At 32.5% G+C, this 72,089-nt stretch overlaps 2 protein-coding genes and 1 pseudogene across 3 annotated transcripts; 2 read left to right on the top strand and 1 right to left on the bottom strand.

Annotated features, from left to right (window-relative positions):
- The first annotated feature begins 5,025 nt into the window (after positions 1-5,025).
- On the top strand, positions 5,026-6,629 carry LOC120077170 (acidic leucine-rich nuclear phosphoprotein 32 family B protein). Its single transcript, XM_039031074.2, has one exon. The coding sequence runs from the start codon at positions 5,276-5,278 to the stop codon at positions 6,425-6,427; it is 1,152 nt and encodes a 383-aa protein (XP_038887002.1). The 5' UTR covers positions 5,026-5,275; the 3' UTR covers positions 6,428-6,629.
- Positions 6,630-38,485: 31,856 nt separating this feature from the next.
- On the top strand, positions 38,486-40,910 carry LOC150035831 (uncharacterized; annotated as a pseudogene). The gene is made up of 4 exons (XR_016529895.1): positions 38,486-38,566; positions 38,923-39,025; positions 39,450-39,626; positions 40,582-40,910. The product of XR_016529895.1 is annotated as an uncharacterized LOC150035831 (transcript).
- A 2,215-nt stretch (positions 40,911-43,125) lies between these two features.
- Positions 43,126-44,650, bottom strand: LOC120078043 (uncharacterized). The gene is given in 3 exon segments (XM_039032228.2): positions 43,126-43,380; positions 43,383-43,784; positions 43,937-44,650. Coding segments are annotated over 3 exon segments (1,020 nt in total). The 5' UTR covers positions 44,439-44,650; the 3' UTR covers positions 43,126-43,264.
- Between the last annotated feature and the right edge of the window lie 27,439 nt (positions 44,651-72,089).

Raw genomic sequence — 72,089 nt, 5'->3', positions numbered from 1 at the left:
ATTGAATGCAGGACAAACAGGAATATAATTATGTAACATTCGCATTGGACAAATACAAATGGAGAAGAATCCCTTCTTTCTTGGGCGATGCGATGGGAACATATCTTAACATTGTCAACCTTTATGGGCCCATCCCCGTAAAGCATCCGAAGCACCATTATTGCCACGACACAAGCATTGTAAGTAACAATATTTTAATTACACAGAAACTTCCCTCGTGACTTTAGAACTTTTCTTTTCTTGTCCTTATTTTTCTTATGGAATTAAATACATATGTCTACATGTAAAGGGGATGAAAAAAAGCATTCATTAGGTGGTAAAAGAAAAAGAAAAAGAATCCACCCTGTTCTGTTCACAAATTCTACAGGGGAGGGGTAGAAATAGCTTCAAAATATTTCCTCCTTTCACAACTTGCTTTGAAAACTCGTTCAAATATATATATATATATATATATATATATATATATATTTTAATCGGGTCAAGATAGAGTCCTTAGATTTGAATAAAAAGTTAACCTTTTCATCTTATATCCAAATTATCAATTCTTTTGATTTTTCTCGGTTAAACTCACCCGGGATGAATATCAAGATTTTACCTAATTTTTCCAAATTTTATTCAATCTTTACCAAATCTTTCCAAATTTTAAAAATCACATTGCAATCATCCAATATTCATTTGGAAAATTCATTTAGATAATTGGTAAATCTATTTGAAAATTCAAATAATTCTTGAAATAGAAATTGAGAAATTCAAATAGTTCTCTAAACAAAAATTAGACGTAAGATTTGTAAAATTATGTATATAAGATTTAAGAAAGATTATAGATTTTGGAGAAATTTTGAAAAGATGTATGATTTGATTTAAGATTTGCAAAGATTACACTATATTTGCTCTGGAGCTCTCTACACAATCTAAGCTGCTTAGACCTAGCCAACACCCGATCAACCCACCATCTCTCCACAACCTACCCCTTCTCTCTATATATCTAATAGTTAGGTAGAATCCAATTAGTTAGTTTTCTTGTTTAAATCTTGATTGTCGATTTTTGGTCGAAAAAAAAACTATTTTAATGACTTTTTCAAAATTGTATAAATTGTGAAAGATTGAAAACTTTTTTGGGATATTTCTGACAAAGTTTCCCATTCATGAAGAATTGGCATGGACAGTTAGGACATGTGTCTAATTTGCAGCTTCTGTTGCAAAAACATGCTCTCAAGTAGCAATAATCAGTAGTTGCATTATCATGATGGTTGTTCTTTTTATATCCCTCAAAAGTCCTATTCCCACACTACAACCCTACTTCCACAGGGATTTTGCTTTAGGCTGTGAGTAACTGAGTTATAGTGGATGAATCCAATCCAATAATAAGAATTTTTCTTAAATTCAGCATTTAGGTTATGACTTAAAAAGTCTTTTTTTTTTTTTTTTTAATCAAGGGCAGCTCATCTTAACATGGTTTGAAATGTATATAAATATATTTAGGTTAAATTACAAGTTTAGTCTTTGAACTTTTTATTGGGTGTGGAATAACTTTAATTTTTTAAATGTTTAATAGGTCTTCGAGCTTCCAACTATGTGTCTAATAAATTTTTTAACTTTAAAATTTATTGTAATTAATTAATCTATTAGATATAAATTGAAAATTTATAATTTCACTAGACATAAATCTGAATTTTTAATTGTGGGTAGTGGATATGTGCATTTAAAACAAAAATCACAAATAGGTCCAAGTTCTATTAAATGCAAAATTCATAGTTTAAAGGATTATTAGATATTTTTAAAACTTAGGATTTAATTAAATCTATTGTAAACTGAGGATCAAATGGATAGAAATGGAATATTTTAGACAAACCTTATAATTTGACCATATACTAAGATCCCATGACTATAAAGTATTGTTTTGTTTTAGGATATTTTTTTTTCTTTTTTAACAAAGTTTGACAATTCCTGTTGAAAATGAGAGATTTATCCCTTCTCTTTATCTTGTTTCTGCCACTTTTATGTAATATAGTTAGATGAGTTTCTTTTCTGTGGATATACAATCTCTTGCAAGGTCTGATGTCCACAAACGTGCCTCATTTTCGCCTTTACAAGTCTGATCTTTCCTTTCCTTTTGTTTTTTCTGTTGTTTTTTTTTTCTCTTAAAAGGTCTTTTTTTTTCTTCCTTAAAATTGTTTTAAATAAAAAAATGCTGAAATTATTTTCAAATATAACATAGTTATTTTGTTATATTTGTAAATATTTTGGTTCATTTATAATATTTGGTGTTTTTCGTAGATATAAGCTCAATTTCGATTCATTTGATAACAACTCGAGGTCTCGTTTGCATTTGATAATTATTTCATTTTTAATTTTTAAAAATCCTGCTTGTTATCTTTCAAATTATTTAAATTAGAATCCAATTCTCATGAAAAATGGATTTTGGATTCTAATTTAAACAATTGTTTAAAATGTGTTTGATTCTATATTTATAAATCATAAAAATTGTTGTAGTTATCCATAAAATATTAGTTGACAATAATCTATTATTTATTTATTTATGAATCTATTTTATATTAAAAAAAATTGTATGATTATTATTTTGTAATATTATATTTTAATTTAAAAAATAAATTAAATTTATAATATGATATATAGTATTTCTAAATATTTTTATTTTTATATAATTATAAAATTTGAAATTTTGATACAATTAAAACATAAAAATACTGTTATTAGAATTTGCACTATTTGTTAAACTCAATGAATGAGATAACAAAACAAATTTATGGATGATAGTAATACTTATACAAATTGCTAAAACTACCCATAAAGTATCGTGGTAATTGTAATATATCTTTAAACTTCTAATTTTAAACATTGAGCCCTCAAACTTATATAAATGTTAAAATTGGATCAAATCGGACCTTCAAACTTATATGATTATATAAATTGTAACATTTATATAAGTTTGAGAGTTCAATCTTCACTATTTGCGAGTCCAATTTCTACAATTATGATAAGTTTGAGGGTTCAATTTTAACATTGGTAAAAATTTAGGGGTCCGATTTTTATAGTTGAAACTTTGAGGGTGTAATTGCAACTACTACTATACTTTAGGGGTGGTCCTTAATTTTGAAAAGAGAAATTGTAGTGGGTGATAATTTAAGAATATGGTATTTAAAGTGTGTTACATATTTTTTCCATTTTGCGGATATAGGACTTTTTAGTGTATCAAGTGTATCAAGTATATCAAGTATATCAATGGTATTAAGTGTATATCAATAGTGTATCATGTGTATATTAAGTGTATCAAGCGTATCAACTATATCGTGTGTATTTATACTTTTTTGACATTTCATGTGTTGGGTTTGTTTTTTACTTTTTTTTTTTTTTTTATAAAAGTAGTAAGTTTGGATTATGGATCTAATTTTTAAAACTTGTTTTGCCAAAACCGCGAGAACGCATTTTTAAGAAATTAATGGTTAAAAGTCCAATTATTATTAAAAAAGATATAAACTTTTAGAAGCGTATGAGGTGGATGAAGTTTATCAAATGTGGCATTGCTATTTTTCAAGTTGAGTCAATTGAAATTATAAAGTCGGAAACTTAAGAAAACCGCATTACCACTATTTGCTTTTTCATATGCATCAAGGGAATAGTTGTAAGGTTTCAATCATTATTTTCTCATACATTGGTTCATAAATTTTGTGAACGATTTTATTTATTTATTTATTTATTGCTTAGAAAAGAAAAATCAAATTATTTTGCATTATTTTGTAATGAAATTACTATGATTTAATAAATTGTGATAAAATAATATGGTAATTTTGAGCTGATTGAAGTTGTTAAATCAATTTCATATCTCAATTAGTTAATATGTAATGATTAAAGGGCAAAAGTGTAGGGTTGGTGGTTATGGTAAGTGCTAGAAAGCTAATTCAACAAACCAAAGGCTAAAATTACTGCTAATTGACTATTTTAATTTTTACCTTTTTCCTTAAGTTGATTATTATATTTTATCAACTTCAAAAGAGAGACAAAATTATGGTATGATATTGTTCCTAATTTACGGGTTTGTCATTTGAATAATCATCATAGTCATTGCAATTAATTGGATTAATTCTTCTTAATTTAAACCTGTCTATTTTTCAATCATGGCACAATTTAAGCCTTTTATTCTAAAAGGTGTACAAAATTAAGTTGGTTGGTTAGAACAATTGTTTTATATTTATTAGCAATCTGTAGCAAGTGAATTAATTCTTCTCTTTTAATATTCTCGTCAATATTTTTCAATCCAATAAAAAAATAATATTAGAATACTATTTATTTAGGGATAATATTGTTGAAAATATTTTTTTCCAAATATAATAAAATGTTATTATTTATCTCTGATAGATACTAATAAATAGACATTTTGCCATATTTATAAATAAATTGATTTATTTTTCTATAATTAAAAATACTCCATTTATTTAATTTTGTGAAATACATTTTTAAACTATAGATTCCTTCTCTCTCCTTCTCTTGCCCTGAGGATTCTTTTTTTTAAAGAAAAATTATACTCAACTACAAATTTTTTTAGTGACACAATTGAGAGTAGTGTGATTTAAATTTCTGACATTTTAGTCGCGTGTCTTTTTTGGCATTAAAATACTATTTAGTGTTCTTATTCACATTATGATATTGAATTTAACCTTATCATTGGCCTTATAATCATCAATGACAACTAAACTTTCGACTTCCGTTACAAGAATTAATCTTAACTCTCATAACAAATATTATATCTTTGGAGTAAAATCTTTTTTATTTTGATGTTTGACACATTAGTGTTTACTCATCACATAACAAGTTCTAAAATATGATAAATAATTTAAATATTAGAACCATAACAAAGAAACCCATGTGACAAGAAGTTAAAATTTTCATCACTAGGCTATCAGGCAATATTAATAGCAATGAGAAAATGAAAGAAAAAGATTGTGGAAAAAATTAAAATAATATAAGGGAGTTGGTTAATAAGATATATATATATATAATAATAGGCAGACAAAAGTTTGTAAAAGTCTGCCATTTTCTTTCGATTGTTCATTGCTCTTCTTCTCTCTCTTTGTCTCTGTTTCAGTCTCTTTCCTTTATTCACGCCGCTTTCTCTCTCAATTCTCAAACACTTCCTTTTTCTTTCCTCTCCATTCCAATAACCCAAAATCCTCTCTCCCATTCCACCATCGCCATTGTTGTAGAGCTTCAAAGAAACAGAGAGAAAAGAGAAAAAAAGAAGAAAGAATAATAAACAATGTCTGAAATTTCCATCTCCAAGAAAGGATTTGGATTGTCCTGTGTTTCTAATTTGTTCCATTTCTTCATCTTTCTCCTCTCTCACCCTCTCTACTTATCTTATTTCATCTTCTTCTTCCCTTACTTTCTTAAACTTCTTTCTTTTCTTTCTCCTCTCTTCATCACCACTTTTCTCCTTCTCTTTGCTTTCTTCTCTCTGTTTTACCCCTCTTCTTCCTCTGACCATCATCATTATCATCTTCATCACCATTTTCATCAAGTTTCTGATTCTTCCAAGATGGGGTTTCTTGCTACTACTTACCAAGTTGTTTTTGACAGTTTGAGACCAAGAACACCAGAAGAAACCGATGGATTTTCTCCCCCCATGGAAGAGCTTGAAGCTTATAAAATCGTGTTTGAGACTTACACTTTTGGTTCTGAACAAACCCCATATGGCGACGATGATGATCCAGAAGTTGAAGTGGAAGCTGATTTTCAAGAACCCATGGAGAATTTCCCCGAGGAAATCCAAATTCTCCAAGAAAATCCTCTGCTGGTTGGAATTGAAACAAAAACAGAGGAATTGAAAGAAGCCCAAATCGAAAACGGAGACGAAAACAGAGACGTAAGCCGAGACGAAACCCGAGACTCATCGAAGGCCATGGAGAACGAAATGATGAAAGATTTGAGAAAAATAACAGAAGAATCATCGATTTCTTCAAGAACAGAATCGAGTCCATGGAGTTCACCAGGGAGTTTCAGTAGCAGAGAGTACAATTCATTAGGAAGCTATGGATCGATGAGGAAGGAGAAAGAATGGCGAAGAACACTCGCTTGTAAGCTCTTCGAAGAACGGCATAATTCAGAAGGAACAGAAGGAATGGATTCATTATGGGAAACATACGAGAAGAGTGAATCAAAGAAGTTGCAGAAAGAAGTGAAAATCAATGGAAAATTGAAGAAAGGAAAGAAAATTCAAAAGAAAGAAGAAGAAGATGAAGAAGAAGAAGATGGAGAAGGACAACTTTGCTGTTTACAAGCATTGAAATTCTCAGCAGGGAAGATGAATTTGGGAATGGGAAGACCAAATCTTTTGAAAATGACTAAAGCTTTGAAGGGATTTGGATGGTTGAGCAGAAATGGAAGTAGAAGAAACAGATTGATCCATTGATGAATTGTTTTGGGTTTTTCTTTTTCTTTTTGCTTCTTCAATTTTACACTTCTTCTATGTTCTTCATCATCCTAATCCTCCATTTTTTCTTCTTTGTTGGTTTGGTTTTTTTTTTCTTTTTTTTCTTTTTTCCTCTTTGATTCAACTGTTCAAATAGTGAAAGTAAATATTTTTGTTATGGTATGGATGCTAATTGGAGATCTATCTAATCTTAACCCATTTTACTTTCTTTTTTCAATCATCTTTTTTTAACTTTATGAGTCTTGTTTTGTTTTCTCTTTTGTTCTTTGGGAATTACTCATTACATATTTTGGTTGAGTGATGTTCAATCTACTTTTCTTGTTGCCTTAATCTCTGTCATTTCCTTCTTAGAATATAGGGTTATGAATTAGTAAATAGAGATTCAAATCTTTCAACTTTCTTCGAGTTTCTTGTTTGGGGAAAACAAAAAAACAAAAAACAATAGGATGTTCTTGATTAGTTTTAGGTGGAATAAATTTAAAAACTTAATTTTTAAGAAAAATATCAATTTGTACCGTTTAATTTTGAGGTTGTATCAATTTTAAACCTTGATCATTGGTAATTGAATTAATATACAGTTTTTCTGTGGATTTCATTTGAAAAATATTGTAAACTTCCAATTATCATAAATGAATCAATTAAGATCTCTCATTACTATTACCTTTGTAGTTCATCCTTACATCATTTATCACATATATGTAATTTCTTCAAATGTCAAATTTATAAAATGGACAGTTAGAGTTGATATACAGATAATTCTCAAATAAAATTCTAATTGAGATTCTAAGTCAATTGACTTATAAAGCTTATATCAAGTCTCATATTAATATTTACAATTATCCAATAAAATCCAAAATTTTAGTTGAATTTTAATCTGGAGAATGTGATATTTCCTAGATCGTTGCTAGAGCGATATTAATGCGATCAAATGTATTATTATTAATTTTTTATATATAGTTGTAAGAAATATAGAATTATATTTTAAGTCATTGCATGAAAAAAAAAAAAAAAACCTACTTTGGGTTTTAATTTATTGATAAGTTTGGTTTTGTATTCGCCCTTAGCCTTAAACTCTTTTTTTCCCTTTGAACTCGAAAAGTTTGGTTTTAGAAACATGCTCAGTCGTGATTATGAAAAATTTATTGTATTTATAAATTTATCGATTGACGTTTAAAATTTATGGTAAATGAGTTCACATTTCTAATAAATGATTTGATGTTATATTTATATAGTCTCGATCAAGAGGTTAAAATGTTTGAATCCCTCAATCTCATATGTTGTTGAACTAAAAAAAACAGTGTTCTTTGAAACTATGTATAGTGAGACATGTATTGAAATTCAAAATATACCCCTTTTTTTTAACTCGTGAAATTAGCTAGTCGAACCAGTTTTTATTCTAAAATATCAGTTTTTATCAAATCAAACCATAAAACTAAGTTGTTACTGGTTCGTTCTCAAAGTTTCTATATAATTGTTTGTTTCTTTAACCAATTAAAAAAAGTTAAGAGTAAAGATTTGTTGAACCTTTAAATGCTTCCAACTTGAATCAACCTTTAATCCCATCTTTCACTTTTTTTGACTTTTAACACCCACCCAAATTCATTCTCTAGTCCATATGTGTAAAATTATTGATTTTATTTTGAATAAATTATAAATTTGGTATATTTTTACTAAAATTATGAAATGGAGAATCAAACCTTAACCTCTAGAAAAGAACACCTAGTCAATTGGTGTTGAGCTAAGTTCACTTTAACCTAATAAATTTGGTATTTGAAAACTGAACATTTGGTTGTTTATTTTTACTTTCAAAAATTATTTTTTTCCCACTAGTCTTTATCTTTTTTAAACTAATATTTGAATTCTTCCCTAAATTTCAAATATTTTATTTTTATTATTTTTTTTTTTTAAAAAAAACTCATAGATAAAAATGGAGTTTATAAACTTAATTTTCATAATCTAAATGATTAATTTTGGACTTTCCATGAAATAGGTTTTTAAATGATAAATAAATAAAATAAGCTGACAAGTCCATCAGATAGTTTTTAGAGAAAATATAAGAATATACTCAATTTTGTCCATGAAAATTTGTTTAATCATGATATTGTAGCTTGATTTTAACCCAAACTTTTGTTGAATTGAATGAATTTTGAGAGAGTTTTACTGTTTTACTATGATTTTTATTTTTATTAAAATTAGTAAGTGAATAGAAAAAAAAATTAACACAAATTAAGTTAAAGAGTTCTCATGAAAATGAAAATTTATGGTAAAACTTGATAACTTACCATGTTTCAAAGATAAAAAAATTGTACTAATTAGACTAGACACCAATATAAAGTTGCAAGTAAATAAAATATTTTTATTCTTTATGTACTTTTAATAACTTTAATTCATTTTAGTCTCTATATTTTCAAAATGATCATTCTAATTCACATACTTTCAACTTTTATTCATTTTAGTACATGTACTTCCAAATGGTAACATTTGTTTTGATCTCCATACTTTTAAAAAAATGACCATCTTGATTTTTATTTACAAAATTATAACATACAACTTATTATCGATGGAACCCATTTATTATCCAAATTTATGGCAATATTTAAAGGAATTTAGTGAATAAAGTGTGTAGCTAAAATCTCGATAGAAAGAAATGAGTATCTATGGGGGCATATGGGAGAATCTTTACCTTTCATATTGCCCTTCAATTTTAAACAAATTTCCATTCTACCCTTCCATCTCTTCCGTTTTTTTCTCCTTTGTGTAATACTGTAATATAATAAGTAGTTGACCTTGCCGCGCTTTCCGCTCTGGAGTTACTACCTTCCATATCTTACGTTAGTTACTTTACTACTTATGGCTTCCCACCTTTTCATGTGATTGTTTGTTACGACTGTGTATAATCAATCATTCCTTATATTGCCACGTCGTCATTTTTTTTTCCTGAAAGTTTGATATATATTGTTGGAAATGGCAGGGTCCTCAGAACGACGAACTATAAACTGTCAAAGTATGACGGTCAAACGAAGAGCAAAACCTGCAAAACAGAAACTCGTTATAGGCTGAGTTGTAGAGCTTGCTCTTTTTAAAACATTTTGTGGCTCTGCCCAAATGTGCAAGTAGGTCTGAAAATTGCCACGTTGTCCCTAAGATAAAACTGCCAAATGAAACCGATCGGAAATGCACCGTTACCGATCGGAACGTACACCCTTTCCAAATTCACTGCTCGGAAAGCTAAGATGGAGAAGGAGAGGAAATTGAAGTGGGAATTTAGAAAATGAATTATGTGTCTTACGAATTGCTAAAGGCCTCGCCTTTTATAGGCCTTTAGCATCAACACGGACCGTTTTAAAATTAATCAGCAGACCATTTTAAAAATTAATCAACGGACCGTTTTAAATATAATCAACGGACCGTTTTAAATATAATCAATGGACCGTTTTAAATATAATCAACGGACCGTTTTAAAATTAATCAATGGACCGTTTTAAAAATAATCAATGGACCATTTTAAATATAAATTTGCACTCAACAATCCCCCACTTGGAAATTTAAACAAAACGAGAAGAGAGGAAAGATTTTCATCGAGCAGTTTCAGTCTATACAACACTGTGCATAAGCAAAGGTGTCTTACGACTTGAACCTTTACATAGTGTAGATGATTCAGAATATACTAGAATAACCCTTGGTTTTGAACTCTATCTCTAACAACATCTCACACAGAGTGTCATTAGGGTATAGTACGAAAGCCCATGCTTTTAAGGCCTAGCACGTGAATCCTGGTTTAGTGAATGCTCTAGAGAGTTTGCCTAAAAACTCCATAGGAAGCAACCCCCACTTCCACATTCACACAGGTGAGTCTATCAAGGGTACTCCTATAGCTGGGTACCCCACTTATCATCAAGTATAGATCTCATTAAGAACTGAATTCACCATTTCTTACGCTTCAGGATATTATGCTCATACTTTAAATCCTAGAAATGGAACTCTGTGTTTGGTTTAGCATGATTCACTATATATCACTCATGATCAGTTATTACCCGTTGAACCTGTTTCTTGGGATCTCCAATCTATGGGTTGGGTTTTCCCCACAGTGATTCATTTTTCGATAGGCATGAGTCTCATCCTTTCTGAGGTTCTGAAAACCTTTTCTCTGGCCAATCCTTTCGTCAAAGGATATGCCAAATTTTCATCAGTTCGTATGTGATCCACTCTAACTGCACCAGTAGTGAGAAATTCTCTAATGGTACTGTGCTTACGACTATTTGACGTCTCTTTCCATTGTAGTAACGGTTCTAAACTTTTGCGATTGCTGCAGTACTATCGCAATGGATCAATATGGCTGGTAATGGCTTTTTCCATAAGGGAATCTCTGATAGCAAACTTCTAAACCAATCTGCTTCTTCACTAGCTATTGCTAGTGCTATCATTTCTGACTCTATCATAGATTGAGCTAAAATAGTATGTTTCTTGGACTTCCAAGAGACAGCTCCGCTAGCTATATTAAAGACATAGCCACTTGTAGCCTTTGAATCATCTGAAAAAGAGTTCCAATCAGCATCGCCGAACCCTTACAGGATAGCGAGAAACTTTTGATAATGTAATCCTAGATTTTGGGTTTTCTTTAAGTATCTCATGACCCTTTCTATAGCATTTCAATACTCTTTACTATGTCTGCTTGTAAACATGCAAAGTAGTCCTACAGTATAAGCTATGTCAGGCCTAATGCAGTCGACAACGTATCTAAGACTACCTATAATGCTCGCATACTCAGATTGATTAACACTGTCACCAATGTTTTTGAACAACTTGACACTAGGGTCATAAGGAGTACAAGCTGGTTTACACTCAAAGTAATTATATTTCTTTAGAATCTTTTCTATATAATCAAATTGATCTAAAGAAATTCCCTTTTCAAACCTATTTACTTTTATGCCTAAGATTACACTAGCTTCTCCTAAGTCTCTCATGTCGAAGTTCGCACTCAATATTGACTTTACATCATTTATGATGTGCAAGTTCGACCCAAAGATCAATAAATCATCTACATATAGACACAAGATAGTGCAGTGGTTATTATCAAACTTATGGTAGATGCATTTGTCACTTTCATTGACCTTGAAACCTTTAGATAGGATAAGGTTGTCAAAGTTTTCATGCCATTGCTTAGGAGCTTATTTTAGTCCATAAAGAGATTTGTCTAATTTACACACCTTATTTTCTTGACCATGGATAATAAAACCCTTAGGTTGTTCCATGTAAATCTCTTCTTCAAGTTCACCATTTAGGAAAGCGGTTTTTACATCCATTTGATGTACTACGAGGTTATAAAGGGCAGCGAGAGAGAACAAGACACGGATAGAGGTAATTCTAGTGACAGGGGAGAAGGTGTCAAAGAAATCTACGTTTTCTCTCTGTCTAAAGCCCTTCGCTACTAACTTGGGTTTAAATTTGTCAACAGTCTCGTCAGGTCTAAGTTTCCTCCTTAAGATCCATTTGCACCCTATTGCCTTATATCCTGGGGGGTAGATCTACTAAGTACTACGTCCTATTTGACTCAAGTGAGTCCATCTCATCATTCATGGCTTCTTGCCATAAGTTGGCATCTACTGAGGACAGGGAAGCTCTTAGATCTTTAGGGTCTTCTTCTACATTATAGGTCAGGAAGTCATTTCTAAAATTTTTGGCGGTTCTAGCTCTTTTGCTTCTTCTAGGTTCTGGGTCAGTTTCCTCTCTAAGGTTAGGATTTCTAACTAGGGTTATACCACTTGAACCAGAGCCTCCACTACTTCTTAATTAAAAGGGAAACCTATCTTCAAAGAAGTCGAGATCATTTGACTAATGATCACTTGGTTCACTAGATCATGGAACCTGTAGGCTTTACTATTTAAGGCATAACCTATAAAGACACACACTCGTAAGCTCTACTAGCCAACTTTCTCCTTTTTGGGTCAGGAATCCTTACAAAGACTAAACAACCCCATGTTCTAAAGTTGGACAAGTTTGGTTTCTTATTCTTGAGAATTTCATAAGGTGAAGTTTTATTTTTAGATTTCGGGATTCTATTTAGGACATAACATACGTAAGGATGATTTCACTCACCAATAAGACGCGACTCCTAAACTAAGTAAAATAGAAACTGCTAGCTCAACTAAAGTTCTATTTTTCCTTTCGGCTTTTCCGTTCATTTCAGGAGAATAAGGTGCGGTCTTTTCATGTACATGTGAGTTAAAGAATTCATTAAAACTATTCGAGTCGTATTCGGTTCCCCTATCACTACGAAGTCTTTTAACTTTTCTATTAAACCGATTCTCTATTTCAGAAACAAAAAATTTGAAGGTATCAAAAGCATCACTTTTGTTTTTCAGCAGGTATACAAAAGTAAAATCAGAGCAGTCGTCAATAAAAATAATAAAATATCTTTTACTGTTCCTAGTCAATATGCCATCAAATTCACATACATCAAAATGAATCAAATCTAGAGGCTCAGAATTCCTAAGTACAGATTTATACAGAGTTTTAGTAATTTTAGCCTGACTACAATACTCGCATTTATCAAAATCATTCGTGGATAACTTAGGTATCATTTCCAGCCTAATCATGTTACTAGTTAAATTCTTATTCACATGATAGAGTCTAGCATGTCAAATATTCATAGAACATAACATATACACAGAATATTTCATTTTATTAAGGTCTAGATTCAATTTGAACATTCCTTCAATTGCATACCCTTTCCCTACAAATACATTATTTTTTGTAAGGGTATATAGGTCTGCCCCTATAGTTTGAATAAACTCGTCTTTGTTGAAGAGATAGCCCGAAACCAAATTCTTTCGTATCTCTGGAGTATGCAGAACGTATTTCAACGTGAGGGTCTTCTCAGAGGTAAACTTCAGTTCCACCTTGCCGGTTCCAACAACTTTCGTGGAGTGGTGATCTCCCAACAGAATATTCTTATCCTTAGTTTTAGTATAACTTTTAAATAGACTAAGGTCGTGATAGACATGGCGAGTCGCGCCAGTGTCTATCCACCACCCTTCACAACCACCGATCACATTTACTTCTATGATCATGGCGACTAACGGTTCTTCTGTTAGGTTCGCCTGACCAGCAGGACGACGCCTGTTTCTACAATCCCTAGCCATGTGCCTAAGTTGATTACAATTAATGAAGAGGAATTTTACTGTTTCTCCTGAAGAGGGCTTCTATTTTTTCTATTGATTTTGGTTGCTGGAGCCACGGTTCTGACCTTTCCTCTTTGTCCCCTTAGGTTTTTGGTCAGGTTTTACCACGACAGAGGCGGGTTTCCTAGATACTGCGTTCACCTCCTCTCTCTGGTCTTGCTTCCGGGCTTCCTCCTCGATCCTTAGTCGGGTTATAAGACTCTCCAAAGAGAACTTCTTGGTCTTATGCCTCAAAGTATTCTTAAAGTCCTTCCACAAGGGGGGCAGTTTATCAATAATAACAACAACTTGGAATTGTTCGTCTAGATGCATACCTTCAATAATTATCTCGTGGGCTATCTTCTGAAGTTCATAGGATTGGACCTCCACAAATTTGTCATCTGTCATCTAGAACTTGAGATAAGGGCTAACTGCATATTTCTTCGACCCGGCCTCCTCAGTGTCATTATTCTTTTGCAGGGCATCCCAGACCTCCTTCGCTGTCTTCATTGTACTGTAGTAGTCATATAGATCATCAACCAAACCATTTAAAATGAAATTCTTACATAGAAAATCTTTCTCCTCCTAGTTAACAGCTTCTTTTATTTGTTATTCAGTTGGTTCTTCTAAAGGGACGATCGACTTAGCGCTGGTACAAGCTTTGACAACTTTCTTGACGGTGAAGAAGAACAACATCTTTTGCTTCCACCACTTGAAGTTTGCTCCTTCGAACCGGAATGGACGGTGGAGGTCAGATATCTCATTGTTGCTACTGAGGGCCATTGATGATGTCGAAACGTCTTAAAATTGTTGGAAACGGCAGGACCCTAAGAAAGACGAACTGTAAACTGTCAAAGCACGATGGTCAAACAAAGAGCAAAACCTGCAAAACAAAAACTCATTATAGGCTGAGTCGCAGAGTCGCTCTCTTTAAGACGTTTCTGGCTCTGCCCAAGTGTGCAAGCAGGTCTGAAAATTTTCACGTTATCCCCAGGATAAAACTGGCAAATGAAACCGATCGGAAATGCACTGTTACCGATCGGAACGTACACCCTTTCTAAACTCATTGCTCGAAAAGCTAAGATGGAGAAGGAGAGGAAATTGAAGTGGGAATTTAGAAAATGAATTATGTGTCTTACGAATTGCTGAAGGCCTTGCCTTTTATAGGTGTTCAACATTGAAACAGACCGTTTTAAAATTAATCAATGGACCGTTTTAAAAATTAATCAACGGACCGTTTTAAAAATTAATCAACAGACCGTTTTAAAAATTAATCAACAGACCGTTTTAAATATAATCAACGGACTATTTTAAAATTAATCAATGGAACGGACCGTTTTAAAAATTAATCAACAGACCGTTTTAAAAATTAATCAACGGACCGTTTTAAATATAATCAACGGACTATTTTAAAATTAATCAATGGACCATTTTAAAAATAATCAATGGACCGTTTTAATATAAATTTACATCCAACATATATTGGTAACCACTCGATTTCTCCATATTTACAACATGTTGTTCCAAACTTTTCCTTCAAATCTCTGCAAAGGAATCGTAAAGATGATGAAGCATGACATTAGTCTCCTTTTTTATTGTCAACACTTCTCGGTAAATTGTCTTTTTGTGATTTGAAATTGAATAGTTTGTGAAATCTCTAATCTAAATCCAAATCCAAATTTTATTTCTTTGTTTTTTTATGTAGAGCCTAGCTTCCAAATTTATATCCCTATTATTATTGTATACATAATTCTTCTACAAGCATTACAGATTCTTCTAATTCTCAATTCTAAATTCATCATTGAAAATATTTTAGTTCAATCTACCATTGTATATTTAGTTAGCATTTTTGTTGAGTTTTTAAAATTAGTAAGTTAAAATTTTCAATTTCATTTCCAAACTATTATTGTATTTATATAAATATTATAGATTCTTCCTACTCTCAATGCCAAATCTATCATTGTCGATATTTTAGTTCAATGCACCATTATAGATTTAGTCGGTCTTTTTTGTCGATTTTTTTTATAAATTAGTAAGTTCAATTTTTCAAATTTATTTTCCTAATATTATGGTATACATAGATCTTTCAATGAGCATTATTTGATTGATCTTTAAAGTTAATGTTTAATTTAGTTGCTCAAATTTTGATTAAAATGATCCTTTTCAACATACATAAAATTATTTATTTCTTGTTAAAGAAATATTAAAGTCATAATTCTTTTGTATTTACATGTTAAAAACAAAAAGGAAGTATTGCATTTTAAGAAAAAATAAATTAAAATATTTAAAATATGAAGGTAGTTTTTTCTTCTAACCATATATTTTTTTTGCGTTGTTTTTTATATTTTTCCTTTTAAAATTTCTTAACTTAGTACCATACTCAATTAAAGATTGATTCAAATCATGTATCAGTAAAACTCAACAAGTAATGTTGACTAACAATACAAAAAAATAAAACAATAATAGGAGAAGATTTAATTATATATAATCATTAAAAGAACATTGAATTTCACTTATCAAATTTCGAGAAAAAATTCACAAAAACTGTCCATATCATCAAAAGAAAAAAAGAGTCATAAGAGGAATAACCATAAAATTGTGTTCCATGCATATAAATTTTTTTTGTTTACGATGAGATTTTCCTTTAGTCAAGAAATTGAGATATATACTTCTTATGTAAAAAAAAAAAAAAAAAAAAAAAAAAAAAAACTTTTTTTTCTTCCAAAAAACAACCATCAAAGAACTATCCCATAATTAAAGTACTATTTTATGTTATTATGTCACTCTCATGTCAATTATATTTCATAAATTTTACTCTATCTAATTATATCATCGTGTATTTTAATTTGATTCATCGATCTCTTTTTGTTTCTTTATTTCCTGTAATACCTTTATATTTATTTATTGGATTTAAATGTTAAAAGTTTTTGAAGTTTTATATCTTAGAATAAATAAATGAAAATATGAAGATAATTTATTTTTCTAAATAAACATTTTAGTCTAATCATAGTTTTTGACTTTGTTTTTTTTTTTTAAAAAAAATTCTTTTGAAAAATTCATATCTTAGTTGTATATTCGAAAAAGATTAATCAAATTCAGGTATCAACAAACTAAAAAAGTAAATCCGAGTAACTCTTAAAAAAAAATCTTAAAAACATGAGATAATTTGATTATTATAATTTTCTTTAAAATATGATTTGATAGATTTGATCCTCCTATAATAAAAAAAACAACATTCAACTTTTCTTAATTCAATGTCAAAATTGTCAAGGGTATATAGATGCCCTAGTTTATTGTATTTTCTCTATTTTTCTCAACATAGTATATTTATATATTTGTAACTCATTGGAGTATTAATCCAAGTGGAAGATTGTTGGGAATGTCCTAAAACTCGTCGTTCGTAATATATGAAACATATTCTATTTTGTAATAAAAGTATTATTGAGATTTCATTCAAATAAAAGTATTATTGAAATTGTGGTATAAAATCCAATAAACGAACCCATGACTATAGAAGTGGATCAAGTTTTAGTATATAGCCAAAAAGGTCTATAAGTATATGGATGAGGTTGGGTACCTCATCTAGGGACACTATGGATTCGACCCACTTTGTATATTGATACAAATGATGTGATCCCAATCATTCATGTGGAGACATGCAAGTGGGAGTATCCTATGCAAAAGATGTTTGCATAAGATTAAATCACGAAATAGTCAATTTTCTTTATAATAAACGTTTACGGTTAAAACTGACTATTTCAAATTGATGACCTAGGGTAACTCGACCTTAATCCTAAGCTAACTATGAACTCCTGTTTATTCGGGAATATCCTTTGATCTGCATACGTGAGAGTGGTTCAATGTCACCACTTAATAAGCCTCCTATTTTGGGGATAAAATCGGATAGATAGCTGGTGACATAGTTCTGTTGGGAAGGAATTCACCACTTCTACCCAATTTAGGGTTAGCAGATAGGTTGTTCTCTTAAGTACTGATTTTTGGTCTTGAATAAGGAGGTCCCGCCCTCTCATGATAGAGAGGGACATGATTTATTAGTTGGACTATCAACCAATTGTTTAATAGAGAAACAGTGGTAACTTAAGGAACAAGATATATTTATAGGAGTAAAAACGGTAATTTTGATCTAGATGTAAATACGAACGACCTGTGAATGATCAACTTACTGATTATGGTTAAATCAAGTGGACAGAAATATATATACAGTGACAAGAGTACAACTACTGAACTATAGTGGTATGTCTTGGTAGTTAACGAATATTGATTAATTTGATTCAAAGAGTTTAGCCAATTAATCTCAAATCGTTGGAGATAAAAAATCGAGTGAATTTGAAATGTTCAAATCCAAAATTAGGATTTTGGAATTTGAAATATTCAAATTCAATTTTAGGGTTTGGATAATTATATTCGATATAATTAAATGTTTAAATTTATTGAAATTTAACGTGAATAGTTGAATATATTTAAATATTGATTACATGAATAAGGAGTCATATTTGAATTAGGTGTTTTGTCAATTTAATATTTGATACTAAAATTTTTTAATTAATTAAATTAAACTAAATTCATTTTAAATAGGAATTCAATTTCAATAATACTTCTATTAAATGAAATCTCAATAATACTTTCATTTATTACAAAATAAAATATCTTTCATATATTACGAACTACGAGTTTCAGGACATTCTCAACAAAAATTACTAAATATTTATTTACTTTTAATCTCAACGGCAAATCTTCTACAATTTATTATCGATGGAACCCATTTATAATCCAAATTTATGGCAATATTTAAAGGAATTTAGTGAATAAAGTGTCTAGCTAAAATCTTGATGGGAAGAAACGAGTATCTATACTATATTAAATGGAGGCATACGAGAGAATCTTTACTTCCCCATATTGCCCTTCAATTTTAAACAAATTCCCATTCTACCCTCCATCTCTTCCATTAGTTACTACCCTCCATATCTTACATTAGTTACTACTCATTACACCCTTTCATCTCTTAGGTTAGTTACTACTTATTGTTTTCCACCTTTTTATGTGATTGTTTGTTACGATTATGTATCATCAATCATTCCTCGCATTGCCACATCATCCTTTCTTCTAGAAGTTTGGTATATATCGGTAGCCCACTCAATTTCTCAATATTTACAACATGTTGTTCCAAATTTTTTCTTCAAATCTCTGCAAAGGAATTGTACATATGGTGAAGCATGGCATTAGCTTTTTTTTTTTTTTTTTTTTTTTTTTTCAATACAGCATTACAAATTCTTCTAATTCTCAATTCTAAATCCATCATTGGAGATATTTTAGTTCAATCTACCATTATAAATTTAGTAAGCTTTTTTGTTGAGTTTTTAAAATTAGTAAGTTAAAATTTTCAAATTCATTTCCAAATTATGATTGTATACACATAGTTCTTTCTACTGGTATTATAGATTCTTCCCACTCTCAATTCCAAATCTATCATTGTAGATATTTTAGTTCAATTCACCAATCGTCTTTTTTGTTGATTTTTTTTTTTTATAAATTAGTAAGTTCAATTTTTCAAATTTATTTTCCTATTATTATCGTATACATAGTTATTTCAATTAGCATTATTTGATTGATTTTCTAAACTTAATGTTTGATTTAGTTGCTCAAATTTAGATTAAAATGGACATTTTTATTAACATGCATAAAATTATTTATTTCTTGTTAAAGAAATATTAAAGTCATAATTCTTTTGTATTTACATGTTAAAAACAAAAAGGAAGTTTTGTATTTAAAGAAAAAATAAATTAAAATATTTAAAACTAACCATTTTTTTTTGGCATTGTTTATTTTTCCTTTTAAAATTTCTTAACTAGTGTCATACTCTAATAAAGATTCATTCGAATGATGTATCAATAAAACAAAAAGTAATGTTGAGTAACAATACACAAAATTAAAACAATAATAGGTGAAGATTTAGTTATTTATAATAATTTCACTTATCAAACTTCGAGAAAAAATTCACAAAAATGGTCCATATCATCCAAAGAAAAAAAAATAGTTAACAGGAATAACCATAAAAGTGGGTTCTATACATATAAATTTTTTTTTGTCTAGATGAGATTTTCCTTTAATCAAGAAATTGAGATATATTTTATATGAAATATATTTATTCTTTTTTTTTTCCTTCCAAAAAGTAACCATCAAAGAACTACCCCATAAATAAAGTACTATTTTATGTTATTATGTCACTCTCATGTCAATTATATTTCATAAATTTTACTCTATCCAATTATACCATTGTGTATTTCACTTATTCATCTATCTCTTTTTGTTTCTTTATTTACTGTAATATCTTTATATTTATTTATTGGATTTAAATGTTAAAAGTTCTTAAGTTTTATATCTTTGAATAAATAAATGAAAATATGAAGGCAATTTTATTTTTCTAAATAAACATTTTAGTCTAATCATAGTTTTTGACTTTGTTGTTTTTGTAATCTTTTTTTAAAAAATTCATATCTTAGTCGTATATTTAAAAAAGATTAATCAAATTCAGGTATCAACAAACTAAAAAAGTAAATCCGAGTGACTCTTAAAAAAAAATCTTAACAATATGAGATGATTTGGTTATTATAATTTTCTTTAAAATGTGATTTGATAGATTTGATCCTACTATAATAGAAAAATAACATTCATTTTTTCTTAATTCAATGTCAAAATTGTCAATGTATATAGATGCCCTAATTTATTATATTTTCTCTATTTTTCTCAACATAGTATATTTGTATATATTTATAACTCACTGGAGTATTAGTCTGCATGGGAGATTGTTGGGAATGTCCAAAAACTCACCGTTCGTAATATATGAAACATATTCTATTTTGCAATAAAAGTATTATTGTGATTTTATTCAATAAAAGTGTTATTGAAATTGCATTCTGTTATAATATCCAATAAACGAACTCGTGACTATAGCATGAATACTTAAAACTTTATGTAGAGGCATAAAAGTGGATCAAGTTTTAGTATATAGTCAAAAAGGTCTATAAGTAATAGATGAGGATGGGCACCTCATCCTAGGGACACTATGGATACGGTCCACTTTGTATATTTATACAAATGATGTAATCCCAAAATCATTCATGTGGAGACGAAATAGTCACTTTTCTTTATAACAAACATTTACTTTTAAAATTGACTATTTCAAATCGATGACCTAAGGTAACTCGACCTTAATCCTAAGCTAACTATAAACTCTTATTTATTCGAGAATATCCTTTGATCTGCATACATGAGAGTGGTTCAATATCACCACTTAATAAGCCTCACATTTTTTGGATAAAACCAGATAGATAACTGGGGACATAGTCCTGCAACAAAGAATTCATTCCTACCCAATTTAAGGTTAGCAAATAGGTTGTTCTAAGTACTGATTTCTGGTCTTGAACAAAGAGGCCCGTCCTAGAGGGACATGGTTTATTAGTTGGACTATAAACCAATTTACAATAGAGAATCAGTGGTAATTTAAGGAACAAGATGTATTTACAGAGGTAAAACGATAATTTTGACTTAACTATAAATACGAACGACCTGTGAATGACCGATTTACTGATTATGGTTAAATCAAGTGGACAAAAATATATCTACAGTGAGAAGAGTGCAACTACTAAACTATAGTGGTATGTTTCGGTAGTTAACAAATATTGATTAATTTGATTCAAAGAGTTTAGTCAATTAATCTCAAATGGTTGGAACTCATGATCTAGGTCCATAAGGTCCCTCTACTAGCTGGAAAAAGATTAAACCTTGGATTAAAAAATTGAGCGAATTTGAAATGTTCAAATCTAAAATTAGGATTTTGGAATTTGAAATGTTCAAATTCAGTTTTAGGGTTTGGATAATTATAATCGATATAATTAAACGTTTAAATTTATTGAAATTTAATGGGAAGTTGAATATATTTAAATGTTGATTACATAAATAGGGAGTAATGTTTGAATTAGGTGTTTTATTAATTTAATATTTGATATTAAACTTTGTTTAATTAATTAAATTAAATTCATTTTTAAAAAGGAATTCAATTTCAATAACAATTCAAAATCTCAATATTACTTTTTATTTATTTGCAAAATAGAATATCTTTTGTATCTTACGAACTACGAGTTTTAGGACATTTTCAATAAAAAATATTAAATATTTATTTACTTTTTTTTTATTAAGTGGAGGTATATAATTCTTATGAAATATATTCTTTTTTTTTTTTTTTTTATCTACTTTTACATTTTTATTTATGGTAAATTAACTTGAAATGATAAATATATAGTTTAAGCACTGTTTTTTTTAATGATTTCATTTCCTGTTAAATATTTATTAATTAAAAATTCAAAGAAATTTAAATTATATCTTAAAACTTTATGTCATAAAAAATTTTAGTCACATGCACGTGTCTTCCAACTAGTAAATGGAAATAAAAGGACAAAATGTCACCTTATAAAAGTACATTAACAAAAATAAACATTTCGAAAGTACATTCACTAATTAATAAAAATTGATAGTAAAGGAATCAAATTGGACATTCAAACTCTAAGGTCCCGTTTGTAAACCACTTGGTATTTTCTTTTTTCTTTTTTTTTTTTTTCTTTTTTGAAAATTAAGCTTATAGAGACTACTACTTTCATCTCCAACTTTTTTCTTTTGTTATCTACTTTTTACTAATTATTTAAAAAAATAAGTTATATTTTGAAAATTAAAAAGATAGTTTTTTTTTTTTAATGAAATTTAGCTAAAAATTCAATCATTGTATTTAAGAAAGATGCACATCATTGTAAGAAATGAGAAGGAAATAGACTCAATTTTCAAAAGTAAAAAAAAACGAAATGGTTACTAAACGGATGTTAAAATTTTTCAAATTTTAGATTTTAAATTGATACATATATTAATTAAAAAAATATAAAGGCTATGTAAAGTTTCAAGCTCCAAGTGAGTCTAATTTAACCTTCTTTTCAAGTTATTCAATTTGATTTTCTTCTAATTTTGGATTAAATTGAAATTGATCTATCTAGATTGGGCTTGGGCTTGTGGATTTGGTAGCTTGAAGTTGGGAGAACTTGAGAGCTGGGCCCAAAAGGGAGAAAATGGTGGGTTTGACCAAGTCAAACTATTTGACTTGTGTTTTGAAAAAATTAAATTAAAAGAAGAATTACATTTTAGCTTGTATCTTTTTAATCCTCGAACTTCTAAAAATAAATGAATTTGGTTCTGAAAAGGGATTTTTTTAATTCTTAATTTGTAAGAATATGTGTTAATAGGTTCTTAAAAGTATTTTTTAAATAATTATATGATATTTAAAATGAGACTTTTTTTAAAATAATTTTAGAATATAATATAATTATTTAAAATAGTTTTGAAGTATTTTTTATTATATAATTCAAAGTTATTATCCTTATTTAAAATAGCGTATAATTATTTAAAATAATAGTAAAATTTTATTTGAGGGACCTTTTAAACATATTTCTAAAAATTTAGGTGACGTTTGAGGTGCAAAGTAGGTTATAATAGTCTGTGGGTTATGATATGTGTTATTATAGTTTGTATTTGGGATGCAAACTATTGTAGTATTGTTTATAATAGTCTGTGTTTATGATGCAGATTATTTTAGTTTGTGTTTGAAGTGTCGGTTATTATCATTTAAATTATAACTGTACCTAGATTTTGAATGTAGACTATTTTAGATTGTGTGTAATTTTTTTCCACTATTATTTTTTATAATACAAAAAATTATGCATGTGAGATATCTTTTTTTTTTTTTTTTTTTTTTTTTTTGAAAATATAATTCAAACTATATGTTCTACCAATTTATATAAAATTAATTGGATTTTAGTTTACATCAAAAGCTAACCATTTTTTGTCATTTTGGGAGATACATTGGTTAACATGGACGAAAAATAAGAAAAGTACATTACATTAGGATGCAATTCATATGTTTCATATGTAGAGCTCTCTTTTTTAGAGGTACAAAAAAATCTTAAAAAAAAAAAAAAACTAACTCATAATTGCATGACTAAAATATTGACCAGTAAGATTACATACCAAATTTACTACAAATTTAAATTATAATTGAAAAAAGTAATTATTGTTCATTATCGTAAAATAGTCTAAAACACAGATTGATAAAAAATTCTTTTCAAGGAGGATGTTGAAATAGTTCAACTTCAGGGTTGTGGGAACGGATAAAAAGCTCTCTGTATCTTGTACAGAGCCAGATATGATTTACATAAGTTTTACCCTCTGTTGGTTGTGCAATTCAGGAATATCTTGGAGTTGACTGACGACTTCCGCACGCAGTTCAACTTCTGTTGCACGCTTTTCTTTAGGCCATTCTATAATTTTCTTTAATTAGTCATTTGCAAAGTCCATTATATTCCTAACAATCTCTGTCATTTCAGATTGACATCCACTTCGCTTCCTCTTACTTTCTCTCGAAGCATTTCCTTCTTTAGTGTTTCGACCAGTACGTGCTCCATGCATCTCATCCTGTGACATGTCCATTCTCTAACTAGACATTGTGGGGATGTTCAAATTTCGTGATTTACTAATGCGGACACTATAATTCATATGGTTTGACACATTAGACCAACATTTGGATAGGTCTTTGAACGTGCTCCCGTATCTCTATCTTTGTCGAAGATGTATGCCAGATCATCATAGTATGGGAACGACTTGTGTAGAAGCCTTTTTGCTGCAGGGTGACTCCGCATGAACAATAAAGTGGATGCTATGATTAGGTTACCATATTCGTAAAACAATTTAGACAAAATTGCACCTTCACCTACCTATTGAATGTCTCCCGCTCTATTGTGATGCATTGGAATTCTTCATTCCAACAGAATCCACTGCAAGTTGGTCCTCTCATTTATGCAATTTCTTGGTAAGTTTTTTTTCGGGATTTAACCCGACAATCTATAGTCGGCAATACTTGGATATTATAGTTGGGCAACTTCTCTGCCATTATATCTTGCAGTTGTGCCAAGTACCCAGGTCAAAACATCCCATTATCCTCCGACCTCCATCCATAAAATGTTGTTAAGCCCATTAAGCACTCGACAAGCTTCACTTCTTCCTCATTAGTCCAAGTGTGCATCGGAATTCTAGAAGAACTTGACATTCTAGTGTATGCATGTACATATGTTAATACAATTAAACTATAAAATATTACAAATTATAAATAATCAATGAAGTGAAGTACAAAATATAGCAAACATAATGATAGTAAGAGAAATCCAAATCAAGTCATTTTCATAACACACGACAAATAAAAATAAGTGCTCTAATTGATTAAAGAAGCATAAAGGCACTAATCATTACGTAACTTCCATTCAGAAAATATTTGTTCTGCCAATTCATCTCTCCACTGGGTCTATTCTTTTGAACTCTCAATGTAATTGATCTCATCACCCCTAGTTGTAACAAAGTTGGAGTCAACCTCATCCAAATTCTCGACCACTTCACTGTTAGTCATCTCCCTATTGATAAGTGTTGGGATAGTATCTTAATTCTCCCGGAGTCTCGTAGTTTGTAAACAGTTTGTACACATTGTTATTAATAAAATAAATATTAGTTTATTTGCATTTACTTATATCCAATAAACTAAAATCCATGGTTATTTCATGAAAACTTAAGTATATATGTGAGACATACAAGTAGATCATGCCTCAAGTAATAACCTAAATGGTCTGTAGTATAAGGATAAAGGAGGGATACCTTATCCTGGTGATACTACGAATACGACCTGCTTTGTAGATAGTTACACATGTTGTAACGTGCTACAAATAGTCTCATCCTGACCATTCATGTGGAGACATGCGAGCGGGGGTGTCCTATATAAGACCGGACCACGAGATGATCAGTCTCTTTATATAACGCCGTTGATAATTAAGACTTACATCTCACTAAAATGACCATAGGTGACATGATCTTAATCCTGAGTGTTTCGAGAACTCCTTCCTATGAGGGCGGTCCTTTGATTAGTATGAGTGAGAGTGGTCAGATTGTCAACTTAACGAGCCTACCTTTTTGAGGATTTTTCTGATTGGGGAGCTGGGAACTCAGTTATACAAGATGAAATTCATTTATTCCTCGAAGCATGGGTAAGTAGATAAATTGCTCCGTTAAGGGCTGATTCTGGGTCTTGAACATAGTGGCCACACCCTCTCTTTGGAAAAGAAGATTCAGTTATAGTAGGACTATGACTTATTGTTCATTAGAGAAATCAATGGTACTTAAGGAGTTAAATGTAACTATAGGGGCAAAACGGTAAATTGGCTCAGTTGTACTTACGAGCGATTTGTGAAGGGTTATCGCACTGTTGATTGATTATATGGACACAAAAATATATCTGTAGTGAGAAGAGTGCAACTGTCGGTCTTTAGTGGAGTGTCCAACAATTAACAGATGGTGGATCTTGTGACTAAAGAGTTTAGTCAGTTATTCACGTACTGTTGGAGCTTCAAACTACAGGTCCATATGGTCCTCTTGGTAGCTCAATGGGTTCAAGTTGAGAATCATATTCTAGGTTAGTTTGAAGTGTTCAAATTAACAAGAAGAAATTCAATGGGTCCATCTTGTGACTAAAGAGTTTAGTCAGTTATTCACGTACTGTTGGAGCTTCAAACTACATGTCCATATGGTCCTCTTGGTAGCTCAATGGGTTCAAGTTGAGAATCATATTCTAGGTTAGTTTGAAGTGTTCAAATTAACAAGAAGAAATTCAATTATATGTGATATAATTGGTATGATGTATTAGATACATTAATTTGAGAATTTAATATAAATATGATTTATATTAAGTACCATAAAATAGAAAAAAAAAACTATGGTTTATATGTTTCATATGATGAAATATTAAAACTATAGGTTATAAATATAATATGATAAGTTGGTTGTCATATTTATTTATAATATATTAATTATATGATAATTAATTCTTTTTCTTTAATAATCAATTGAGTGGGAGGTTATTAGAAGTTTTATGATAATCGTGAGATAAAAGAAAAATGGTTTTCCAAAATTAGAAGTTATTCTATTCGAAAAATTTTCACGGAAAAAGACTATCAAGTGAAAATTGTTTTTACTAAGCGATAACCGTTGAGAGACTATACGATCAGCTAAACGATCGCTTAGAATTGACTATACGATAGTTACTCAGCTGATCATTGCTACACTATCGAGATGCGATAGACTTCAGTTTACTAAACAATCGAGTACATCGTTTATGCTGCGATAGACAGTGTTTCATCTCCCACTTATATGATCGTTTACTCGATCGCATACCTCCTCTCTCCCTCAAGCCAAAATCATACAGAGCCCACAACTTCTGGATTCTCACACCGAAAATACCAAGGTAACACTTGTGGTAGTGTCCTTACTTTGTTCGAGAATCGAGTTGGACTTGATTGGGTTCAAGGATCATTCAAACGTTTGTGGCTATTCGTGTGTTGTTCGTTGCATTCGAGTGTTGTTGTGGACGCATTGAAGAATGGTTATTCAAAGGTACGCATACTCTATCCCTTGATTCCCTTATAGCATGATTTCTATATATGCATGACCTGTTAGTTTCTGTTTAAGACTGTAATTGTTTGTGTTTAATCGGATTGGAATTTGGAATCATCCACTTCCGCTACTCATGGAAATCCCCGTTTATGATTTTCTTCAATAAGCTTGTGCAAAAAGCAACATGCCATGATGGTTAGACATTGGATTTGCGTTAGTAGTATGGTTTTCCTTGTAAGATTGGCCATCTACTCTTCAACAACCCAAACACCCTCTCAATGACATTCCGTGCAGAAGAATGTTTCATGTTAAAGAATTCTCGTGGAATTGTTGGTGCATTACTTCCTCCATGCCACTCTGAAATATGATATCTTTTACCTCTATATGGCACCAAGAAACCCTCCGTATTTGTGTATCCGACGTCACATAGATAATAATACCATGTTCAACATTCAATCGTTTTAAACCTTATCTTAGTAATGATGAGTAGGAAGAGATAGTATGAGTAACTAGTTACCCTTCGGAACCTTCAGTCCGTTAGGTCATGATATTGCATTTCTGAGAACTCGAGAATTAGTTGTGGATCCTTCCCACCCCGATAAAAAAAATACAAAGTCGTCGTTTGTACTACAAACACCGAGTACATTTGTTGCAATTTCACCCTTCATCGTCCTATACCTTGGGCGATCAGTGGCATTGACATTTACCTTGATGTACGTACCATCTAATGCATCCAAACAATTTTGTGATAAAAAAAAAAAATGGAATATTCATGTACGTACATATACCTAACTAAAATATCATACCGAACTAACATTGGTTTTGTTGAATTGTACCTCAAACTATTTCCATCTCTAATCCATACATGAGTTTATGGTTGGCACAAGTTTTTTTAACAAAGCTTCATGTAATCGTAACATTGCTAATAAAATGTAGTTGTAATGCCTAGAAATTGTCTCACTAGACCATACAAGTTCTCTTCCAACATTTCGGTTCTTAACATCATGAGCTAAGATGTGTAAGAACATTTCACTAATCATTACATAACTCCCATTTAGAAAATATTTGTTTTGTCAATTCATCTCTCCACTGGATCCATTCATTTGAACTTTTATTGTAATTGATCTCATTGCCCTCAGTTGTAGAGGTGGCCATTCAAACCGCAAAAATCAAACCGTTTCTAAAAACCAAACCGAATTGAATCGAAAGCTCAATGAAATCGAAAAATGCGGTTCGGTCTGGTTTGAATAAATTTTGAAACCGAATTAATTCGGTTTGATTCTGTTTCAATTTCGAAAACCGAATTTGAAACCGAATCAAACCATTTTAACTAATATATATATATATATATATATAAAAGTATAACCAAATTTAAAACGAATCGTTTTTAATTTAAAGAACAAAATCGAACCGAAACCGTTAACATAGATTTTTTAAAAAAAATCAAAATCGAATTTAAAACCGAATCAAACCATTTCCACCCTTACCTAGTTGGAACAAAGTTGGAGTCAACCTCATATAAATTCTCGTCCAATTCACAATTAGTCATCTAACTATTGATAAGATTGTGCAAAAGGCAACATGCCATGATGGTTAGACATTGAATTTGCATTGGGTGGTATGGTTTTCCTCGTAAAATTGACCATCTACCTTTCAATAACCCAAACACCCTCTCAGTGAAATTCCATGTAGAAGAATGTTTCATGTTAAAGAATTCTCGTGGAATTGTTGGTGCATTACCTTCTCCATGCCACTCTGAAAGAAGATATCTTCTGCCTCTATATGGCACCAAGAAATCCTCCGCATTTGGGTACCCGACATCACATAGATAATAATACCCTGTTCAACATCCAACCGTTTTAAATCTTATCCTAGTAATGATGAGTAGGAAGAGATTGTATGAGTAACTAGTTACCCTTCGGAACCTTTAGTCCGTTAGGTCGTGATATTACATTTCTAAGAACTCGAGAATCAGTTGTGGATCCTTTCCACTCCAATAAGACGAATACAAAGTCATCGTTTGTATCATAAAGACGAAGTACATTTGTTGCAATTTCACTCTTCCTCGTCCTATATCTTAGGCGATCAGTGGTATTGACATTTACCTTGATGTACATACCATCTAATGCACCAAACAATTCTGTGATAAAACAAAGTATGGAATATTGATGTATGTACGTATACCTAACTAAAATATCACACTGAACTAAAATTGGTTTTGTTGAACTGTACCTCAAACCATTTCCATCTCTGATATGTACATGAGTTTGTGGTTGACACAGGTTTTTTCAACAACACTTCGTGTAATCGTAACATTGCCAATAAAATGGAGTTGAATGCCTAGAAAATGTCTCACTAGACCGTATAAATTCTCTTCCAACAATTTGGTTCTTAACATCATAAGCTAAGATGTGTAAGAACATGGCAACTATCTCCCCTACATCTACAACTTCAATTCCGACTAATCCGCCAACAATCTTAAGTAAATTACATAGAATGGTAAAACATGTTCTATCCATTCTTGTACTTTGACGACAACATAAATTAGACTCATGAATTAGTTGAAAGTATGCTAATTGTCTAATACGATGTCTACTATCGTGTGATTGGTTTCTATCCTCTTATGGTCATTCAATAACAACTCCAGTGTTAAAAGTAACCGATGTTAGGAGGTTGTGAATATTGGGGTTGATGCTCTAAATCTTGTGGGTCTAGTAGTTTATAAATGTAATGTACAAATAGTTTATTTATTTAATAAAATCTGAGGTATTTTATTTGACATTTAGTAGCATTAACCCACAAAACCAAAAAACTACATCCAAGGTTATCTTCTGTAGCTTAAACATGTATGTAGAGACATACAAGTGGATTATGTTTAAGTGATAACCCAAATGGTTTGTAGTAGATGGATAAGGCTAGATACCTTATCCTGGTAACACTACGAATACGGTCCGTTTTGTAGATGTTACAATTTTTGTAAAGTTCTACAAATAATCTGATCATGGTCACTCATGTAAAGACATGTGAGTGGAGATTTTCTATACAAAAGGTTTGTATAAGACCGGACCACGAAATGGTTAGTCTCATTATACAAAGTCGTTAATAATTGAGACTTACGTTTCACCAAGATGACCGTAGGTGACATGACCTGAATCCTGAGTGAGTTGTGAACTTCTGCCTATGAAGGCGGTCCTTTGATTTGCATGGATGAGAGTGGCTAGATCGCTGACTCAATATGCCTACCATTTTAAGGATTCATCTGATTGGAGAGTTGGGAACACAACTACACAAAATAGAATTCACTATTTCCCTAATGTCGAGGTAAGTAGATGAATTACTCCTTTAAAGACTGATTCTGGGACTTGAACAATGTGGTGACATATCCTCTCTTCGCCCAAGAGGGGTTTGGTCATAGTTGAACTATGACTTATTATTCATTAGAGGGATTAGTAGTACTTAAGAAGTTAGATGTAACTATAGGGGTGAAATGATAATTTTGGCATAACTATACTTACGAGCAATTTGTGAATGATCATTGTACTGTTGATTGGTTATATCCAATATACATAGAAATATATTTTGTAGTGCGAATAGTGTAGCTGTTGATTTTTAGTGGAGTGACCGACAATTAATGGATGTTGAGTAATTTAATTAAAGGAGTTTAATTAATTATTCAAGTACCATTGAAACTTCAATCTACTGGTCTATAAGGTCCCCTTTGTAGCTCAACTGGGATTATTGAGAATTAATTTCGGATTAATTTGAATTGTTCAAATTAATTGAGAGAATTGATTATATATGATATAATTAATTTAAATTAATTATATATGATATAATTAATATAATGTATTTGATACATTATAATATAAAGTTTATTTGAGAGGAAATAAATGTTTGAATATGATTCAAATATTAATTATTTGAATAAGATTCATATAATTAAATTTAATATAAATTTGGTTTATATCAAATACCATGAATTATTAAGGGAATTCAAACTATAGGTTATATTATATTTGATATAATGTAGACTATAGGTTATATGTTATATTAGATATAACATATAGTATAATACATATGTTATATATTAAGTTGGTTAATATATAATTATATATAATAATAATAATAATTAATTAATTAATTAAAATTGGTTTTAATTTATTTTTATTTTTAAAATTTTTGAAATTTAAATGGAGGGAGTTATGTAACTCTCTCCCCCTTATTTCTCTCTAATGTTATGTAGGAGGTTATAGAGTGTCTATGATCGATGGAAACAGAAGAACTCTCTGAAAAATCTCTTTTCATAGTAATCCTCTCACAAAATCATTAAAGCCTACAACTCCTGAATTATCACCCTACACCAAAGGAGAATACAGAAGGTTCTGGTGTTTCGTTCCTCAGTTCTTGGTCTGAGAGTTCGTGACAGTTTGTGATCGACTCTTCGAGGAGGATTATCGTGAAGAATTGGTTCTTCAAGAGTAAGTATATTTCTAACCTTAATTCCTCCTTTAGATGCATGCTATAAAATTCTATAGAATGTATAACCGTGTTTCTCTGTAATTTTCATAATTTGAGTCTATATTTTAATTCTATGAGATTTGAGAATTGGGACCAATCCCCGCTTCCACCATGGACCTCACATTCCTTCAGTGAATACTGTTAGCATGCCAAATAGTTCCTCATTATATAGTTTGGGATTTGGATTTTTCTTGAAATGTAATCTATAGGTACATAAAAATTACATCATGTTTATAATTATACTTTAATAAATTGTATATGGACTTGTATAGTTTGGGATTTAGATTTTTTCTTGATATTTTCTGTTCACTTTTTTTAATAAATTGGATGATCAAAGAAATGTGCTTCACAATTATTTGTTTTAAGTTTGGAGTTTTATTTTCTATTCCCTATAAATGATGTACATAACAAAAAAAAAAAATGTGTGTCCATAGATAAAATCCATCAATAAAAACTAAATTTTCTATTTTATTATTGAAATAAATCTACAAAAATTTATATATTTTGCTCCTTGTTTTTTAAACGGTTTTCCCTTTACAGCCATAAAATGAGGAAGAAACTTCAGGCTACAATGACTCTGGTAATCTATTTTTGTTACTAATTTTAAATTTTTGTTATACAAGTGAACATATGGTAATGTGTTTTTGTTAATAACTCTGAATTTTTTATATAAAATTGTTATTTTTTAAAATTATTGTATTAATTTTAAACCAGTCTAATAATTGGCTTCAATGTGATTATTGAGACGAAAATATGAATGAGTATCATGATATTGATAACATGGTGTAAGTATGAACAAAAAACAGAAAGAAAAAAACATAAGTAAAAATGTGTGTCTACGTGATGTACTTGTGAACGAAAAAATAGAAAAAAAAAAAAAAAAAAAAAAGTAATATGTGTGTCCACGGATAAATCCATCATTACAAATATATTTTCTACTTTATCATAGAAACATATCTATAGGAATATATTCTCGCACATTAACGAATCTCAAGCCACTGAAGTTGTATGCTAGTTGTCCACCCTGACAAGAGCACACAAAAGTAAATATTAGTAGCTATAAAAACACAAATAAAAATGAAAATTCTGCAACCATCCTTCAAAATATTTACATAAACCAAAAGGGAGAAAGAAAGTTTAACCTTACCAAGAGAAAGTAGGCAGACAAGATGGACACGATTGTTCTAACAAGTTCAATCGTAAAACAAGGTATAAGGGAAAACATTAGTTATACGAAACTAAAAATAATATAGGGAGGAATGAAGACACGTGATAACACAATAATGGAAGAAGAGGAAAATGACGTACCAAATGCATTTAGTAAGTAAATGGAATGGGGATGTCCTTAAAGTTGAAGGGAAGTGATACCCATATATAAAGAACACGATTGATGTCAAATAAAGGCAAAGGGAACCATTTGAGAGCAAACAAATAAAGTTAATGATTTTGAAATAAACCTACCCAATAAAGAATACCTAACAACTAATGCCAATCATCCTAAAAATAGGGGATATGACAATCTAATCAACTAAATAAATAGTACCAAAGTACTATTATCAATCAATGTACAATAAAAAAAAAGCCTAAAAAATAGGGTAATAACCAACCAATGTGAATTTATTTTAAAAAGACCAATGAATGGGGAATAGGGTCCAGAGATATGAATTTCATTAATTGAAATTCAAATTTCAGAATATATCATGAATAACGTTAAATCAGAAAACAACAACGTAAGTACAAAAATTAGTAATGTGAAATCAGAAACCAAAAGATGTCATTTCCCTCAAGGCAATGTATAATGAAGCAAATGAATTGAAAATTAGATATCAACAATGGAGATACAAATACCAACAATGTACATACAGACCAAAACATGCACAAAAGTTCATAGAGACCTGTAATGGACATACGTAGACCAATAAGTCAATGATTTTGAAATAAACCTACCAAATAAAGAGTACCTAACAACTAACGTCATTACTATATGATAAATCATCCTAATAACAAGGGATATGTCAATCCAATCAACCTAATAAACAGAACCAAAGTATTATTACCAATCAATGTACAATAAAGAAAACATACCCAAAAAATAGAGGATTGACCAACCAATGTGAATCTATTTAAAAAAGAACTAATGAATGGGAATAGGGTCCAACCTCATAGATATGAAATTCATTCATTGAAATTTAAAATTAAGAATATATCGTGAATAATGGTATATTAGAAAATAACAGAGGCCACCAATGGAGATACAAGTACCAACAATATGCATTAGAAACCAAAAGATTCACAAAAATTTGTGGTAATGTGAAATAAAGCACGTGAACTGAAACTCAGAGACCTACAATGGACATACATAGACCACTAATGTGCATTAGAAATCAAACAAGAACATAGACCACAAACAATAACATAAGTTTAAAAAAATTGACATTACTGTACCTAGATGACATGTAGCTTCATTCCTTCAAACAACAAGAGAAGAAAGACACCATAATGTTTATATATGAAAAAGAGGAAGAAACCCCCAACCATTACCATTGGTTTGAATCAGTATTAACAGCCTAAGTGAAATAATTCAAGTATATAATAACTCCCCAACCAGATAGTATTAAAAATATCGATCAACAATGTAGAATAATGAAAATGCAGCCTAATTTAAAAATTTTGCCTTAGTTGGATAAAACTAATTAGTAGCAAGATTAGGGCATGAACTTCAATTGAAGAAAAACAAAGATTCAAAGAAATTACAAACACTATAGAATCCAAGCAATAAATAATCAGAGAATGCAAAACAGAACATGCAAGAATGTTCAGACTAATGCTTACAAAAAAAAAAAAATTACATAATCCTTGTCATCAGCTGGGAAAGGAAGAGAAAAAAATCTTTTACCTCTTCCCACTATCAAACTCCGGTTCACATCCTTCAACCCTTACCAAACTCCAAAGGAGAACTTCCATCCCCCACCATGCAAAATCAAACGAAGCGGTAAAGGGGATCCTTCGTTTTGAGCGGCAAGGAAGGGAAGCATTTGGATCGACAAGGACAAAGAGGAAGTTAGACGAAACAAGTTCAAATCTAGGGAAAAAAAGTGCATTTTGAGTATCAAACAAACAAAGATCTATAGATTCGTGAAGGGCTATACGAAATAAAGTTAGGGTTTCATCAAACTGGCCCAAAATCAAACTCTTGAGGAAAAAAGAAGAGGAGGAAACCCCGATGAAGATGATATCAAAGTCCTTGAAAAACCCTACCAAAAGAGAGAGAGCGTTATATCAAAGTCCTCTAAAATGCTCTACCAAAAGAGAGAGACGAAAGAAAGATACCAAGAATCGACAGAGATGAAAGGGACGAAAGGAACGACAAACCTAATCTAAGATGTGGAATCAACGGAGATGGAGGAGACAAGGAAGCTATGAGGACTGGAACCGATGAATAAGATAGGCTGAAGGAGACAAGAAAGCTTTGAGTAGTAGATCGATGAATGAGAGAGGCGAAAGAGAGTGATGAGAGAGAGGCGATTGAGAAATTAAGGGGTAGGGAAAAGAAATCATTGTAGTGTGTGATGGGGTGGGAAATAGTGAATATTATTTACTAATTAGGATTATAGTATTTGGACCTCCAACTAAAAATAGTTGGAGCCCCCAAACATAGGGTGGACTATAGCCCACTCACCGTAAGTCCAATCTAGGGCCTAAACAACCCCTTAAAGACTAAAAATGTACTTTTTGAAAATTCAAGTACCATACGTTTCTACTCTTAAAATTTTGAGGACTAAAAAATTATATTTTGAATATATATAGACTAAATGCACATGCTCTTAAAAACTCATGGACTAAAAATGTAATTTTTTCCTAAATTAAATTAAAGACAAATTACAAAAATCACCCCTAAAATTATCATAATTGCAATCTCACCCTTAAACTTCAAATTGTAAGGATCAAAACCTCCAATTTTTATGTTGGCGAAATTTTGGGTTGTTTTTAAATATAACAAAATGACCAAAATATTTACATGATATAGCAAAATTTCACTGCCTATCTATGATAAATCGTGATAGACTATTAGATAGACAGACCTTCCCCCATTAAAGACTAAGGTCCATTAATAAGCAAGGTTGTTAAAAAAAAGGAATTTCAATATGAAAGACCTTAAAATAGGAGCCATATTAAATTAATGTCTTGAACATTCCATTTTTTTTTTTTAATAAAAAAGGCCTATTGGATTTTGTTTTTCCACTAATATCAGTGGTATTTACAATTTAGGTCTTAGTCTCACACACAAATATATATATATATATATATATATATATACAACTGTGATTCTCTCTCCTTCATGCAAGCCTTCATCCCCATCAATGTTTCTTTTTTTAAAAAAGAAAAATCATTGATTCCTCCACTTCCCCTTTCTCCCTCTTCCCTATCTTTTCTCCTTCCTCCTCCATCTTTTTTCTCCTTCCGGTGATTTCACACCCCTCTGTTGCTGTCGTTTGTCCGTCGGATTTGGCCGACCGCTACTGTCGTCGTTCACCAGTCCACCGTTCGATGCCACCATTCGACCGGCTGTTGCCATCGCCATTCGTCTGTTGGATTCAATCGTCGACTTCCGCACACCACTGATCGCTAGTCGCCGAGGCAAGCCGCTAGTTATTTTCTCATTTATTCTCTCTCCCATTCGTAGTTTGCTCCATTCATTCGTGTCATGCACCAAGATCCAGTCACCTAGATGGATCAGTGGCAACCATGGCTGAAGAAGAATAAGAGATGAAGATGGAGGATTATGTGACCATGGTTGAAGAAGAATAAGATATGAAGATGGGTGATTATATGACCATGGCTGAAGAAGAATAAGAGATGTTGATGGGGGATTATGTGTTATAAACCCCCATATGAAGATGGAGAGATGAAGATGGACTTTATTCATGTCGTATATATAGATCTGTCGCTCCAAGACCAAGGAGAACTTTTTTTTTAAACCCTAAATATATATATTATAACCCCCAATGGAATATGCATTCCCTTATTTGATATATGTGAATTATATATTGTGTATATACTGTAATTTATTTGATATATATTGTGATTTATGTTGAATATTGAGTCAATATGTGATTTGTATACTGTAAGATAACTTATAAAGAAATTCGAATAAACAATATGTATTCTTAATTTTGTACATTGTAATATCTACTAATCTTAATTTTGTATATGTTCCAAGGTATATTGACAATTTTCAATGTATATTGATAATATTTCAAGGTATTTGTAAGAATATAAAAATTAATTGAGTTTTTGTTTTTTAATTTAAATTTTATGTATTGTGATATATACAAATTTTGATGTGTTGGGATTTTTGATTACTTAAATGGATATTTATACTGTAAATGAAATTTATGATATATACTGCGACCTATGTCGAACATTAAGTCAGTATTATTTATATATCATGGTATATTTCATATATTAGATTATACGATGATTTATGTCAAGTATTGAATCAATCTCTGATTTATATACCATGGTATATTTCATATATTGGTTAGAATATTTTCAAATACCTAACAAAAATGTTTTGATGTATATTTTAAATAACCATGAATTCGCAGAAAAAGAACAATACACGAAACCAATGAAATATAGAAAATAAACTTATATTAAATGCATTTTCTCTCTCCATTTGAAAATATGGAAAAAAAAATCTTATTAAATGTATATTTTCTCTCCATAATAAATCTACTTTCTCTATTATTAAGAAAGTTTCGAAAATAGGTAAATATATATATAAATTGAAAAGAAAAATAATAAAAGAAGATAAATTTGTCCAAAAATAATCCTAAAATGTCTTTATCGAAATTTAAATTTAAAAATATTTTTGAAATACGTAAAGATGTTGTTTTATGTAAAAATTCATAAAAGAAATGATTTTATTTGTGAGGCTCAGTGTTAAGGGCAATTAAGTCTTTTCAGTCAAGGGTATTTTTGAAATTATGTCATCGTTTTTGCTTTTAAGGTTGGAAATCGTGAAAGGCTAAACAGAGACGGAGTAAGGGCTTTGCCCGCGGTGGGTCTTCAGTTACAGTGGCTGAAAAGCGACGGTAAATTCACTGGGTGTGATTCAATTCATTGTATTGTATTTGGTGACTTGATGCTCTTATAAGCAGCGGTAAAGACAAACCCATAGTGTTGCCGCTCCCTCGCCGATTGTCTCCCTCAGTCCCTGTCGCTCCATTGGCCGCCGCTGGTAAGCTCGTGAGTTCTTGAACCAGCCCCTACTGATGAAGTTTAGCTTTTGCTTGGTTGTAAATTAATCTCACGAATTGAATCTTTTGGTTTCAAGATCATCGATATAATCACTTAGGGTGGTATACGACAAGCGTTTAAGGAATAATTTTGGTATATTAACCTGAAATCTTCCTTAATAGGTCAAACAAAGTTTTGTTTGACTGATTTTTAGGTTAATTACTGAAGTGGTTTTTGTTCAATGTGATAATGTTCTACGTGATTGCGATGCTCATACATGAAAATCATTGATGAAAATCATGTTAGCTTGAGCTTCCACATTTACTTTTATTGAGTTTTTACTTTCATAGTTGGTCTATTTCACAGTTTGAAGTGAGTTAGCTTTGATTTTTCCTTTAGGTTGTCACTCAAAGTATTTTCATGTTTTTTATAAGGATCATCTGACATTAGTTTCTTATTACTTTTTAAATTTAGGGAAGATCAGTGAAAGTAGATGAAAATTGCTTCTTGTTTTTACAGTTTAATCATTGACTTCAAAGTTCTCTCTGGAGTAATTTTGCGAAAGAATTCTATGGAAGAGGCTCAAGAAATTATGAAGAGTAACAGAATTGAAGATATCAGTTGGCTTTGTTCACTATCTGAATCAGAACTTGTAAGTTCATTTGGAATCAGAGCTTATTTCTCATTATTCTGATAATGTTTGCATTAGTCATTGACTTATTGCAGGCCTTTATCTACGTGCTAACTTCGCTTATGAAGAGTCGAGCATTCTTCTTGTGGATGTTGTATATCTACACTGTTTTTTTTTTCCCTTTCTTTCTTCTAGAAAAGGATTAATATCTTCTACTTGGCTTTGATAACAATGGATGATGATATGTTTTAACATTCTCATGTTTTGTCAAAAGTTTAGACACTATGAACTGTGTGGGCTTTTCTTCCTCATATATTGATTTATGAGAATCTCTTACTATCATTTTTGTTGTGGCTGAATTATGGTGTATGTGGCAGGATATGTTGATTAGCATTAAATTGCTAGTTCTTCAACGTGCAAAAGTAATTGGTCATGAAGATTTAGCTAAGAAATTTGATTTGAAGACACTACGTGCTATTGGTATGTTGTATTTCTTCTATTTGTATTACCTCAAGTTATGCCTTTTGTCTAGAGAGTTGCCAATTTAAGCATAACTAAGTGGATAAGATACCAATTATCATTTCAAAGGTCAATAATTTAATCTTCCACCCTACAATTGTTATACTAAAACAAAAATATAAATTCTCACCTGAGCATTGTTATCGTATTGCTACAGGGTTCCATTATTAGTTTAGTTAGTGTTCTTTACTATATTAGTTATTGAATCAAATCCGATTATTATTCTAAAAATTGATGATTCGATCTTCCATTCTAATATTGTTATATAGAAAGTCGATGTAAATTCTCTCTCTACTTTCTAGCATCATTATCATACAGCCAAAGCATTGCTATCTACCATATTAGTTGCGGAATTAATTTTGAATTTCTGGTACTATAAATGTAGGGTTTGTTTTGATGGAACATCTTAAAGGAGAACTTAGGCGTCAGATGTTCCAGATCTGTCTCAATCTGCTGCCTTAAATGGGTGCAACTTATTAGACAGCAATCTTGAGAAAATCTTGTCAATTGATGAGATAATGGCAAGTATCTGTTCAGACAGAAGGAAGAAACCTGGAAAAAGGTTGGTACGATCAACAATTAGCTGTTGTTATATTGTTCAAGACGACATTATTCGAAAGCATAGCAAAACCTCATGTTAATTATTGCCTCGTTTTATAATTTTCATATTAACAGGAAAAGAAAAAACCTTTTGGCAACTACATTAAACCTCTTGGTATTCGTAAAGCCTTCTATTCATATGTTCTTTCATGATAGCACTTATACATTAGATAGATAAGTAGGAAATCAGTTAGATCGTGTCTGTTCCCAATATTTTTGCTCTGTACTTCCGAACGGATGTTCTTTCCATTCTGTGTTAACAAAATACAGCACTGTGTGAGGTGTTGAGGATCTGCATTGACGTTAGAAAGATGAGATACCTCACAATATTTAATTATTTATAAGTGGGTTTTCAGCTCCGACTTCATAAGTCAGTCAGTGTTTAATATTTAATAACTCAATTTCACCAATTTCAACAGTGTTCACCATTGAAGTTTACACTTTTACAGAGAAACTCCATCTTCTACTCCTTTTCTGCACAATTATCAAAAAACTCCAACTAAACAACTTTACACGTCAAACACAAACACCTCATAAGATACAAAACTCAACTCAATGTCCCAAATACCTCCTAAGATACATGTATTACTCCATTCATTGTCTTTTAATTAATTTTGAGATGCAATCACTGTTATTATTTATCTAATAACAGCAAGTTTGCAGAAGAATTTTCTTTCTCATAGCCTACATTAACTCTCTCTCTGCCTTCCATGAATGCTCAGATTCGTTCTATTCTGTTTATATTTGTAGATTTACTAATCCAAATGCATGATCGAAGAATGCTTTTAGTACCTTATTCAGATGTTCTTAATGACTTGCATATTATGCTTTTAAGTTAGTGCTGTTTTTCCCAGTTTGTATTCCCAACTTTTGTATTCATTACATTTCTCTCTTCTTTTCCCCCTCTCCCTTTCTAGGCCGCGGGAAAAGGTTGATTCCAGACAGAAGAAGAACGATAAGTTGTGAATCAGAAAATACTAGAAGTTGAACAGATTCATGGAGGTTGTCTAAGCCGACATGTCGGCAAAATGCTTGCAAGACTTGGCCGTAATCATTATAGTAGCCATGGTCGTCGCAAACATTTTGGTTAGTTTTTGTTGTTGTTAAGGGATCTGTAATCATCTTCCACAGTAGTTTTTAGATATAATTTTTTGGACAATATATGGGGTGGAGGTTAGGTTTATGGTGTGGAGCTATCGTTAGGTTTCACTATAGTTTTATTGTTATTTTTTTGTGGACAGTGTAGGAAGCGAAAGGAACCATTATGAATAAAGCTGAGATATTAATGGTTGGAGCTATATTTTTTCATTGGAATCTCTATATTTCAAGGAAATTTGAGTTATTAATATTGATTACAGTGGACAGGTTTACCAAAATTAATGATCTGAAAGTTTTCTAGTACTATGTTTGTATGTTACCTTCATATATTGATGGTCATAAAAGAAGCGTTTTTTTTATTAAAAAAAAACAAAACAAACATTTAAGACTTTGTGTTAAATCCAAGTAATAAATCATTCGATTAAATTACAAGTTTAGTTCTTAATCTTTCAAGTTTATGTCCTTCTTTGTCGGGATGAATTTTGTATTATGTTGATATGCACAAAAGCATTCTTAAGAAAAAATACGGTACTAATGTAATATGAATTACTTCCTATTAAAATTAGATATGGAAATGGAGTATAAATTATATGAAATATTCTTGAACTTTAGGAGGGCATGTGTTAATGTCCTCTATTACTTTAGAAGTTTCATTGTTATTCTTGAATTTCAAATTTGTTTTAAAAATCAACTTTTATGTTAAAGTGAGGACGGTTAAGTGACTTGTTGATGGCTTAAAAAATAGTGTTATATACAGTATAAGCAAGGTTCAAATATCGAGGTCCCGATTTTATGGAGATATCGATATTGATGGAATTTTGGAAAAAATTACGGAAATTAGTAGAAATTGATGAAAATTTGTATAAATAGTTTGAAATTTTGATTGTGATTTAATTAGACTAATTGATAAAGTAAGACAACATTTAGATGTTTATTGTAAACGTCTATGTAAATGTTGGTGTGAGTAGAAATTTAAAATAGAAATGAAAAATAATTACAAAATAATATAAAGTTTAAGAATATTTTGAAGTGATATGATATGAAAATTATAAAAGTTTTGGATGATTAAAGAAAAAAAAACTCTTATTAATTCAATTTTGAGGTGAAATGATGTGACAATTTAATGAAAAATTTTGAATATGGTTAAAAATAAATATATGTTATTTTTTGTGATTTTTTCAAATTCAATTTCTTTACAAATAAAAATTTTGAGTCTTAAATAAAGCTAAAAAAATGAGAAAAGTTAAAAATTAAAAAAAGTCACACAAAAGAGACTTAATCAATCTTTTGTCATAAATGACATTGTTGTTTGAAACTATAGAATTGTGTGTAATCTGTCGTAAATGACATTGTTGTTTAAAACTATAGAATTGTGTATAATCTATCGTAAATGACATTGTTGTTTGAAACTATAGAATTGTGTGTAATCAGGAACATAAAATTGAAAAACTTGAACTTAGCAAATATAGTTAATTTTTAAAAAAAAAATCTTTTTTTTCGAATTGTCGAAATATTCCAAAATTTCTCGAAATCTTAAAATTTCATCAAAATGAAAAAATCATAATATTCTCGAAATTTCGTTGAAATTGAGAGGCAAAATTTTCCTAATCAAAATTTCAAGGTCATCAAAATCTCGAGAAAATTTTAAACTATGAGTATAAGTAATAAGGGTTTTAATATCGTCTTGAACTTTTGGTTAAATCTTGATTATTCTCTTATTCTTTAACCTTTCATAGCGTTGCAAAAAAATCAAAACTATTTTATTAGCCTTTCATTAAGATGGAAACAAAATTAGTGTGATACTATTTGAAACTAAGGGGCCGTAAACACCAACTAGAAGTTGGTACATTTAATTATTATAACTCACTTCACATCAAATATTAGCTTTTCATCCTCTTATTTATTATTTGCAACATTATTTACTATTTTCTATTCAAATAAAAAACAATTTACACTCCAAACACAAATTATTATAACCCCAAATTAAAATAACGTCCCATTAACTATATATACATTTACATATATGACACTTAGTTTTCATTATATTTGATTATTATTATTATTTTTTTAGTCTCTCACTTCTCTAATGAAATGGTTGTTTTTAAATCCATTTTAATAGTTAAGGGTCAAAATAAAGAAATTCAAGCTTCATTTTTTCCATGTCAAAAAGGTTGAGAAAATGGTTATAATGAAAAAATTTTCAAGTTTAAGGATAAAGCTAAAACTTGTAACACTTTTAGATCCAAATATACTCTAAAGCTTGAGATATTATATATAATTTAAATGAGTTCAAACACATTTAAATTAAAAATCTTTATAGAGAAAAATCAATAATTTCACTAAGAGAATAAGAAGGAAAAAGATTTGAGTAAAGAAGTATTCATCTTCAACTTACCATTCCATATTTTCTTCTCCATTTTAAGCCATTCTAGTAAATAAAGCTAGTGACATGGTTGCTATATTTATTAGCAATCCTTGGCTCTTAATAATTATTAAAAGAATTTACACACCTCTATCAGAGCAAAATCGCCAGCCACATTGTGACGCAATTCGAAACTCTAAGAATAATGTTAAGCTGTAAAGATCTAAATCAAATCTATGGGGTTTCATCTGATTGAAGAAGGTAAAATTCCATTAGGTGGAAGAACAGTAATGTGCTTCAAAGGGTGAGAAACTTCTCCGCCGCCGCCGTGCTTAACGAACTCGGCCGGCGAAAAGGATTGTCCATGGCAGACACACAAAATACTAACCTCCAAGTTTGAGTATCTATACAAGAAGCCAGTAGTTATGATTTTAGTACCATTAGGACCAAACCCTGTGGTCGAAACACAAGGCATTTGATCAAAACTTGCCACATTTTGGCTTTGAATTTTAGGCTTTGGAGGTTTCCCATTCTCCACTGATGAAGATGATGAACAAGATTTCTTGAATTTGGATGATTCTTCAACAAATTTCTCACTGGAAGGATTTGGTTTAACATGATTCATTGATATTGATGAATTACATGAATTGCTACTACCTCCTGAAAGAAGATGAACAACAAAAACAACAAGAAAACTAATTAACATCTCAAATTCTCATAATGATAAAACCAGAACCATCTAATTGAAACCCATTAAACAAAACCCAGATTAAGGTTTTCTTCATTAGGGTTTGAAAGAAATTGAAAAGTACCTTCATGAGAGGAAGAACTATGATGATTATCAGAAACAACAGAAGAACTGCATACAGGGGAAGATCCACAAGACCCAGATTTCTTATTCCAAAACCCAACATCCGAACCACTCCGGCAACCCACCGGCGACTCTCCGGCAGCAAAGTACGGTACAAAACAGGGAAACGCATACCCATAGCCATTGAGAAACGGAACGTACTGCAACAACGAGTAAGGATACGGAAATTGCACCGCAGGATTTGGTTTATGAAGATCTACATTGTTTTTCAAATTACCTTCAAGGTATTTTTCCTTCTTGAATGGCGGATTGTTCCGATCTTCTTCTCGTTTCCTCTTACACTGTCGTCGCCGGATCTCGCCTCTGTTTTTAGCATCTGTAACTCCGCTTTCTTCATCAGACCCATTTGATTTTTCCGGTGAATTTCTGAAAGTTCCGCCGATTGAAAGGGCTAAATCGAGGTGTAGATCGTTGTTTTCTTCATGAAGCTCCATTGATTTCATCTCTGAAGAATAAGTGTGGGAATGAATTTGATTTGTGGGTTTGGATTATATGGATGGAGGGATTGTGGGTTAAGGAGAAGCGGCGACGTGGCGGCAAGGGAGAAGAGGAAAGGGGCGGTGGGGCTAAGAAGGAAACACGTAGGAGGGAGAAGGAAGAAGAAGAAGCAAAGATATTTTTAGCGAAACCGAAGCCTGCGGGTACGCCATTAATCTATCTCTTTTTCTTCTTCTTCAAATCCCCTTCTCTTATCTCTCTGAATACTTTTCACGTGTCATCTTTTCATTGCACCGCCGTTTCGAATGAAAAAATTTCTAGAACTACAAAAAATGATGATAAATTCTAATATGAATGGAAAATTAAAAGAATATAGTCCTTTTAGAAACTATTTAAAAAAATATCGTTGTTTTCAAATAATATGTAAAAATATTGTTGTTTTTTTTAAATAGGTCGAATTTTGAACTCTCCACCTTCCTTTCATTTGTACGTCGAACTTTGAACCATCGACCTTGCAATTTCTAACATTATTATTGAGTCTGTTTAATTATCAGAAATCTTCCTCCATCAAAAGATCGTAGTTCTAAATTTTCATAAGGTCCTCTGGAATTCCTTCCAAAGCTTGTTGAATAATTTTTACGGATTCTGTCATCTGACTAAATAACGAGCTAATGAATCTCCTTCTTTTTGCCACTGAACTTCCCAATCAAATTCGAGAGCGAGAGCGAGAATACCGTACAAATTTCTTTTTTTTTCTTTTTTAATTATTACACATTCCACCTTCTTCTTCTTTCTTCCTTTTTTCTTAAAAAAAAAAAATCCATTTTATAAAAACAATTTCTAAAAATATTTTATTATTTTATTTAAACTTTAAAAAGAATAAATTTTAAAAAATAATAACTCATAAAAATAAAAATAAAATGTAAATTAAATATCTCATTTATATAAAAAAAAATTACAAAAATCAATGTGTCCCACAAAGCGGACGTCGTCGATTTCGAGCTGGTTGTCGTCGTCGACTTCGAACTTGAGATTGCTCGGGTTCTTCTTGATGTTGCTCTAGTACCTCTGCAGGTGCTTCATAATATAAATATTCATTATGCTCTCCACGACCCGACCATGTCCATGCACGTATGAAGACGAAGGACCAGCTTCTGAGTCATAATGTCCTGAACCAAATGCTGGCATCATCATCATCGGATTAACATAATCAGTTTGACTCTGCGTCTACATCATAGGGGCAACTCTTCCATATTATGTGCAACCTCATCATACTCATCCTCTTCCCAAACAGGTTCTCTACGTCTAGGAGTTGGTGGAGGAACAATAGGTATATCGTACATATAATGAATTTCCTCCATATAGCTTTGGTTGTCACTACATATAGTAAGAACCTAGTTCGGATCATTCGCAACCTCACGGAGTCTACTGTTGTTCGATCTCTGTGAATTATAAAACAATTAGACAATATTTAAAATAAATTTAAATTAAAAATAATTAGATAATATTCATTCATTTACCAGATGGCTGCTCCCGGACGAGTGACGTAGCGCCTTGTGATATTATTATACCAATGAATATATTCTGGAGTGACATCTGTGTCAAACTGTTCAAGAGAAACCCCCACTACAATAAATCTTGCACGATAGTGCCATCGCACTACTAAATGTGCAACTTTTTCAAACCAATCTCCAGTCCTTAGGTCAATATCATGCAGTACGGGTTCAGTATTACAAGGCGATGGAACATCCTGCTGAAAACCGAATTGTCTCATCACCCTGTCAGGAAGATGCCACTCACCAATGTGAAAACATATGAGAGGACTCATCGTCCGCCATATGTTTTGACCATTCATACAAAAATTAGGCAAAGTATGCATAATAATTTTGTACGGCTCCCAAATAACCTGAAACACAAAATATTATATTAGAGAATATTAAAGACAAATACAAAAAATATTATATGATTCGACGGTAGTTCTCTTTTTTCCTTCAAAGTGACAACGTTCACCCTTTTTTCCTGTTATTTGTTATCTGACAACAATTACAAAAAATTAAAAAAAAAAAAACTAGAATCTATAAAAAATAATAATATAAGAACAAAAATAAAATTTATAATTATTCTTAAAAAATAAAAATTTAGAAGAGTAACGAACCAGTATAGTTGTGTGAGAATAATTTGTATTAAACGAAATACAAGAAGAGAAATGGAAATGGAAATGGGAGGAGAGGAAGATGATTTCGAAGGCAGTGAGCTATGAAAAGGCAACGAGCAAATTAAGGGGAGAGGAGTGAACAAAATCAAGGGCAGTGAGTCTTAAAAAATTATCGAGGGAGTGATTGAGGAAAAATGAAGAGGATGGTAGTTTAAAAGGATGTAGGTCGAGTGTTGAACAACACTCGACCCACGGGTTTCAGGTGGTTGAAAAGGCATTAAGGCTATGGCAGAGGGGCATGAATGCGTCAATGAATGCATGGAATCGGAGTAGGGGAATCGGATAACGTCAATGCATGCAGGGAATCGTGCAGGGGAATCAGAGCAGGGGCAGTTTAGTGATATATATGCACTTTTTCAGACTTATGGAAAGTAAATAAAGTGAAGACGATTTCCATGTGGCAGACCACGTCAGCTGACTGGTTGACCGTTTAATCCATGTGGCAAACTCAATCTCGCTCTCTCCTACAATCTCGCTTTCAATCTCGCCCTCTCCTACAATCTCGCTTTTAATCTCGCTCTCTCCTACAATCTCGCTTTCAATTTTGCTTTCTCAATCTCGCTCTTTCCTACAATCTCGCTCTCTCCTACAATCTCGATTTCCATCTCGCTCTCTCCTACAATCTCGCTTTCAATCTCGCTCTCTCTACAATCTCGCTCTCTCCTACAATCTCGATTTCCATCTCACTCTCTCCTACAATCTCGCTTTCAATCTCGCTCTCTCTTACAATCTGCTTCACCCACTTATCTTCCTTGTCGAGGGTTGAAGTTTCGACTTATGTATGCCAGAACTTCAACCTTCGACAACCTAATATACAAAATTAGCGAGATTCCCTTCTAGAGCGAGATCTTCATTACAAAATTAGCGAGATTTCCTTTTCCTTGTCGAGGGTTGAAGTTTCGACTTATGTATGTCGAAACTTCAACCCTCGACAACCCTAATTACGTATTGTTTCCAAGTTTTTCTTTGTTTGTCGAGTTCTCAACGTTCAACCTCTACATTAGTCGAATCCTCAACCCTCGACTTCTAGCCTCGAAATCCCAAAACAACAATATTTCTCTAATAAGTTTTGAAAACAATAATATTAACATTAAAGGTCCAATATGAATGAACGGGATGAAATTTTTTAGTGTTGTAGGATTATAGAAAAATTTCTAATAGATAAATAAAACTTGAGTGTAATCGAAGCTATACCTATTTTTTGTGCAGCTCAAATACTACCTCGTGTGTCAATTTTTTATTTTATTTTTATTATGTAAAGATAAAGTGAGTTTCACATTATCCATTTCCAAATCATCTATATTTATTGTTTATCACATTATGTGTTTAAAAATAGCGTGGAGTCAATGATATTAAAAATATATATATATTTATGAAGACACATTTCTAGTAAAAAGGAAGTATGGTACTTTGACGGTACTATAATATTCTACATGTTTAGTTTTCCAAATTTGGGATCAAATCTCAAATTTTGAGGTTTATAGTATAAGTTTATGTCAATTGAGTTATGCTCGTATTGTCGAGTGATTAATTGGTGTTTAAATATGCTACTTGAATAATTTGTCAAGTTTTAAAATTGATGTGCTTAAGAACTATTCATATTTAATGGTATCCAGATTCGAATTAGTCATTCAATTTTAAGTCTAATAAATTAAAAAATGAAAATAAAATTTTTTCATAGAGTTTGAATAGGTAAATGGAATGATTATATTAGATACAAAATTTAAAATTTAAGTATTTCTTAATTATTATTATTATTATTTTGTATTATCTTAAGATTTGAGATTATTTCAACTTAAATCTAAGATTACCAAATTATAATCAATAATGGCAAGAGTCGTGGGGTCCACGTTTAACACGAGTGAGCATTTGAGAATAGGACACGTGGAAACTACTAAGCGACACATTACGAATTTTGAGCGGGAAGAGGGGTCTGTGTTGACAGGCTGGCCAAGAAGGAGATGTGGTGGAAGATTTTCCAGTCCCCACGAATCTCTACGGTCTTTCTTTTCATGTTATAATCTCATACCCCAAGACCAACCATAGTACGCCAAGTGTGTCTTCACAGTGGGCCCGCTCAGGGAGGACTTGATAAGATGCCACGTGAGATATAACAGCTAAGAAGCGCCAATTTTTATGAGGAAGGCTGTTGATATTGACACAACGACGTCACGCTGTAACATATCGAACACGTGGCGATATTTGTTTGGATTAGATCGAACGTAGAATACGTTGATGAATAATTTTGTGGGCTCGGTCTTCTTAACACAGCGAGTAGAATAATATTTTGTTTTTACTATTTACTCGGGTCGCCATGTGGCTTCATTTGAGATGTGGAAACGGATACGAAATCCACGGCAGTGGAGTGACCATGTGAATTTTATGCAATGTTTCACTTAGGATCGATTATGCTCGATGGAAAAAAAAAACATTTTGAACCCTAAATTATCATGTTCAATCAAATTCAACCTCAAATATTTAGTCATATTTGATAACGATTTTGTTTTTAATGATTAAATTTTTAATATTAAACTTATAACATAGTTCAAAGTTTCATTCGAAATCTCAAAATTTCGAAATTTGATAGATTTAAAATTTTGATAGGAGAGAATTTCAATTGTCTCCCAATTTATAAGAATTTTGAATATTCATGGATATTTCGATGTTTCGATCGAAATTTGGGCTACACAATTAGTTGTGCTATCTCAAGAAAAATGCAAGGAAATTTTTTTCTCATTTACATTACAAAATCTTTATTTTCAAGAAACCACATATTTTAATTCAAATATTTCTCTTGATTTTTCACATCATCCCACCTCACACGTTGAATGTTCTTTAATATTCCTCTCATTTCTCTCAAGCTTTATTTACTTATAGAGTTTTCTTTTTTTCTCTCTTTCACATTCTATTGTGTTTTGTTTAATGTTATGATTTTTTTTGTTCTTATTATATTATATTATGTTAGTTTAATGTTATGATTTTTTAATTTTTGTATCCACACCATTTTATAATAAACAATTTATAATTATTTTATATGAAAATATTTAATATCTTTTAATTTTGTAGTTGATTGCCAATATTTGATATTATTTTATAATTTTTCTTTTTTTTTTTTTTAAAATGTGCTCTCATATCGACATTTACACATACGTCTAAATGTTGTCTTACTTTATAGAAATTATGATTAAAAATAGTCATTAAAGTCTAATTCAGCTACAATCAAAGTTTTATTAACTAATTATAACAATTTTCACAATTTTTTTTCAAAATTTTATCAACATTTCCATAAGGTCAGGACATCGATATTTTCTTCGACATGCATTGCGAATCTTGCCTATAGACACTACTTCGACCTCCAATATTTTTTTCATTTGTTATCTACTTTTTACCAATGGTTTAAAGAACCGAGCCACCTCCAAATTTAAGGCTGTGAGTAGTTCTTGTTTTTTAACCAACTTTTGAAAAATAAAAAAATTAGCTTTTGAAAACTTTTTTTGTTTATGAAATTTAGCTAAAAATTCAATTATTGTACTTAAGAAAAATGCAAAGCATTGTAAAAAAAAAAAGGAAATAAATAGATTTAATTTTTAAAAACTAAAAGCAAAAAACGAAAATTGTTACCAAACGGACTTAAATTTCAACTAATTGGATTTTAAAGTTAAATAGATATTGCAACTTTTACCTTCAATTTGATTTTTGCTAACTCATCTACTCATTTTAGAAGGGGAAAAAACAATTTAAAAACTTCATTACTTATTATTAATAGAAAAAAGTTTTGTTCAAATTTACCATTGAATAATTTTGTCAAAATCCATTAATTTCAATGAGAAAGAACTCTAATGTCAATTCATAATGGATTTCAAATGAATTCTGTTGTTTGTTACGGGGAAAAAGATAATGACTTTAAAACTCGAAATGATTTTTAAATTCTTCTTTTACTTTATTTATTTATTTTTTTATTAGAATGCTCCGATTTCACAGGATTTCATAGGATTTTAAAATAAATATTTTTAAAGTCTATATTAGTAATTTCTTAATTTTCTTTTATTTTTCAGTTACCATCCGAACACAAAATTTCAACTACATTCATTTTAAATATTTTTCGTTCCAAATAAAGTTATTAATTTAAAATTATTTAGAAAATCTTAAATCACAAGATTTAAGATAATTTTTAAACTTTTTTGAATCCAACCATAGGGTAAAAATTTTGTGAATTTTATATGGTACCTATGTTTTGTATTTTCATTATCCGGCTTTTTCTTTTACTACACGATATTTGAAGTGAAAAATTAATATAACATTAAGATTACAATAATTTTTAAAGTCTAAAATTAAGATTCTAACATTTACTAAATTTGAGTTTTAGTTTGATGAAATCAAAAGTTTATGATAAAATTTGATACAACTTAAAAATTTCGAAGGACGAGTTGGGTGGAGAGACGTGCAAGTACTAACTTCACTTCTTATTTGGTTTTTTTTTTTTTAATCCACTACGAGTCGTCGAGCCCTATGTATTAACATAAATTTTATGATTTATCAACTCTTTACACGATGAACTTTAGTCCTGCGTTGTGTCAAAATTTCTTAAAATTTCTTTTTCCCTCATAGGTTTTCTTTTCTCTATTAAAACCAACAAGTGTGTGAAAGTTTCGTTGATAGTCCTTTTCAAGTCTTTCTCAGTTAAGCATGAAAATTTGTTTTGTATTATAAATGTTATAATAATAAATAGATGTTCATTGCTTAATGTCCTAAAAGTCATGTGGCAATCTTCATATTGTCCATGTGTCTTGTAGTTAGTTATTCATGTTTGGTGTCCATGTAAAACACATCCTACTTGCCACTTTGCCTATAAATAGTGACATTTGATGATCTTAAAATCGCACACAATGATGAGAAATTCACTTCAAATTTTCACTAAATTTTCATAATTTTAGTTATTTTATTTTATTATTATATTATATTAGATTTATTTATTGTTATTATTATTATTATTTATATATATTATTATGTTTTCTCCATATCCGTTGTGCACCGTTGTGCAACGCTGTGCTCCTCAATTTCAAAACACGTTATCAGTACGAACTCTTGTTGCTTCCATCGCTGAAAGTAGGTCCTAAATGTAGGTCGATTTTTTCTCTCTTTATTATAATTAATAAATTAATGTTATTTTGCATATTTAGCACATATTAAAATTTTAATATAAACTACAATATTTTGTGATAGTGTTGCTATGATAAATCTTACAAAATTATGATTCATAGCCCTTGACATTAATAGCAATCATTATTTATCATGGGTGCTCGATGCCGAAATTCACCTAGATGCTATGAACTTGGGAGAAACAATTAAAGAAGAAAATACGACATCCAGTAAGGACAAAGCAAAAGCTATGATTTTCTTTCATCGTCATCTCCACGAGGGATTAAAAATAGAGTATCTTACGATAAAATATCTCTATATCTTGTGAAAAAATTTGAAAGACATGTAGTGTTTGCATAAGGTTTTCAGAGAAACTTATTTCATGGAGTGAATTTGAGTTGATGTTGATGTTGATTTTATGTGATCTAGTTTGATCTCTAATAGTCGATCCTCTAGTTCTCTCTTAGTTGGATGTGTGTGCTTGACTTGAAGGAGCAAAGTACGTGACGTTCTTGAAGTGGAAGTCTTGAAAGAGTCTTTGTATTTTCAGGAGACTTGTATCTTCAAAAAGTGTGCAGCTTCAGGAGTCTAGGAGTCTTCCAATTGTTCCCCCTTCTCTCTGGGCTCTCTCCTCTATTTATAAAGTTCTATAGTGGGCTTCGTGGGCTTGTGCTTAGTTGGTCCATGAGCCTGGCCCCTGGGCCCAATTGGTTGGACTTAAACCTACTTTGGTTTTTGGGCCAAATTAAGCTCATTTTTTTGGCTCAACTAGACTTCAACCCAAATAATTATATCAAATTGGACCAAATTAATCTTATCCGATTCAACGATCATGATGAAACTATTGGGATTGGTGTCTTAATTCTCCCGGTGGTCTCGTAGTTTGTAAACATTTTGTACACACATTGTTATTAATAAAATAAATTTTATTTTATTTGCATTTACTCAAATCCAATAAACTAAGATCCATGGTTATTTCATGTAACTTAAGCATGTATGTGAGACATATAAGTGGATCATGCCTTAAGTAATAACCTAAATGATCTATAGTATAATGATAAAGGAGGGATACCTTATCCTTGTGATACTATGGATACGACCTGCTTTGTAGATGGTCTGATCCTGACCATTCATGTGGAGACATGCGAGCGGAGGTATCCTATACAAAGATTTTGTATAAGACCGGACCACGAGATGATTAGTCTCTTTATATAACACCGTTGATAATTAAGACTTACATTTCACTAAAATGACCATAGATGACATGACCTTATTCTTGAGTGAGTTGGGAATACCTGTCTATGAGGGCGGTCCTTTGATTAATATGAGTGAAAGTGGCCAGATTGCCAACTCAACAAACCTACCTTTTTGGGGATTCGTCTGATTGGGGAGCTGAGAACTCAGCTACACAAGACGAAATTCACTCCTTCCCCGAAGCAGAGGTAAGTAGATAAATTGCTCATTTAAGGGTTGATTCTGGGTCTTGAACATAGTAGTCACACCCTCTCTCTAGAAGAGAGGATTCAGTCGTAGTAGGACTATGACTTATGGTTCATTAGAGAAATCAATGGTACTTCGGGAGTTAGATGTAACTACAGGAGCAAAACGGTAAATTTGTCCAACTATACTTACGAGCGATTTGTGAAGGGTCATCGGACTGTTGATTGGTCATATGGACATAAAAATATATCTATAGTGGAAGAGTTTAGTCAGTTATTCACGTACCATTGGAGCTTCAAACTACAGGTTCATGAGGTCCCCTTGGTAGTTCAATGGATTCAAGTTGAGAATTACTTTTATGGTTAGTTTGAAGTGTTCAAATTAACAAGAGGAAATTTGATTATATATGATATAATTGAATTGGTTCAATTATATGTGATATAATTGATTTGATGTATTAGATACATTAATTGGAGGAATTTATATAAATATGATTTATATTAAAGAAAGGAGAAAAGAACTATGGTTTGAATATTACATATGCTATGATATTAAAACTATAGGTTATAAATATAATATGATAAGTTAGTTATTATATTTATTTATAATAAAAACAACTATAAGATAATTGTTTGTTGGTTATTTCTTTTCTCAATTAACCGTGCATGTGGGAGGTTAATTTTAGTTTTAATAACTGAAGAATAAAATGAAAAATGTTTTCATTTTATGGACGATCATTTTCATTATAGCATTACTAATCGTTTGATAACGAGAGACTGTACGATAGCCCTCTAGCGAGAGACTAAACGATTGAGCAAGATTTGCTAGACAATCTTGTAAACGATTGAGCAAGATTTGCTAGACGATCTTGTAAAGGATTACGCGAGATTTGCTAAAAGATCGTGTAAACGATTGATCGAGAGACTAAACGATTGGCTAGACGATTCTCACGAGAGCGAGATATTACTAAACCATCAAATACTCTTAGTCTATGCGATAGATAAAATCTTTTTTCCACCTACTTGGTCGTGTAGTTCAATCGTTTTCTTCTTCCTTCCCTATACCAAATTCACACAGAGCCCATACCTCTTGGATTCTCACTCCGAGAATACCAAGATTGTCAAGTGGTATTGTCGAAGAGTTGTTGTTCGAGGAGTAGACTGTTCGTGATTGTAACGATAGAGATAGGTTGGCTAGACGATTACTCACAAGAGCGAGATATTGTTGTGCGATTGCTCACGAGAGCGAGAGATTTCATGAAGAAGAGTTCTTCAAGGTATGTCTCTCAATTCCTATTGTATTTACTTAAGATAACATGCTGTAATTTTCTTTATAATGCATAACTATTCTTGTATGTTTGTGAATACATTTATTCTTGCACAATAGGCTTGAAAGATCTTGCTTCCGCTCATGAAGATCGTTGTTTAGATTTCCTTCAGAAACCACGTGGCGTCATCAGAATTTGTCTTCAACTTCAATTCGAGACACATGTCAATTCCTAATTGATCTCAAATTTAATATTTTGGAATTTCGTCATTAATTTAGTAAACCACGCGACAAATTGTGATTAGTCCAAAATTTTTCATTCAACAAATGCCCCGTTTTCGAGATTTATGCACATATATGGGTTGATGAATCTCGAAAAATATAAAGTTGGAATCGAAACTCAAATATATTTGTTCTTGAATTTGATCTCAATTCATGTGTCGGTCAAACTATGAATTTAGTACATAAATTTAACTCGAATTTGGGATAAATTTTAGAATATGACCAATTTTAATATGAGATTTTACCCTAATTTAATTTGAAAATAGGGATAAGAACGTAAATTTAGATGAATTTGATATAAAATTTGGAAGATGCCCAAATTTGAATTTTGCATCAATTTGAGATTTTATTTATTCTCAATTTAATTTGACTTGAGGATAAAAGCTTAAATTGGGATGATTTAGATTTGGGAGGAATATGTCCAAATTTTAATTTGAGATTTTATATACAATTTAATCTCAAAGTTGAACAATTTGATTTTTTTTGTTTTTTAATAAAATTTAGAGTATGACCAAATTTTAATATGAGATTTTATCACAATTTGATTTGGAAATAGGACAAAAGTTAAACTTGATTTGAATTTGCAATAAAATTGGAATATGGCAAAATTTTATTTTGAGATAAATTTGAGATTTTACCCTCAATTTGATTTGGATGGAGGATAAAAGCTAAATTTGATTTGTATATGAGATAAAATTTGGAATATAACCGAATTTTAATTTGAGATGTTATCCATAATTTAAATTTGATTTTTTTTAATAAAATTTGGAATATGTCCAAATCTTGAATTTGAAAACAAAATCTAATAAAATCAAATTTAATAGGACCTTAATTTGATTTTTTTTTTTTAAGAAAATAATTTGAAATTATGATAAAATCAAATTAGGAAATCTAATAATTTAAATAAAATCTTTATGTAATTTGAATTTCCTAATTTGTCACGAAATTTGCTGGAACCTCTATAAATAGGTGTTGGGATAATTTTTAGGGACGCGTTTTGATTTATTTTATTATTAAGGACAGATGGGTTTGAACATGGAATCATGCGTTAGACATAACTGATGCGTTTGCTCCCATGCGTCTGAGGTCATGCGTCGGAATGATGATGCATTAATTAGCATGCAATGATCACACATTCCCATCACAAGTTTTCTTACGCTTACGCCAAGTATAACACAAATGCAAGTTTCTCGGGTAATCCGAGGTCAAACACGGGGACTTGTCACTCAATAATATTTGTGAGGTGATGCATTTGAGGCGATGAATGAGAATAAAAATAAAGCAAAGAAGGTTTAAATGTTTTACACACTACTCCTACTCCTAACTAAACAAATTGAGCAATAGAAGACTTGCAATGAGAATAAGTAGAGACATAACAACCATTAACGCATAGTAATGTTTACTATCTTAAATCGCCTGAGTAATCCGAACTCGTTGCACTAACGCATCACACCTTTAGGTGGTCAACCACACGACTATATCTCTATAGTGCATGGTTGCGTCGAGCATAAGATTGTGCCTATCTCTAGGAACAATACAAACCTTGCTTAGTACGTTCCATCCCTTACCTTCTCAGGCAATTAGACGCGGCTACTTAACTTATAGACAAGCAATGTAGCATCCCATAGACAGGCGTTGCCACAGCCTTTCACCAAGAAAAGAGGATTAACTCACTATACTCGCACAACGTACACCTCTCGGTAGGTTGCTACATGCGTTTTATCTCTAGGCTACACGATTAAGCATGCGATTGACTTTGATAAATAAAGGCTGAAGATAAACTATGATAGAGATAAAGATGATGAAGAAGACGGTAATAAAGGAATTGAGATTTGCATTGATCACAAAATATCTTAATTTCTCAAGCTAAAATGTAATACAATACAGAGATTAGAAGGAAGATGAAGGACTCTGCGTCAAGTCTGCCCGTGGTGCCATGGTTGAATGGTGGAGATGCCTCTCTCGAGCTCTATCTCCGGCGAATGCTCTGATCGTCACTCGGTCTGGGTTGTGGAGATGAAGAATTCTCACTGGAAATCTCTTTCAAGCTCTCATTTGTGATCACAAACTTCTGCCTTGATACAAAAGCTCAGATGTCTCAAAAAGAAGGTCTCAAGGGCTATTTATAGAATTTGGACGCCGACAGCTGTAATGATGAAGGTATGGCTCACTGCTACTTTTGTCACGGTATGGGCATTGTCACATCACCTTATCTTGTTGATACTCCCAAGGTATGCGTCCGAGCTTAATTTAGCTGAAGTTATCAATACGTTCTACCCATCTTGCGATCTTCTATTATGGTTGTCACTCCGTGGCCGCAATCTCTATTTATTCACCGCGTTCTCCATGCGTTGGACGCATGCGTTTACCACAACTTCCATGCATTGGACGCATGGGGTTGTCGTCTGCGTTCGTCTTTTGTTGTCACCTGGCTTCAGCGCATGCGTTTGTCTGTGATTGCTTATTACAAATGCATGCGTTTGATTCCTGCAATAGCTACAAAAATAGACACTTTGGTACGGAATAACGCATAATATTGGGTCAGTGAGGTTTTAGGTGCTTATCGACGCAAAACTCAATTTTTCACAAATTCTAAGTATTATCACTGCGTTTTCTACCTGTTAACCCTCATAATTCTAAATAAAAGGCTTATAATAACTGGCATTTTTGCCAGTTATCAATAGGATCCCAAACCCCTGCAGTATCCTCATCCCCTTCTTCTTCTAAACATTTCTCTCTCTTTTATTTCTCTTTTCTTTCTTTTTTCTTTTTTTCTTTCTTTTTCTTTCTTTCTTTTCTTCTTTTCTTTCTTTCTTTTTTTTACACTTAAATCCCATTTTTTATTATTTACTTCTCACTCCTTCTTTCTTCTTTTTGTTTGGATTGGTGTTCTAATTCTCCCGAAGTCTCATTGTTTGTAATGATACACATTGTTTGATGAATAAATGTTATTTTATTTTGGCATTTACTCATATCTAATAAACAAAGCTCCATGGTTATCTTATGTAAACTTAAGCATGTATATGTGATATACAAGTGGATCATGACTTAAGTGATAACCTAAATAAGTCTGTAGTATAAGGATTAAGGTGGGATACTTGATCCTGGTGACACTACGGATATGGTCCGCTTTGTAGAGGTTTGCAAGTGTTGTAAACTACTACAGATGATAGATCCTAACCATTCATGTGGAGACGTGCGAGCGGGGGTGTCCTATATAAAGAGTTTATATAAGACCGGACCATAAGATAACTAGACTCTGTATATAACGCCGTTGATACTAAAGACTTACATCTCACCTAAACGACCATGGGTGACATGATCTTAATCTTGAGTGTTGGGAACTCCTGCCTTTAAGGGCGGTCCTTTGATTAGTATGGGTGAGAGTGGCCAGATTGCCAACTCAACATGCCTACCTTTTAGGGAACTTGTCTGATCTGGGAGTTAGGAACTCAATCCACAAGATAGAATTCACTCCTTTCCCGAAATAGGGATAAGTAGAGAGATTACTCCCTTAAGGGCTGAATCCAGGGCTTGAACATAGTGGCTACAACTTCTCTTTGGAAGATAAAACTCAGTAACAGTAGGACTATGACTTATGTTCATTAGAGGGATCATTAGAGGGATCAGTGGTACTTAAGAAGACAAGTGTAGTGTTTATAGGCGACAGACCGAGCTAAACGATCGCATATCTTTTGCTAGACGATTGCATAGATTTATCTAAACGATTAAGCATTGACATATACGATAGGTCTCTTCCATCTCCCACTTGCCCAGTCGTATACACGATCGGTGTTTCCTCCTTCGTCTGCCTTATACCAAGTCCAAACAAAGCCCACCCTCTGGATTCTCACATCGAGAATACCAAGGTAGCCTTGTTGGTGGTGTCATACTGAACTCGACACTGTCAAGGTTCTGTGGAGATCGTTCGTGCTGTTGCTGAGGAGTTCGTGACCAAGGTGATTGTTGAGGACGAGCGTAAAGTGTTCGTGCTGTGTTGTGGTCGTGTAGATTGAGCGTTCAAGGTTTCTGTTGTTCGAGCGGTCGTGCGCAAAGGAGCGTGGAGACACATCTTCAAATGTTCATAAAGTCTACTCTTTGTTCATTTGAGTTTTTTCATGCTGTAATTTCTCTATTAATTGTATAACCACTTGTTTTGAAGTCGATTGTAAATGTAATGTTCATTCATGATTGTGATTTGTAATTATCTTATTTCCATTACTCATGGAAATCTCGAATCTGATTTCCTTCAAGGATATGAAGACTAAGCAAGTACCCCTTTACGCTGTTGAAAGCATTCTGGCAGGCCTCATTCCATTCGAATTTTTCTCTTTTTCTCACCAGTCTTTGGAAAGGTTGACATCGATAAACCAAATTGGAAATAAACCTCCGGATGTAAGCCAGACGCCCCTAAAACTTCTTAACTCATGTAAATTCTTTGGCCTTGGCATCTTCTAAATGGCATCGATCTTTGATTGATCTTTCTCTATCCCTCAATGCCTTACAATGAAACCAAGAAATTTCCCTAAGGTTGCACCGAACGCATACTTGAGAGGATTCATCCTCAACTGGTATTTTCACAAGCGATCGAACATGTCTTTCAAGTCCTTCAAATGATCTTGTCGTTTCTTGGACTTTACCATAAGATCATCCACATAATATTCTATGTGTTTGTACAACATGTCGTCAAACTCGTTTTGCATGGTGTGTTGGTTAGTAGCGCCAACATTCTTCAATCTAAAGGGCATTACCTAGTAGCAATATAGTCCTTTTGGGGTTCAAAAGGTCGTTATTTCCTCGTCAACAAGAGCAATTTGTATTTGGTTATACCTCGACGACCCATCCATAAAGCATAGAGCCTCATGTCCTGTTATCGCATCAACCATGATTTTCGTGATGGGCAACAGAAAATCGTCTTTCAGACACGCACTGTTGAGATCATGAAAGTCCACGCAGACACAAAGTTGTCTGTGCTTTTTTCTAACCAGGACGATGTTGGCTATCCACGTTAGGTATTTGACTTCACAGATAAACCCTGCTTCAATCAACTTGTTAACTTCAACTTCGATCTAGGGAATAAGTTATGGTCAAAAGCGTTGTTGAGCTTGCTTAACAGGTTAACACCCTTTTCTGATTGCGAAATGGTTTACTGCTACCTTCAGATCAAGCCCTAAAATTTCTTTGTATGACCAAGCGAACACGTCCCTCTATTCGGTGAGCAAACTCATATATTTGCCTTCTTCCTCTTCAGAGAGAGATGCGTTGCTGAAAGTCGGGTGCGATTCCATCACTGTGCCTAGATTCACTTCTTTGAGCTCATCCATCGTGGACTGACCACCATCTTCCAAACTTAGTGGAGCATCTTCCACTTCCTCTTCGGTTATATCATCTTTGGATTCTTCGATAATGGTAATGTGTTGACATGAAGTTTCACCTTCCTCTTGCTCTAGACTTCCATTTTGATGGTTGGTGAAGACAACGTCGTGCCTTTTTACCTTCAGCGAATCTTCACTTGTGTTTATAATGACGAAGGTCTTTCTCTTCATTCGTGAAGGCACGATGTCTCTGTCGCTTCCAGCCTCACAAGATTATTTCTTGTCTGATGACCTTTCACTATTCTGATGGCTACATTGTCGCCAGATTGACGCGCGAGGTATCACTCCCTCTTTCTTATGGCTATATTAGGGATGTCATTGCGAGCTTCTCCTTTACCCTTTATCTCACTAGAGACATGTCTGCTGAAGTGATCCTCAACACCTTCACGTTTAAGGTGATAAAAATGGGTGCGCGGGGTTTTCCTTTGGTTTTCTTTGAAACCGCACCAATCTCTTGAAGATTGATGGCCGGGCCACCATCGGAGACTGACGAACAATCCCCTCTTCTTCTTTTTCAGGCATGTTCAACCTTCGAAAGGCTGAGCGTCGGGTAGATCTGGGGATTGTGCATAGACTCAATCTCTCTTCTTCCATCATGCTCAATCTCTCAAAAACCAACGCGTATGCGGAAAATAGTCTGATACGATTGAAAGTTGAGTTTCTTTTATTTTTGCCATCCTTTTCTCCTGCATCATCGGCTTCTTCTGCAGTTATATGGTTGCTGTTGACCACATTTTCCTTCACCCTTTTAGTTATGTGAAATAGCTCTAACGATTTATATCTAAGCTCTTTCCTCGACGCGGGTATAGCGTGCCTCTTTTGCAAAAGCTTATTCTGGGTCGAAGAAAGCTCGAGTCACTTATAAATCTTTAATCTCTTAAACTTAGTATGAGTTGTGAAGTCATAACCCGCCTTTGCCAGCAGTTTGTAATCTTTAAGTTTGAATCCATCTTCTGTTCACTTTTCGGGCATATTCAGCTTTTTCAAGTCCCCCCTTAGTTTGTGGATTTCCGGTTTAATTATCAGCGTCAGTGGTGTAACGAAATTCTCCTTTAAGATTTTAATATCGCCAATCTACAAACCTTTTGAGGATTCCATAAAAGGTGACTCACCCTTCTTGCGTCTCGATAAAGGGACATAGCTTAAAATCGGAGGACTTGGATTCTTTTCATCCTTGAAAATAGGTGTCTCTTCAATGCTGGTGGATGTCTCATTTCCTTTTGAGTTTGAGGCTCGTGCCTTGTCGCCCGTTTCTTTCCCTGTATTTACTTGTGACTTTAATCGGGATTCACCCGCTTTCTTTATTAGCGAGGTCTCTATGGGCATTGCCTCACCAACATTCTCACTCTTCAAATAAAACTTCGTATCTGCGAAGTGAGATTCAGCCTCTGAAAATGGATTAGAGTCTGCTTTAACGTTCTTAATCCCATCTTGATAGATCTTGAAACATTGATGCAGCGTCAACGTTATCACACCATTTCCATGAATCCAAGGATGTCCCACTAGTAGCTTTCAGCTGACGGAATTAGTGTTGATTCCAAAAAAAAATAGAAGCAGTAGTTAATTGGAAACGACCCCTGAATGTAACCGAAGTACACAGTTTTCTGGGTTTAGCAGGTTATTATAGGAGATTCGTAGAGGGTTTCTCTAAGATAGCCCTTCCATTGACAAACCTGACCAGAAAAGATGCGAAGTTTGAATGGTCGCCAGAATGCGAGCATAGTTTCCAAGTGCTGAAACAAAGGTTAGTATCAGCACCAGTATTAACTCTACCTACACCAGGTAAGGGGTTTGAGGTCTATTGTGATGCATCCCGACAAGGGTTAGGATGTGTGTTGATGCAAGAAGGAAAAGTAGTAGCCTATGCTTCGCGACAGTTAAAGAAGCATAAATGTAACTACCCTACACACGATTTAGAGTTAGCAGCAGTTGTGTTAGCTCTAAAGTTATAGAGACGTTACCTAGTTGGTGAGTGTTGTCATATATTTACGGATCATAAGAACCTAAAGCATATCTTTGATCAGAAGGAACTAAACTTGAGACAAAGAAGATGGCTCGAGTTGATCAAAGACTATGACTGTACAATTGACTATCACCCAGGTAAAACAAATGTGGTAGCTGATGCCTTAAGTCGAAAAACTAGATCAACTAGAGCTAGTATCAATTTAGTGAAGGGTACACTGATTCATGAGTTGTATAATGCTAGGGCAGCATTATCAATCGGTCAAAAAGGAGGATTACTAACTTTATTTTAAGTGCGTCCTACTCTTGTAGAAAATATTCTACATGAGCAATTAAAGGATTCTGATCTTCAGAAGTTAGCTGAAGAGGTAGGTAAAGGGTTAAGGACGCATTACCAATTAAGAGCTAACCAAATGCTACTAAAGAAAGGTAGATTATGCATACCTAAAGATCCACCAAGGGAGGCAAGTATGAATTTGAGTTATTCTCATTTAAAGTTTGAGATAGAATTGTTATGTGGTAGATAGTTTGGTTCAACATCTAGCTTAGAGATAGCTAGGTGAAGTATCATTGGATGAACTAAGGAATCGATATCAGAGTAACGCACTGGAAGCGTGGTAATAGACAAGGTTATAGGAGGTTACAACAGTGGTTGTTGTGAAACCTTAAACCAGAGTTGGTTCGAGTAAATTTCGAGGATGAAATTTTCTTAAGGGGGAAGTAAATGTGAAACCCGGATTTCTATTTTTCTTACATAAGCAAGTGATAAAGGAATTAACTAAGTGAAAGTTAAATCCTAAGTTAAGGGGAGGGAAATTTCTAAGTGTTAAGTAGATTTTTCTTTGAATAAATTAAGTTGAGCTTTAATGATGAAATTTGTATAATAAGTAGGATGATGAAACAGCTAGTGTGGAATGGGGATTTGAAAAAGAAAAATATGAAAATTGAGTTTGGGGAATTTCGGCTAAGTATGGAGAAGTTATGTGAAATGCATTATGGATTGAAGAACCAAAAAAAATATGGAAAATTATTTTGGGGAAAATCTGGAAAAAAAAAACGTGTAGAAATTGCACGGAGACAAACAATGTTCACAGTAGCTAAGAGTGAGATCGTTGAGAGTGAGATCAGCGAGATCGTTGAGAGCAAGAACATTGAGACTGAGACTAGCGAGATCATTGAAAGCGAGATTGGAGAGAGCAAGAAAGTGGAAAAGAGCGAGATTGGAAAGAAAGCTGGAGAGAGCGAGATTGGAGAGAGCAAGACCAGCGAGAAAGTTGGAGAGAACGAGAGTGGAGAGAGCGAGAAAGCTGGAAAGAGCGAGAGTGGAGAGAAAAGTTGGAGAAAAAGCTGGAGAGAGCGAAAGTGGAGAGAAAAGTGGGAGAGAAAACTGCAGAGAGCGACACTGCCGAGAGTGGAGAGTGAGAGCGCCTATGCGTTAGCCTTGATTTGTCCGATTCGAACGTCACGCCCACGCCTCGCCTATGCATTGAACGGTCGAGCAAGCTTTTGGGCGATGTATTTGAACGCGTTGAGGTGGATTATGCATTTAAAAATCCTAATTTGAATACAAACAAAGCTTAAAGATGTAAAGGCAAACGTCAATTAAAATTTAGGTGTCCGATTAAAAGAAATTCTTAAACCCTAAGAAATTGTGTTGGATGCGTTTGGGAAGAACACATTGAACCAAGGTGAAGTCAGCTTACGTTGATAAAGGGAGGATTAAACATTTGGCCATGCAGTTAAAAAGGTGTTGTCAATTCCACGAGCAATTTGAACACTTATAAATAGAGAGTTGGGATTTCATTTTCAAATCACATAAAAATCATAAATTTCGTAGAGAAAGTAGAGGGCAGTGAGGGTTCAGAGGAATGTGTCAACTTTGGACGAGAAGATCTTCCAATCTACTCGTGCGTTTGGAGTGATTCCAAATCCATCTGAAAGCTCTGAAAGTCTAGATTTTATAGTAGGGCCTCTGGAGGAAAAGGCTCAAAGGAACTGGGCTGGAGGTTGAGAAGAAAGCAGAAGGGTCAGACTGTCGAATCAGTCTGAGCCAGTCTTGAAGATTTTTAGATTCGGCCAAACCACGAGGAATTCTGAGCTAAAAGTTTAGGTTAAGATTCCTAAGACATTTTAGAATAAGTTTGTAGAAGGAAGTATTTCCAAATAAGGTTTGGAACTATGAGTAATCTAAGTTGTAATTTGAATCTGGATTCTAGGAGTGAAAAAGGGACCTGAGGAGCTACTAGAGTGAAAAGTTCCTAAGAGTTCGAGGTGAGTGGCTAAAATGTTTTCGAACTAAAACCGTTTTTAAACTCTTTTGATTACAAACGTTTTAAAAAAGCATGTTTGCGAAAATAATTCTCATGCCTACTAGTTTTATAAAGTGATTTCCAAACAAGTTTGAATTGTGATTTGAACGCATGCATATTGTTGAAAAACTATTTACATATGTATTGATTTTATCCAGCATGTGTTACCATCTTTAAAGCCATGTTGTATATGTGTTATACTGTACATTCTTTAAAGTGAAAAGTTGTTTATAAATAGTTTTGGTAAAATGCAATGCCGAAATACAAGGAGAAGGCATCCACCCAACTAGATATTGAAGTACAAGGAGAAGGTATCTATTGGTACTGAAGTACGTTTGAGAAGGTACCAAGCCAACGGGATACTGAAGTACGTTGGAGAAGGTATCCTAGTAGCTCGATACTGAAGTACAAGGAGAAGGTATCTGAGGAGTAGTACCTAATGTGGCCATAGGTGAATAAAGTCAGAAGGTTCTCTCTGGACTAGTAGTTGGTGTTGGGATTATTTTACCAGTTATACAGTACTTTGATTTGAGAAATGATTTTACTGTTTTATGTTTAAAACAGTTTTATATACATTACGCTTGGAAATTGTTTATGCTGCATTAAATTATATTTTAGATAAAACTATCTTCTGAAATTATGCATGAGAATTTACTATGTTTTCTCGGTCACTCACTGGGCGTAAGCTCACCCCGTTTTCAAATGTTTTTGTAATCCCCCCCCCCCCCCAAGGTAGTGGTCAAATCCTCTGAAGATAGCTCAGTATCTGCTCTGCCACTAAAAGACCAAAAGACTTGTAACAGTTCGCTGCGTGGTTACAATTAATATTGTACACATGTTACTATTGTTCATATAGGGACTAGGGTTTGTGGGTTTTGAGACTTGTAAATCTAATTTTGTAAATACTCTAAACATATTAAGTTTCTAGGTTAATAAATTGTGGGCCTACAGCCATCCCGTTGCATATAACTTGTATTTGGTATCAGAGTTATTCCGCAAGAGTTTTTAGACAGTAAGTGTCAGCCTAAGGGTTGATAACTGCTGCAGTCACACCCTTCTCTAGGCTAAGAGGGTGATCTGGAGCGGGGTGTGACAGCTTGAGTAAGTGACAATAGGTCATTCATGTTAAACGATAGTAAGTCTTCTGATTCTTCCTTAGTTTTTGATGAACTTAGAGGAGTATCTTCTTCTTCTGTCATGCTGACAATGTGACATGTGACAACCTCTGGCGCTTTCCTTGAATTTCGGCCATAGAAGTTCTCCAGAAGGAAATCTGCTAACATCACCTATCGCCTGGGTCAAGGAGGTCCTCATCTTCCTCCTTAACAAGCTTGGGCCTTGGGCCTTTTTTTTTCCTTTCCTTTTCTGAGTTTTGCTCCCTCTTTTATAACGCTAATAGGAGTGCGACTCTTTTTTAATAGGACTCGGCTTTCTCTTCCTTTGACGCTTTACAAGAATCCAACCTTCATGGTTGTCACTATTAACGCGTTCTTCTCTATTTTGAAAATCTACGATTCTGACCTCTAGCTGAAATCGTACAACCACAGGCTCAAGGGTCCAAAACTGGACGAAACTCTCTTTTTCATCATAACGTATAATCAATGTCAGAGCGCTCGAAGCTACTGCCACTATGGCATGATTTGTTTAAGCAACCTCGTCTAGGTCTAGCTCAATCTTCTTTCCCAAGCCAACCTTAGGATCAACTCTTTTAACACGAACCATTTTTCGACGAGGTAGCTAACGACCCTGTGATATTTGGAGTAATTAGGATCATCTACCTTCCCTGCTTATTCCAGTCGTTTACATTCCAGTAGCTGGATAAGCTGCTTTTCCAGCAGTTGCTCAAATGGATAAACATCTTTCGCCTTCATCATCTTTCTTTTCAATATTTTTCTCCATCTCTTTTGAGGAAAACTTTAGCGGGATTGCATTAATAACCATTGATTCCTTTGTGGCGCCTTTCACAAACTTTTCAACGCTCTTTATCTCTTTCTTATCCTTCTTCACCATAGAGATCCAGAAATCCTCTGTTCCCCTATTAGCGATGCTCAATTCCATGTCATGGGCATGTGTCGTCAATTCTTTAAAAGTACGGGGCTTTATTCCCTGCATAATATAAAGAAGTTCCCAGTGTATACTTTGGGTGCAAATTTCTATAGCAGATAGTTCGGTGAGTCGGTCTTTGCAATCCAGACTCAGAGCTCTCCATCGATTGGTATAGTTGATGACTGGATCCCCTTTCCGTTGCTTGGCATTCGTCAACTTCATCATACTGACAGTGTGTCTAGTGTTGTAGAAGTGGTTCAGGAATTCCCTTTCAAATTGCTCCCAGCTGTTAATCGTCTCAGGCTCCAAGTCAATGTACCAGTCGAAAGTGTTTCCTTTGAGGGTTCTAACAAACTGCTTAACTAGCAGGTCTCCCCTTATTTCTACGTTCTCGCATGTTTCCACAAAGTGGGCAATGTGTTATTTTGGGTTGCACTTCCGTCAAATTGCTGGAACTTCTGAAGGAACTCTATTGAGGAGAGAACCTTGAGCGAAAACAAGATCGTCCCAAATCCATTTTTCATTGAATGTAAGTTTTACAGTAAATCAAGAATAAGATATGCGTTTACATAAATTATAGCATGCATTAATAAAGGAAAACTTAAGGTTTCAGAAACCCCTACCTTTGAAGACTATTCTTCAAGAATCCCTCGAACAAGTCACAAACGGATCTTCTTCTCCAAAAGAGACAACACCAAACGGAGCCTCATGTATTCTCCTTAAGGATTGAGAATGGCAAGAGGTGCGGGCTCTGCCTTAGGATTTTGAGAGAGAATGAGATGGGGAGGAGGAAAGATAGGAAAAGAACTTTTCTTCTCTTTTCATTTGTTCTAGAGAGAACTCTTCTCACATTGTTTCATGAAGGAAGATGAATTATCACCATCATTCTCTCTCTGACCCCTCTCGTCACGTATTTGACTGAGAGAAATTAAGGGGAGGGAATTATTAATTAATTAATATTAATTTAATAAAATTACATTTATAATAATTATACATATAATAACAACCTTATTATATGTATATAAATTATATGTTATGTCCCATATAACACATAAATCTTTAGTTACATATTATATCAAATACAATAGAACCTATAGATGTATTTTCTCTCAACCATACATGGCATTTAATATAAATCATATTTATAGTAAACTCACTTATATGAATATCATTCATATAATTGATATTTGGATCATGTCCAAATATTTAATTTATTTCAACTTATTTATGGTATTTAATATAAATCATATTTATATTAAATTTAATTATATGAAGCTCATTCATATAATTAGTATTTGAATCATATTCAAATTCCTCTCATATTACCTTATATTATAATGCATCAAATACATTACATTAATTATATCACATATATAATTAATTTAATTGATTATATCATATATAATTAATTTAATTGATTATATCATATATAATTAATTTAATTGATTATATCATATATAATTAATTCCCTCAATTAATTTGAGTACGTCAAATTAATCCAAAAATAATTTTCAATTAAATCCCTATTGAGCTACAGAGGGGATCTTATGGATCTGTAGATTGAAGCTCCAACAGTACTTGGATAATTAATTAAACTCTTTAATTAAATTACCCAACATCCATTGATTGTCGGTCATTCCACTTAAGATCGACAGCTGCACTTTTCGCACTATAGATAAATTTTTGTCCATTGGATATAACCAACCAACAATGCGATGACCCTTCACAAATTGCTCGTATGTACAGTTGGGCCAAAATTATCATTTTGATTCTGTAGTTACATCTAACTCCTTAAGTACCATTGATCCCTCTAATGAACAATAAGTCATAGTCCAACTATGACCAAGTCCCTCTCGGGCCAGGAGAGGGTGTGGCCACTATGTTCAAGCTCCAAAATCAACCCTTAAGAGAGCAATTCATCTACTTGCCCATGCATCGAGGAATGAGTGAATTCCATCTCGTGTAGCTATGTTCCCAGCACCCCAGTCAGACGAATCCCCAAAATTGTAGGCTTATTGAATTGGCAATCTGGTCATTATCACCCATACAAATCAAAGAGCCACTTACTCAGGATTCAGGTCATGTCACCTATGGTCATCCTAGTGAAATGTAAGTCTCTATTATTAACGACGTTATATAAAGAGATTAATCATTTCATGGTTCGGTCTTATACAAACTCTTTGTATAGGATACTCTCGCTCACATGTCTTTACATAATGATCAAGATCAGATCATTTGTAGTACTTTACAACACTTGTAACACCTACAAAGCGGGTCATATCTGTAGTGTCACCAGGATAAGATACCCATCATTATCCATCTACTACATCCGTTTAAGTTATTATGTAAACAAGATCCACTTGAGTATAAGCTTATAAAATAACACTTATTTTATTAACAACAATATGTTTATACAAAGTTTACAAACTACGAGATTATAAGGAGATTTAGGATACCAATCCCAACAACTTTGGGGGTTGATATCCAACAGGAATTTGCAAGCTATCGATTCTATGGGTGTACAACTTGGAATACATAAAAGAGGTCTGAGACAGGCCTCTATATTGAGCCCTTATGAAGGTCATGATCATGTCCTGCAGCTGTTGGACTAACAGAGAAGCAACAGAAGCTGATTGTTGCGGTTGATTCTCTTGTAACACAATCTTCCCTTTATCATTTGCTTTGACAATAGGAGCTTGACTTGATTCAATAGCTTCTCGAGACTACATCTATTCTCTCAAGGAAGCGATCTCATGATCTCGCTCCTCAACCGTCTTCATTAGAAAACTTATCTTTCTTTCCATTCTGTCATGGCAGCTTCAGCTGTTACGTCCGCCATCATGACAGAAATCACATCTGGGTATGATTCCTTTTTTGATTTGTTGGGGGTAGAAGTAGAGGCATCAAATAGGGGATTCTCCTTGATGAAAATCCCGCCTTTAGAAGATTCTAACATCTACCTCAAGATGTTGTGCACGATGATGGAGTCTTACTTTTGCTTCTGCATCACCTCCTTTGAACGACTACGGGTGACAGGTCTCGTGTAGGAGTCACCTGCAGCAGTTACCTTAGATGCATCTTCCTTTAATGTCATTGATTTGTTTGGATGTTGAGAGAGAGATGAGAGGTAGAGAGGTCCCGTTGGACGTGCCAATTTGTACGCACGAGGTTTCCAGAGAAACTTATTTCATAGAGCGAACTTGAGTTGGTGTTGATGTTGAGATGCGATATGGTTTGATCTCTAGTACTTGATCCCCTAATTCTCTCTTAGTTGAATGTGTGTGCTTGACTTAAAGAAGCAGAGTGCATAACGTTCTTCAAGTCGAAGTCTTGGAAAAGTCTTTGTATCTTCAGAAGACTTGTATCTTCAATGAGTGTGCAGCTTCAGGAGTCTAGGAGTCTTCCAATTGTTTCCCCTTCTCTCTGGGTTTTCTCCTCTATTTATAGAGTTCTCTAATGGGCTTCATGGGCTTGGGCTTGGTTGGTCCACGGGCCTAGCCCTGGGCCCAATTAGTTGGGCTTAAACCTACTTTGGATTTTGGGCCAAATTAAGCCCATTTTTGGGCTCAACTGAACTTTAACCCAAATAATTATATCAAATTGGACCAAATTAATCTAATCCGATTCAACGATCATGATGAAACTACATGGCGTCATGGAATTTGTCTTCAACATCAATTCGAGACGTATGTCAATTCCTAATTGGTCCCAAATTTAATATTTTGGAATTTCATCATTAATTTAGTAAATGACATGGTAGTTTGTGATTGGTCCAAAATTTTTAATTCAACAGTATGATCATTAAAAAAAAATTATTCTTCCTAAAGCTCATTATGAGTTGATGAAATTAAGGCTACAAGATTTTAAATCAGCAAGTGATTACAATTTCGGATTATTTAAAATCAGTTCAAAATTGTTGTTATGCAAAGAGAAAATTACTCATGTTGATTTGTTAGAGAAGACACATTTCATGTCTCGAATATGCTCTTGCAGCAACAATACCGAGAGAAAGGTTTTAAACAATATTCTAAACTAAAATTATGACTTCTCGTGGCCGAAAAAAATAACGATTTATTCATGAAGAACCACGAATCTCTACCAACTGAAACAACACCATTTTCTGAAATGAATGCTATCAATGTTAATAATCATGGTCGAGGTCGAGGTTATGGCAGAGGAAGAAATGATTATTATTTTCATGGTAGTCGTTTTAATCATTCAAATTTCAAAAGAACCACACAAAAAGATGATCACAAAGGAAAAACTCCACAAGATAAGAGTCAAAGAGTATTGAAAATAAATTCTTTCGATGTAGAATGACTGGGCATTGGTCACGTACCTATCATGCAAACTTAGTTTACCTCTATCAAGCCTTTTTAAAGGAAAAAGAGAAAATGTGGATGCAAATTTTGCATACCAGAATAATGACATATCTGGCTCATCCCATATGATAAATTTGGATTTGGAAAACTTCTTTGAATCTCCCGAAGAGAAGATTGGCACAATTGATGGAACTTCAAGTGTTTCTTTTGACTTTGAGAATATCTAGACTTAATGTTTTATTTTTCTTTTATCTAACTTCATAGTTTTTTTTTAGTAACTTTTGTATGTTTTAAGTATTGTTTTTCTTATTATAATTATTTTCTTTTAATGAAGAAACATGAATCATTTTCATTTGTTGGGTGATTAAAAAATGAGCAAAGAGTATCTATGTCTAGCAGGCAGTGCAACTACACACACAATACTTACAAATAGAAAATACTTTTCCAAAATGACAATGCTGAAAGCAAAAGTAAATACAATATCAGGTTTTGAAAACTTGATCGAAGGTTTTGGAAAAACAAATATTACTTTTCCTAGAGGAACAAAACTTACAATTGACAATGCATTGTTCTTTAGTCAATCAAAGAGAAATATTCTAAGTTTTAAAGATATACGTCGAAGTGGTTATCATATTTGTTGGGGTTAATGCCCTAAAGTCTCGTGTCCTGTAGTTTGTAAACAGTTTGTACGAACGCATGTGTTGTATAGTATATGATATTTACTTCACATCTGAGTAACAGTTTGTACGAACGCTTGTGTTGTATAGTATATGATATTTACTTCACATCTTGTATTTTTACTCAATTGCATGTTTTATTAGCTTTACCACAAACCAATAAACATAAAATCCCTGGTTATTTGTATGTAACTTAAGCATGTATTTAGTGACATACAAGTGGATTATGTCTTGAGTGGTTACCAAAATGGTCTGTAGTATATGGATATAGGAGGGAAACCTTATCCTGGTAACGCTACGGATATGGCTCGCTTTGTGAAATGGTCATAAGTGTTGTGACTTGTCACAGATGGTCTGATCCTAATTATTCATGTTGGGGACATGCGAGCGGGGGTGTCCTAATACAAAGAGTTTGTATAAGACCTGACCACGAAATGTTAACGTCTTTTTATATAACACCGTTCATGACAGAGACTTCACTTCACTAAGATGACCATAGGTAACATGACCTCAATCCTGAGTAAGTTGGGAACTCCTGCCATTGAGGGCGGTCCTTTGATATGTATGGGTTCGAGTGGTCAAGTCGTTGATTCAAACCTACCATTTTGGGAATTCGTCTGATT

The sequence above is a fragment of the Benincasa hispida genome, chromosome 5 (genome assembly GCF_027475165.1).
Source record: "Benincasa hispida cultivar pf3 chromosome 5, pf3_genome.v1.1, whole genome shotgun sequence".
NCBI lineage: Eukaryota > Viridiplantae > Streptophyta > Magnoliopsida > Cucurbitales > Cucurbitaceae > Benincasa > Benincasa hispida.
The sequence above is the reverse complement of the archived record's forward strand: the minus strand, read 5'-3'. Positions and strand labels throughout refer to the sequence as shown.

Coding starts and splice junctions, on each gene's coding strand:
- LOC120077170 (XM_039031074.2), top strand. CDS start 5,276: ATGTCTGAAATTTCCATCTCCAAGAAAGGATTTGGATTGTCCTGTGTT.